At 38.6% G+C, this 72,089-nt stretch overlaps 1 protein-coding gene across 1 annotated transcript; it reads left to right on the forward strand.

Moving 5' to 3' along the window:
* Positions 1-21,095: 21,095 nt before the first annotated feature.
* RSPH3 (radial spoke head 3) lies at positions 21,096-40,042 on the forward strand. The gene is given in 10 exon segments (XM_068550932.1): positions 21,096-21,470; positions 21,472-21,917; positions 26,243-26,330; positions 31,777-31,918; positions 33,480-33,625; positions 34,967-35,170; positions 36,750-36,912; positions 39,086-39,172; positions 39,586-39,857; positions 39,860-40,042. Coding segments are annotated over 10 exon segments (1,947 nt in total). The 3' UTR covers positions 39,884-40,042.
* The last annotated feature ends 32,047 nt before the right edge of the window (positions 40,043-72,089 follow it).

The raw sequence follows: 72,089 nt of genomic DNA on the forward strand, positions 1-72,089 counted from the left end.
TGGCCATCTGGGGAAAAAGAGGTGGAACCATATCTCAAATATATGCCAGGATAAATTCTAGATAGATCAAAGATTTAAATGTGGGAAGTGAAAGAATCACATTTCTAGGACAAAAAAGGAAAAATTCATATACAATCTCAGAGTAGGAGAGGCCTTTATAACATGACTTAAAATCCAGAAGGTGGGGCAGGGTGCGGTGGAGGGGGAATGCAAATGGAAATCAAAAGAAAGCTGGAGTAACAATACTCATAGCAGATAAAATAGACTTTAAAATAAAGAATGTTACAAGAGACAAGGAAGGACACTACATAATGATCAAGGGATCAATCCAAGAAGAAGATATAACAATTATAAATATATATGCACCCAACATAGGAGCACCTCAATACATAAGGCAACTGCTAACAGCTGTAAAAGAGGAAATCAACAGTAACACAATAATAGTGGGAGACTTTAACACCTCACTTACACCAATGGACAGGTCATCCAAAATGAAAATAAATAAGGAAACAGAAGCTTTAAATGACACAATAGACCAGATAGATTTAATAGATATTTATAGGACATTACATCCAAAAATGGCAGATTACACTTTCTTCTCAAGTGTGCACGGAACATTCTCCAGGATAGATCACACCTTGGGTCACAAATCAAGCCTCAGTAAATTTAAGAAAATTGAAATCATATCAAGCATCTTTTCTGACCACAACGCTATGAGATTAGAAATGAATTACAGGGGAAAAAACGTAAAAAACACAAACACATGGAGGCTAAACAATACGTTACCAAATAACCAAGGGATCACTGAGGAAATCAAAAAATACCTAGAGACAAATGACAATAAAAACACGACAATCCAAAACCTGTGGGATACAGCAAAAGCAGTTCTAAGAGAGAAATTTATAGCTATAAAAGCCTACCTCAAGAACAAGAAAAATCTCAAATAAATAACCTAACCTTACACCTAAAGGAACTAGAGAAAGAAGAACAAACAAAACCCAAAGTTAGCAGAAGGAAAGAAATCATAAAGGTCAGAGCAGAAATAACTGAAATAGAAACAAAGAAAACAATAGCAAAGATCAATAAAACTAAAAGTTGGTTCTTTGAGAAGATAAACAAAATTGATGAACTATTAGCCAGACTCATCAAGAAAAAGAGGGAGAGGACTCAAATCAATAAAATTAGAAATGAAAGAGGATAAGTTACAACAGACACCGCAGAAATACAAAGCATCCTAAGAGACTACTACAAGCAACTCTATGCCAATAAAATGGACAACCTGGAAGAAATGGACAAATTCTTAGAAAGGTATAACCTCCCAAGACTGAACCAGGAAGAAATAGAAAATATAAACAGACCAATCACAAGTAATGAAATTGAAGCTGTGATTAAAAATCTTCCAACAAACAAAACTCCAGGACCAGATGGCTTCACAGGTGAATTCTCTCAAACCTTTAGAGAAGAGCTGACACCCATCCTTCTCAAACTCTTCCAAAACACTGCAGAGGCAGGAACACTCCCAAACTCATTCTATGAGGCCACCATCACCCTGATACCAAAACCAGACAAAGATACCACAAAAAAAGAAAATTACAGACCAGCATCACTCATGAATATAGATGCAAAAATCCTCAACAAAATACTAGCAAACAGAATCCAGCAACACATTAAAGTATCATACACCATGATCAAGTGGGATTTATCCCAGGGATGCAAGGATTCTTCAATATATGCAAATCAATCAATGTGATACACCACATTAACAAATTGAAGAATAAAAACTATATGATCATCTCGATAGATGCAAAAGAAGCTTTTGACAAAATTCAACACCCATTTATGATAAAAACTCTCCAGAAAGTGGGCATAGAGGGAACCTACCTCAACATAATAAAGGCCATATACGACAAACCCACAGCAAACATCATTCTCAATGGTGAAAAACTGAAAGCATTTCCTCTAAGATCAGGAACAAGACAAGGATGTCCATCCTCACCACTATTATTCAACATAGTTTTGGAAGTCCTAGCCACAGCAATCAGAGAAGAAAAAGAAATAAAAGGAATACAAATTGGAAAAGAAGAAGTAAAACTGTCACTGTTTGCCGATGATATGATACTATACATAGAGAATCCTAAAGATGCCACCAGAAAACTACTAGAGCTAATCAATGAATTTGGTAAAGTTGCAGGATACAAAATTAATGCACAGAAATCTCTTGCATTCCTATACACTAATGATGAAAAATCTGAAAGAGAAATTAAGGAAACACTCCCATTTACCATTGCAACAAAAAGAATAAAATACCTAGGAATAAACCTACCTAGGGAGACAAAAGACCTGTATGCAGAAAACTATAAGACACTGATGAAAGAAATTAAAGATGATACCAACAGATGGAGAGATATACCATGTTCTTGGATTGGAAGAGTCAACATTGTGAAAATGACTATACTGCCCATAGCAATCTACAGATTCAATGCAATCCCTATCAAATTACCAATGGCATTTTTTACAGACCTAGAACAAAAAAATCTTAAAATTTGTCTGGAGACACAAAAGACCCCGAAGCCAAAGCAGTCTTGAGGGAAAAAAACGGAGCTGGAGGAATCAGACTCCCTGACTTCAGACTATACTATAAAGCTACAGTAATCAAGACAATATGGTACTGGCACAAAAACAGAAACATAGATCAATGAAGCAAGATACAAAGCCCAGAGGTAAACCCACGCACCTATGGTCAACTAATCTATGACAAAGGAGGCAAGGATATACAATGGAGAAAAGACAGTCTCTTCAATAAGTGGTGCTGGGAAAACTGGACAGCTACATGTAAAGGAATGAAATTAGAACACTCCCTAACACCATACACAAAAATAAACTCAAAATGGATTCGAGACCTAAATGTAACACCGGACACTATAAAACTCGTAGAGGAAAACATAGGAAGAACACTCTTTGACATAAATCACAGCAAGATCTTTTTTGATCCACCTCCTAGAGTAATGGAAATAAAAACAAAAATAAACAAATGGGACCTAATGAAACTTAAAAGCTTTTGCACAGCAAAGGAAACCATAAACAAAACGAAAAGACAACCCTCAGAATGGGAGAAAATATTTGCCAACGAATCAACGGACAAAGGATTAATCTCCAAAATATATAAACAGCTCATGCAGCTCGATATTAAAAAAACAAACAACCCAATCCAAAAATGGGCAGAAGACCTAAATAGACATTTCTCCAAAGAAGACATACAGATGGCCAAGAAGCACATGAAAAGATGCTCAACATCACTAATTATTAGAGAAATGCAAATCAAAACTACAATGAGGTATCACCACACACCAGTTAGAATGGGCATCATCAGAAAATCTACAAACAACAAATGCTGGAGAGTGTGTGGAGAAAAGGGAACCCTCTTGCACTGTTGGTGGGAATGTAAACTGATATAGCCACTATGAAGAACAGTATTGAGGTTCCTTAAAAAACTAAAAATAGAATTACCATATGACCCAGCAATCCCACTACTGGGCATATACCCAGAGAAAACCACAATTCAAAAAGACACATGCACCCCAATGTTCATTGCAACACTATTTACAATAGCCAGGTCATGGAAGCAACCTAAATGCCCATCGACAGATGAATGGATAAAGAAGATGTGGTACATATATACAATGGAATATTACTCAGCCATAAAAAGGAACGAAAGTGGGTCATTTGTAGAGACGTGGATGGATCTAGAGACTGTCATACAGAGTGAAGTAAGTCAGAAAGAGAAAAACAAATATCATATACTAACGCATATATGTGGAACCTAGAAAAAGGGTACAGATGATCCAGTTTGCAGGGCAGAAATTGAGACACAGATGTAGACAACAAACGTATGGACACCAAGGGGGGGAAAGCGGCGGGGGGGGTGGGGGGAGGGGTGTGATGAATTGGGCGATTGGGATTGACATGTATACACTGATGTGTATAAAATGGATGACTAATAAGAACCTGCTGTATTAAAAAAAAAAAGTGATCAAATGTATTCTATTGGAAAGAAGCAAAAATAGACCATGTTTACTGTCTAAATTATATAATAATTTAATGATATTTAGCATCTATTGCAGACGTATTTATTATTGCAGATTGTATTTGCCTTATCAATGTCTTTGCTTTGGTAATCAAAAAATATTTTTTTTAATTTAAAAAAAAGAATACAAGTTCAGAATTGTTATACCTTCTTGATGAATTGAATCTTTAATCATTTTATAATGTCCTTAATGCTGCTTTTTCTTGATGTTATTTTGTATAATATTAACAGTGTCAATATCAGCTTTATTTTGGTTAATATTTTCTTGGTATATATCTTCTATTTTTTTCTTTCCGTGTTTTCTGTTTCTTTTTTTAGTTTTAGGAAAGTATGAAAAAAAGAAAAAAAAAAAGACAAATATTTTAAAGTCTTAAGGAACCAGAAACATGTCAAGTGGGGGCCCTCTCTGTAGAGTGACAGGGAAGTCATCTGGGCATTTCATTCGTGACCCCAATTATTTTTATCTGTGAATCTGTAGCAAAAAGTGATGGGGTTTTCACTGCATTGGAAATAAGAAAAAGCTTGGTTTCTGGCAGACTTGTAGGTAACACAACACTTGAATTGCATGCACTTAGTTGCTAAGAAAAATTTTATACAGCGAGGTTTATATGTCTAAATCCTGAAAGGTACAGCAAACATCTGCAGGTCTCAGAACACACTGAGATGCACACGATCTAAATTTATTCCTTCCAGGATTATTAATTATAAAGTTCAATAACTCCTTTAATGACAGGAATTGTTTGTTCAACAAACATTCCAGCAGAGCCAAGCAGCAAAGCAATCTGTAAAACTGGGCATTTGGCCCCAAAAGAGATTCCTTCTCTCAAATTGCTAAACTGATGTTGCTAAACTTAGCAGTTCTTGCCTAAGAATTTTCACAGGTGTTCATTTGCATGTGAGCAGTTCCTCTTGTTACATCATTTTTTAAACAAATTGTTTGAGTCATGTTTCAGATCTAATTTGTGAACGTTGGTATCTGACTATGCAACCCCCTAGCAGAGATGGTAATTTTTCAAATTTTCCGGCCATTCTTAGAAATCAAAGAGTTAGAAATTAGGCAAAATTTAAACTACAGTCTACTGGTCCAAGTCCCTATCATCAAATACCCAGGCTTTAAAAATGTCATCTTATTTAATATCCTTGCCTCCGTGGATGAAAAAATTTTGCCTGACGTATCATTATACAAAGGATGTTGTGGCCATCAAGCCAGTAGCCACTGCAGCTGCCCCCAGCTGTGCTCCCTGAAGGGACTCAGGCTGGGGAAAAGCAGGAATACTGGTCCTAAGGTACATATCAGAGGAAGGATTTCAATGAGCCCAGACTTCTGCATCTTCCCATATATAGAAAAGCACGTTTTCTTTAATTAACAGTAATCTTTTGATGTTCTGAATACCTGGTCTTTCTTGCAAAAACTCCTCTATATCCTGGCTCCTCCCTTACCTCTCGGGAGCCATCCCTTAGAACGATCTGAGAGGCTGTCTTCTGGGCGGAAGTGCTCAGTTTTGTGCTCGACGCCTCAGTGTGCTCCCCCTGCAACTGATACAGCGAGCAGTGATGGGAAGCCTCACCTTCCAAACCTCACTTCATCATGTTTATCAAGACCTTCACATTCCACTCTCCTGCCTGGCCCACTAGAGGTGGTCTCTTTGCTCTTGGAGCCCCCTCTATCGCCACTGTCATTACCCCCTCATGGGGCCCCTCATGGCCCTGCCACAAAGCATAGCGGGTGAGGCTCTCCGTCATCTGACCCTGCCTCTTTCTCCAGCCCACGGCTCCAGGCGCCCCTGCACCACTTGCCATCATCCCACCTGCCCCTCCCACACGCGAGCAAAGCTGATTCATGCCTGCGCCTTTGTTCACTCCGGCTCCTCTGCCTGCGCTCTACACCGTCCACACTCCTCCACTTCCTCTGCTGTGCAGACACTTTCTCGTCTCAAGAATCACCTCTGCCATGAAGCCCTCGCTGAGCCCGCCTCCTTTCTGATGTAAAACTGATCCTTCCTCTTCTGTACGCCACGTTTTAAAGTCCTTATTTTTGTCACGTTACTCTCCCCCATGTAGACCGTAACTTCTCTGAGGGCAAAAACGGGTTGCGTTTCTCTTTGTATTCCCTGTCCTAAAAACCTTCCTGGCATATGTTATAATGTTCGTTATATGTTTGTTGAGTTAATGAAAGAACAAACAAATAAATGAATGTGAAAACTTTAACTCAAGCAGGAAAATCTAACAGTGGTTCCTTACACATCATTTATCTACTTACATCTTAGTAGAATTTCTCCAAACTATAATCATTCATCTTTCTACAACTTCCTTCAATATTCATCAACTTCAAGGGCTCCATGATTTAATTCTTTTCCTTTGATCCTTGTTTTCTGCTATATTCTAGATCCCAAACTCTTTGGAAGGAGATTTAAGACACTATCTTTCTTATCCTTTAAGCATTTACTTAGCTCCTTCTTGGTGCCAGGGGACTAGATGGGGAAGGTTTTTAAAAAATTTTTACCTCTATCTCATTTAATTCTCACAACTTTGTGGGTGAATATTAATATCTATGTTTTATAGATGAGAAAATTTAGTAAATTGCCCCATAATGAAGTCGGCATTTGAACATGGATATTCTGAAAATGCGCTCTTTTTCTCCATACCAGCATGGGGGGTGAGGAGCATACTCGAGGCTGGATACTGGTTTTATGTTCTTTCTGTAATAAATCTGCTATAAATAAATCTGTAATAGAGCTTCACAGACCTGAAATATTTTTAAAACAACAGAGTAGTTCCTGGCTTTAAATTAAAATCATATATGTACAAAAGTAATTTTATTATGCAAGTCTATTTTTCCTGTGTTTTGAAACAGCAAGACACCCAAGCACAGTGGGTGCAAAAGGGGGGTAGCAGAGGGGCTGCCCCAAGGAAAGATGTACGGAGTCATGGGCCTTATCACAATCTGCTAAATTCATTTCCAAAAATGTATTCAGGTCTCAGCTCCTGTGACAAAAATAACTCTTATTTTTAAGAATAGGAAGAGTGAGGGGGTTTTGATATCTTCTTACAAGAAATTTCCATCCACTGGCTTTAAATTGTACTTTTTATTCAAAAGCACAGCATGTTTTTATATTTAAAGCTTCCTGGGAAGATGAGAGCCATTTTCTCACACTCTGAGTCATGGTTTTACTCTGACTAGGTGAACAGCATCCTCAAACTCTTACTAGGCAGAGCCACTGAAACCTTTTAGATCAAAAGGAAATGATCGGTAAATAGCTCCTCCAATTTTCAGTTCTGCTGTAGGAAATGGAAAAGCAGAAGCTACAATGCTAAATATTAACATCAGATTCAAGTAACAACTTTGCGGAAGAACAAGGATTAATCTGAAACTTGGGCTCTTTTAAGCCAGACCCAGGTATTGAGGGGCCTTCTGTCATTTTGGAGAAAAAGGATGCAAACTTACAAATACAAATTTAAAAATGAATACAAATATTTATATAGAGAAACAAATCACAAATTATAAATTTAATGTTCACATTAGATAAGTTATAAAGTTAATGAAGCACTGGTTTGTTTGACAATAAAATCCCCCCTTAAAATTACATAATATTAATATTTTGATTAACAACCTCTAGACACATTTCATTAATGCTCCTTTTTCTGCATACATTTTTTAATCACTTTTTTTAACATCTTTATTGAAGTATAATTGCTTTACAATGGTGTGTTAGTTTCTGATTTATAACAAAGTGAATCAGCTATACATATACACATATCCCCATATCTCCTTCCTCTTGTGTCTCCCTCCCACCCTCCCTATCCCACCCCTCTAGGTGGTCACAAAGCACCGAGGTGATCTCCCTGTGTTATGCGGCTGCTTCCCACTAGCTATCTATTTTACATTTGGTAGTGTATATATGTCCATGCCACTCTCTCACTTCATCCCAGCTTACCCTTCCCCCTCCCCATGTCAAGTTCATTCTCTACGTCTGCGTCTTTATTCCTGTCCTGACCCTAGATTCTTCAGAACCTTTTTTTTTTTTTAAGATTCCATATATATGTGTTAGCATATGGTATTTGTTTTTCTCTTTCTGACTTACTTCTCTCTGTATGAGAGACTCTAGGTCCATCCACCTCACTACAAATAACTCAATTTCATTTCTCTTTATGGCTGAGCAATATTCCATTGTATATATGTGCCACATCTTCTTTATCCATTCATCTGTCGATGGACACTTAGGTTGATTCCATGTCCTGGCTATTGTAAATAGAGCTGCAATGAACACTGTGGTACATGACTCTTTTTGAATTATGGTTTTCTCAGGGTATATGCCCAGTAGTGGGATTGCCGGGTCATATGGTAATTCTATTTTTAGTTTTTTAAGGAACCTCCATACTGTTCTCCATAGTGACTGTATCAATTTACATTCCCACCAACAGTGCAAGAGGGTTCCCTTTTCTCCACACCCTCTCCAGCATTTATTGTTTGTAGATTTTTTGATGATGGCCATTCTGACCGGTGTGAGGTGATACCTCATTGTAGTTTTTTAATCACTTTTTAATAAGATTTTTTCTGCATACCCTTTTAAATCACTTCTTCTTATAAATAAAGATTTTGTAACATTTTGTGTAGAAAGAATAAAACTTATATCTGATTTTTTTTAGCTTACTTGATTAAAATGGTGTTCTCGTCAACATTAATAGTTTAGAATAATTTTTTCAGCTTCTCAACTCATTATTGGTAATGTCATTTAAATTTTTAAGACTGTTGTCAAACTTGGAGAAATTTCTATCAAGTTTCTTTCATACAGAAGCTGTAAAATCTGGAAATTTTTTCCACAGGCAACTTTCTGGCTCCATATATTTCAAACCTTTTTTCTCCTCCAGTACCCACATACTGAGTCAGTGCTAGGCTCTGTAGAAAGTGTTCTTATATGTGTTTTTTTTAACATATTATATATATTTTAAATTTATTTATTTTATTTTATTTATTTCTGGCTGCACTGGGTCTTCGTTGCAGTGCGCAGGCTTCTCATTGCAGTGGCGCACAGGCTTAGTCGCTCCGCGGCATGTGGGATCGTCCTGAATCAGGGCTTGAACCCGTGTCCCCTGCATTGGCAGGCGTATTCTTAGCCACTGTGCCACCAGGGAAGCCCATTATATGTGTTCTTATTCGTCTCAAAAGCTGGGTGAGTAGGCACAGTGGCCAGTGGGAATACCTCTGCAAGGCCCTTGTACCCCAGATCAGCTATTAACAGCTTATGTATTCAAGGAGGTGACTGCAAACCACATAAATACATCTCACTGAACCCAAATTAAATGTATCCATAAGTCAACTTTCCCTTAGCCCAGGCCCCAAATCTCCATGGCCACTCCAAGGCCATCCAAGTGGCTGGGGGTCAGAGTGGAAGGAGACCGCAGTCCTAACTGATTGCAGTTAAAATATCTTTTGCAGATTTTTTCAAAGCCACATGACCATTTGATCCATTTTTGACCTTGACCCTTCCCAAAGCCTTAGGAGGGACCTGGGTAAGTAGAGACTATTAGCTCAAGCGGCCTTTGCTTCACAGTAAAAGCCACCTCTAGGCTTCCTAGCTTTTCACGCCCTTAGTCTCCCACTAACAATCAGGGAAAATCATGCATGAGCTCTTAAATTACTTCAGTCTTCCACCCACCCCCATAATCACAGTCACGGAGGTTGTCAGACTGTAGAGAGTGAAGGCGAAGCTTATGAGGCACCAGGTTAGGTGATTTCAGATGTGTTCGTTCATTGACATCTCACAGCAACACTGAGAAATAGTCCTCCCATGTTCAGATTAGGAAACAGGCTCAGAATTACTAAGTAGCAGAGCAGGACCCAGGGTCATCTCCCTGAAGCCCTTACTCTTTCTACTTTCAGTGGCTGCTTCCTGAGGTCTCTTTTCCCTCCCATAATAAAATGACACACACTTATGATAGAAAACATTTTCAGTATAGAGAAGTAGAAGGAATTTTTTTAAACATTACCTATAGTTGCATTACCCAGATACAACCAAAGTATATTTCCATGTTTTATGGAACCTAGAAATTGACATTATTACATTAAATAAATCTATTTCCCTCACTTTTAAAGAAAAATATGTTCCTTGTAAAAAATATGAAAAATATTGAAAAGTATAAAGAAACTAAAAACCATCTGTGTTAGTTTTCTAGGGCTGCTGTAACAAACCGATTGGCTTAAATACCAGGAATTTATTGTCCCATAGTTGCGGAGGCTAGAAGTCCAAGATCATGGTGTTCATGGTGTTACTCAGGTTGGTTCCTTCTGAGGGCTGTGAAGGAGTCTATTCCAGTCCTCTCCCCTAGCTTCTGGTAGCTCCCTGGAAGTCTTTGGCATCCCTTGGCTTGTAGCAGCACCATACCAATCTCTGTCTTTAGCTTCACAGGGTTTCTCCCTGTGTGGTGGGGTTTGTGTCCAAACTCCCCTTCTTAAAAGGACACCAATCATGTTGGACTAGGAGCCCACCCCCACTCCAGTATGACATCATTCTAAATAAACTAATTGTATCTGCAAAGACCCTATTTCCAAAGTACTGAAGGTTAGGGCTTTAACAGATGAATTTGTGGGGAGACACAATTCAACCCATAACACCATTCCAAAACCTGTGAGCCAAAGAAAACCAATGTTAGCAATTTATTATTAGGTAGTTTCTAAAATAGAGCCACAAATTTTTTGACACTCCTCCCATTGAAAGTGGGATCTACATCCCCTTTCCTTGAGTCTGGGCAAGGTAGCAACTACTTTGCTCAGTGGTCCTAGTATTTAAGTCATCACAACCCAGGCACCAGACAGGAGAGTGGAAGAGCTTCCAGATGTTTCCAGCCCCTAGCTGTCAAGTCATCCCCAGTTTGAGTCTTACTAGCTGAGGTCCCAGGCCTCACAGAGTAAAGACAAACCATCTCCATTGCATCCTGTTCCAATTCCTGACCCACAAAATCTGGGAGCATGAGACAATGGTTATTATTGAAGCCACTCATTTCTGGGGGAACTAGTTACACAGCAATAGTAACTAGAAATGTTATGATTTTCAGGTTTTTTTCTGTGCCTTTAAGAATATCTGTCTTACTGAAGTGAGTCACTAACTTCCTTGATCAAAAGGAAATGATAAATTGTTTATCTGCTTCTGAGATTTTCTGTAAGAAATAGAAAAAGAGATAAGCTACTTTTCTAAACGTCGGCATCATATGTATATAATGAACATGCTGGTTCCAACCATAGGTAACACAGGGACATTCACAAGTCCCAGATGAGATAAAGCGAAGCTTCAGGACTCGACCGCTGCTAATACACAGTTTACTAGTCTTGCCCAATTAAAAGAACCGCAAGATCTTGGACATGAAAATGATCAATAAGCTACACGACTCTGCTCTGAGAAAAGGGGAGTGTTTAGTTCTTCTCGACATTGTATCTCAACCAGATAAGTAGCTAAGCCAATATTAGTAGATGTTGGAAACCAAATCAGTTTTTTTTTAATTTATTTATGTATTTATTTATTATTTGTTTTTGGCTGTGTTGGGTCTTCGTTTTCTGTGCGATGGCTTTCTCTAGTTGTGGCAAGCGGGGTCACTCTTCACCGCGGTGCGCAGGCCTCTCACTATCGCGGCCTCTCTTGTTGCGGAGCACAGGCTCCAGACGCGCAGGCTCAGTAGTTGTGGCTCACGGGCCTAGTTGCTCCGCGGCATGTGGGATCTTCCCAGATCAGGGCTCGAACCCGTGTCCCCTGCATTAGCAGGTAAACTCTCAACCACTGCGCCACCAGGGAAGCCCACCAAATCAGTTTTAAGCGGTCATCAAACATGACATTCCTTCTGAAACAAGGGGTAAAGCATGTGAGGCAAGAAATTCATTTTCTGGGACATGAGAGTTGACTCAGGAGGAATAGCTCAGGGAAGTTCTGCAGGCCAAGCTTCACCCTCAGTCCCCAGAACCGACCGGAGCACATGGAGGTCAACCAAGTAGCTGTATTTTGGTCCAAAGTGAGTAAGGTTGGTCTCATAAGTCCTTGTGAATCATCATTTCCTCATTACTGAGTTCTTCATTTTGACTGCTCTTTTGTGAGTATTTTTTAATGAGGGGCAGGATGGTCTACGGTGCAAGGCTTTGCAAATCTGAAAGGAAATGCTCTTGCCTTGAAAAATAATGGAATTTTTGAGGGTGAGGTTGTTGCCAACATTTTCCCTGAAAACTCTATTAGATGTTGTTAAATTGTCCTCTGATCTTGTTGCAGAAAAGCCTAAGGTCAGTGGGATTTTCATTCTTGCAAGGTAATTTGCTTCTTTTTGCCTGAATGCTCATAAGATCTGTTTTCTATATCCCTGTAGTATAAAAATGTTGCCATTCATTTTTCTTGGATTGTGGAGAACCTTCTTGATCTGTGTATTCAAGTACTTCTTCAACTCAGGGAACACTTGTTAAATTACATCTTTCGTTGTTACTTCTATGGTCCCATAGGAATATGAGTTTTAGGTTGAATTGTTATCTGCTCTCTTATATATCAATACCTATCATCTCCCATGCTGGGTCAATATTTTAATCTTTTCCTCCAGTTCTGGGAACATTTCTCAGGATGGTTCTTTAAATCACTGATTTGACGTTCGACAACATTCTCCATAATGTGGATTTGAATTCTGTAACTGCATGTTTAATCTCCTTTTAATCACATATTTTTAATACCCCCTGCCTCATATTCTGATTCAGACACGTTGAGCTCTCAGATCCTCAAAATTCTAGGCATTCTCTCACCTCTTGGGCTTCACACATGGTATTCTTTCCCCCCTCATTTCATCTGGCAAACTCCTACAATTTCATACGGCCTGATCTCCAGCATCATGTCACGCAGGAAGCCTGCTATGACCCCAGCATGGGTTAGGGGTCCTCGTGCTTGCACCCTGTCCCACCCTGTTATCACTCATATCACACAGGATTGGAAGTTTCTGTTCCCCTGGGTTACCCCACTAGACTCGTGAGGGCAAGAACCATGGCAATTTTATTCATCATCCTATTCTCAGCCCCCAGCACAATCCCTGGCATTCAGAAAGTATTTTTGCCTATGATATCACTCCCTTTCAATCGCATCTATTGTCTTTCAAGCATTCTGCTCTTATTCATGGGTGGTGCCAATGTCTTTAGGGATGCCAAACAGTCTCACTTCTAGAGGCGCGTCTTCCTCTGACTGTCCAAATACATATTTCCTTTCCCCTGTTTGACAGCACTTTTTCCAGAAGCTCCATGTTTCTCCTCTTCCTCTTCACTCTTACCTTCCAGCAAGGGAATAAATCCAGACTTGGTGCTTTGCCAACAAACAGCATCATAACTGCCCCCCGGCCTCACTCGTTGTCTACCTGGGTGCATTTTAAATCTCCTTCTCAAGCTGAAACAGACTGCTATGCACAACTTCTACCCCCTGCCCCTTGCTTACATCTACTGCGCTCTTCTAAACAGAAATGAACAAACCCTATCACTGCTGCCATGGATATGTAGCTAGTACTTGGAAGAAATTCCCACTTCAGACAATGCCATTTTAAACCAAGAGTCCCCAACACTGTGCTTTTAAAACAAATCTCAGGGTCAAGGATGTTATAATTTCGGGAAATATCCTTGAACAGTTTAGAAGACCTAGTTATGCCCTATGTTGTATTAGAGTTTCTTATAGAGATCTAAATATTTAACAATATTCATAAACAGCTGGGGCATATATACAATAAAGCACAATCCTACCAATGTTGTCAATGTTTGGGTGAGCTGTATGGAGAGCAGGGAGACACCAGTCTCCCAGGAAAGGGAATGGTCTCTGCTTTTGAGATGTTTCCCTCAAAACAGGGGACTTGAAGTGCTAGTGTCTGCATTTCCTGGATTTCAATATAATCTTAGGGCTGGGAAGAGAGATTCCATCCATTCAATATAAGAAAGTTTATAAAACTTGCTTCTGCTTCTGCTAAGGGAATTCAGCTCAGGAGAATTTATTTTCAGATAAAATCTCATGGATAACTAAAGTGACTTTTGATTAATTAATGCATATGCAGGGAAAAAATTCAGTAATAGTTCTTTTTAAGATTTTTTGGTTAAAAGGAATTGGCATACTTGGGGGGGGTTAAAAGAAATTAAATAGATCATACATGACTAGCAAATACACCTCATAAAATTGTGATACATATGTTCTTGAAGAGTTATGTAAAAATAGGTTTTAATTAACATATATTCCAGATCAGAATGCCTTTTAAAAGAATACCATTCTGAAATGTTTAAAATGAAGATTTCTTTTTAAAAAATTATACCTATCTCATTTTTTGGTAATTAAAAAAAAACTTTGATTTCTTTAAATTAGGTACATTGATCCCGTTATCTTAACTCTTTATAATATGAATTTATTGAAGATAATAATGAAAGACTGTCTAATTTTTTTAAATAAAGACATGTAGACCCAAAGATACTAGACTGTTTCAGAACATTTGGTTTTTATTTTTTTTAATTTGAAAGTCAGTATTGACAATAGCTTTCATAAATTTGAAATTCACATTCTCTTCACCAAAATCAAGGTAATTTATAGCATCTACTTCTTCAGCTGTCTTCTCACCTTCTCAACCAACAGGATGTTGTCATGTGGATGTCCCACAACCTTCATAATATCAACATGTTCCCTATTAGGTGGAGGAAGCAAGCTGGAACCAAAGAGATAAAGACATCATACAGAACGAAAGAGGAAAGTAGGGGTGCCCACGTTGCTGTCATTCAAATCCCTGATTCCAGTGACACCCGAAGCCCTCCCATCCCCGCAGCGCTGCCATTCCGGAAGTCACATGAACTGCCCTTAGAAACATCAAAACATACCCTGCTTGCCAAGCAAGTTCAAATTGGGTTTCTACAATTTGCCACCAAGAGTCTTCACTAATATAACTGCCTAATGTTATACCTACATTGCTATGAAGTTGGGCATAAATGATTTTTATAAAAATTGTTTTAAATCTTGTATTTACATTGCACTTCACCATTTTCTAAGCATCTCTGTTATACACATCTCTTTTGACGTGTACAAATAATTGGGTGAGATGCGTAAAGTGGCCTCTACTCTGTTATTTTAAAATAATAATGAAAGATTAAAAAATAAATAAGACAAAGAATCATTTAAATTTTGCCTGAGGTCACACAGCTAGTGAGCGCAAAACTGGTGTTGCACCCCAGTCTTCTAACTCCCAATCCAGTGCTCTAAGTCCAGAATCCTGGCCCTCTGATTCCCATCCTCGTGTTCAATGTGTCCCTTTAGGCCTGTGCACAGATGTTGAATACTCTAGAGACTGGCTCTTGAAAGGAAACCTTTCCACAGGGTAAACAACTACCTTCTAATTGGCCTATTTTGTAAATGTGATTAAAAAAAAAAAACAACAACAGTATTTCCTTAATACAAGGTATGCTTGTGCTGCAATAATTTTACTTACCAGAAGATAATAAAGAATTAGTGACACCTTGTGGCAAAAACACATTAATTTGTGAGCTACTACCATCCATTTTCAGTTGAGAGACTTGTCCAAAGGCCTTATGCCCTTCACGAAGTAGTTAAGACAATAGCAAAACTTCTGGAAAGAGTAATCTATGGTTATAGACTCTGCTTCTCACAACTAAAACTGTCCTCCCCTTGTTCCACTTGGGCTCAGTTCCCACCACTTCACAGAAACTGCTATTTTTGTCAAGTTCACAGACAACTTCCACGTTGGCAAACCCAATGGTTACTTCTCAGTTCTCATCTTACTTAACTTCTCATATTTGACCAGGCTGACCCCACCGGTCCTGAAACTTTTGGTTTCAGCAAGACCACACTGTTTCTTTTTAACTTCTAAAGTCTCTAAAGCCTCTAAATGTTCATGAGCACGAAATTCTTATCTCTAGCCCCAACCTTTCCACCAAACTCCAGGCTCACATCTCTAGTCTACTACCGTGACACATCCATTTGATGCCCAAAGCATTTCAGAATGAACATGCCCAAAACAGAACTCCTGATTTCCTACTCCTTCCACCCAGTCGACTGCGTCTCCGTAAATGACATGATTATCACGTCATTTTGCTCAAGCCAAAAACTTAGCAGTCAACCTTTGCTCCTTTATTCCTCCCCTCCATCTAATCCATCAGTAAGTTACCTAAATTCATTCTCCAAAGTATCCCAAATGCACCCCTTCTCTCCACCTTCCCTGCCATCACCCTGACTCAAGCCACACCCTCTCTCTAACCTGCAATGCCTTCCTGACTCATTTCTTACCCTTACCTCTTACAATCCTTTCTTCACAGAGTGATGGGTGACCTTTCACCCACTAACTCAGATCGGGTCATCCCCCCACCTTAAAACCTTTGAACAGCTCCCCATAATCCAAAGTCCTCTCTCATCCTACAAGGCCCTAACATGCTTTGACTCCTCACTACCTCTAAAAACTCACTGCCCAGCTCTCTTCCCCTTGGTCCTGCCTTCAGGACGGGACGGTGCACCAGCTCCTCCCCTCTGCCTGTGCTGCTGTCCCCCTAACTCCATGTGGTTGCTTCCTTCTTATGTCATACGGGTCTCAAGGTAAGTATTACCTCCTCAGGCCTTGTCTTCGAGCTAATCTAAAGCAGCTGCTCAGGCACTCCTGAGCATAACACCCTGCTTTGTTTCCATCGAAGCTTTTATCATTCCCCCCAAATTTTCTTCTTTCTTTCTTTTTTGGTTTACTTGCCTGTTATCTGCCTCTACCTACCCCTAGCTCTCACTAAAGTGCCTGGTACAAGGAAGGTGCTTGATGTTTCTTGAATAATGAACTGTCATAAGTTCTCTCTTGCATTCTCTTACCTATGCTCAGAAAATTTCAGAAACCACAGCCATTCACTCATTTTTTAAAAACTCTAAATTTTTTAATGCTTCCTTTTCTTTTCCTTGGAAAAACTATACAACTGTGCCATTCATTCATTCATTCACGCATTCACTCAACAAACTATTACAGACAAACATTACAAACACAAATAGGACACAATCCCTACCCTCAAGGAATTCATGGCCTAGGTGTGGACGCAAACATGTCAACACATCATTATGACTATCACTTGATAAGTAAAAGATAGAAATATGGTTGAGGACTATGGAGAGTCTAACAATACTTGAGACTGGAAAAACAGGCAGTAACCAGACAGTGAAGGCTCATAGCATGTTGAAGGAGTTTGAACTCATAGGGCAAAGTGGTGACAGAAATATTTGAGGAGGGAACTAGCACCATCAGAGTTGCACTTCAGATAGACCATTCTCTGGTTGCACAGAAGATCCAACTTAGGCTGTATGGGTCTGGTCAAAGGCTGGTAAGAATAGTAAGAATGCAAAGAAGAGGACTCAGAATCAAGAAGAATTTAGGAGGTAAAATGGGCACGGCTTGATGATTATTTGGGAGATATATATATATATATTTAGAGAGAGAGAGAAACACAGCAAAAGAGGTGGAGGGATGGGAAGAGAACAACCACCGTAAGCTGATATGTTAGTGCACAGGTTCTAGAGTCAGACAGATAAGGGTTTAAATCTTGGTTTGGTCAATTACTTGCTGTATGACTTTGGTTACATTAAAATCCTTAAGCTTCAATTTCCTTGTAAGTTAAATAGAAACAATATGACAACTAACCTCAAAGGGTCATTGTATGAAATCATGTATGCAAAGTGCTTAGCACAGCGCCTGCTATATCAGAAATCTCCATGAATTGTTAAAGGGGTTTTAAAATTATAGATCCTCGACTTACAATGGGGTTATGTCTCAAGAAACCCATCGTAAGTTGAAAATATCATAAGTCGAAAATGCATAACCTAACAAACATCACAGCTTGTCCTAGCCTACCTTAAACGTGCTCAGAACATTTACATTAGCCTACAGTTGGGCAAAACCATCTAACACAAAGCCTATTTTACAATAAAGTATTGAATATTTCATGTAATTTGTGGAACACCTTACTGGAAGTAAAAAACAGAATGGTTGTAACTGTATCAGTTGTTGACTCTCCTATCACGGCTCACGGGGCGCTGTGGGTCACCGTCTCTGCCCAGCATCATGAGAGAGGATGGTCCCACATACTGCTAGCCTGGGAAGAGATCTAAATTCAAAATTCAAAGTAAGGTTTCTACTGGATGCTATTGCTTTCACAACATTGTAAAGTCAAAAAATCATAAGTCGAACCATTGTAGTTGGGGACCATCTGTATTTCCAATCTACCTGAATCTGTGATCATATACCTACCTTTTCTCCAATTGCTATGGATGAACTGTCCATGCTTCTAGACAAGGCCAATCCCTCTACTTGTGGGTAAGAGCCCATCCCTTCTTGCCTACATCCTTACATCCATTCCCTCTCTCTCCTACATCATCCATTCTGCCCTCTCTACTGAAATCACTCCTTTAAATAAACACATATACAGTTAATTCTCCCATTAAAAAATGGAAAACCTTCTCTTGACCCAACTTCCTTCTAGCTACCACCTTAGTTCTTTCTTTTCCTTTGTGGCAAACCTCCTTGAGTCACAAATTTCTCTCCCCCCATTCTCTTCTGAATCCACTATAACTTACCTTTCTTCTCCATAACTCTACTGAAGGTGTGCTTTCCCAGATCACCTCTGTGTTGCTAGATCCAATGTTCACATCCTGCTTAACTTCTGAATAGGATCAGACATTGCTGACTACTCCCTTCTCCTTGAAACACTTTCTTTTTTTTTTTAATTTAATTAATTAATTTATTTATTTATGGCTGTGTTGGGTCTTCGTTTCTGTGTGAGGGCTTTCTCTAGTTGTGGCAAGTGGGGGCCACTCTTCATCGCGGTGCACGGGCCTCTCACTATCGCGGCCTCTCTTGTTGCGGAGCACAGGCTCCAGACGCGCAGGCTCAGCAATTGTGGCTCACGGGGCCAGTTGCTCCGCGGCATGTGGGATCTTCCCAGACCAGGGCTCGAACCCGTGTCCCCTGCATTGGCAGGCGGATTCTTAACCACTGCGCCACCAGGGAAGCCCTTGAAACACTTTCATCACTCAACTCCCAGGTGACCAAACTGTCTGCAATTTCCTCCATCTCTCTGATCACCTTCTTCAGTCTCCTTTGCTTATTCTTTAACTTTCCAACCTCTAAATATGCTCAAGGCTCATCTCTCTATACTCCCTTGATAATCTCATCAAGTCTCATGGCTTTAAATGCCATCTACATGCTATTGAGTCAAAAATCCACATCTCTACGCTGGACCAATCCCCTGAAACCCTAGACTCCCATATCCAACTACTACTCAACATCTCTACATTCAGATGACTAACATGTTTCTCAAGCTTAATGTGCCCAAAACTGAGCTTCCAATGCTGCCCCCAAAATCTGCTCCTTCCCAGTGTTGCCTGTAACAGTAAATGGAAACTTCATTCTTGGCATAACTTCTAGCTATGACTTAGGAGCTTGAATCAAACCAACACTTCTATAGGAATTAGGAATATCTATTGCTGAAAAGAAAAATAAAACCAAAGGATAAGAGTAAAACAAAAACCAAAAAAAGCTGAAAACATTTAAAAACAAAACAAAACACAAATCACACAGGCGATTTGAAGGCACTAGAGAGCAACCAAGCCAGTGAGGACATAAGGGATTGGGATCCCAGGGAGAAGAAAAATACATAGTGATAGAGAACTTCTCCATTGCTTTTTCTCCTGGGGCATTTACTGAGTTTCTGAGCACAGCACTTAGTGCAAGCAGAAAGCAGTGACCTAGAAGTGTCAGGAGTCTTTCAGATCTGGGAAGATAAAAGTTAGAGTTGAGAACTTTAGACAGGTCTTGAAGGGACAAGACCCCAGAGATACGGGGACCACAGAGAAGTAAATCGGACAATTTGCTTGACTATTATCCTTTTATCCTTGAGACATTTGCTTAATTTTAAGCTGCAAGGGCACTAGAAATCAAGATACCAAGCAGGTGCTAAGTGGTCAAAAAGCTAAGTAGACCTTTCCACAATCTCAAAGAGCTGGGAATACAAACTTACAGAGTTCAAGGTCCCCCAAGATGTGGACCTGTTAAAACGCTAGGTTTTCTGTTGAGATTCTTAAGGGCCTATGGTCTGGAATAAGGGCAAACCAGAAATCGATCAGTCCTCCCAAAGCCTGAATCCTTTATTAAATGTCAACTCTGCCAATTGAATAAAATTAAATCCTCTGAAGAAAAACAACATAAGCTGGAGCGTCTCTGCCGTTTTTTCTACACAATGTCCAACATTTAATCAAAACCCTTAGAGTGGTCTTTAACTCCTTTCTTTCTCTAGCCCCCCACTTCTCATCCATCTGTTTCTACGCACATCAAACACAATTTAAATGTCACTTTCTCCTTTAGCCCATTCAGAAACCACCTCAAAATTAAGAGATCAGACCTAAAATCTTCATCCAGTGTTTTTACCTCTAGCATTTACCATATACCTTTATGTTAGTGTTTATACAACGCCTACATCTGCTTTAGACCATAAGCTTCAAAGCACAGGAGGGATCTCGACCTTATCATTTACCAGATACAGTTCTACGTGTTTTATACTTAACTCTTTTAATCCTCATGACAAACTCTTAAGAGATAAATTCTATTACCCCTATTTTGCAAATTAGCAAGATGAAGCACAAAAACATTAACTTGCCATTGGTTACAGGGCTAGTACATTGCAGAACCTGGATTTAAATCCACACAGCACTTAACTGAATGGAAGAACGCAAACGCAAATGCAGATAACCGATCACTCAGGGATGCCTAAACTTCACTTACACAAACCAATATTTTTACATTGCCAATACGAAAACCAATCCATTTGCGTTTCTAAGGGCAGACCCACCCCATGATGCTTCATTCTTCAGGGCAAAGGAGGACTAAAAGACCCAAGGCGCCCACCCTTTCCCAAAATGAGACGTCCGTGGGGCAGGCCTTCACGCTCCGTGCGCCCGAGGGTCCCCTGAAGGACTAGCAACAGAGCGCTAAGCGGAGAAGGCGGAAAATGCAGACCAGCTGCGGAGGACGGCGGCAGGCGGCCCCTGGGGCGGGAGAGGTGGCGGAGCTGGGAGGCACCAGGGAAGCCCTGGCCCGGCCCTGGCACGTAACAGAGCTAGGAGCCCGGGTGCCACGCGTGTGCGATCGTAGGTGGACAGCCCGGAGTAGAGGCGCGGCGTCAGTGCCGGGAGAAGCAGCCGAGGGCGGCCCCCAAGGAACGAGGCCCGGGAGAACGGCGCCAACACAGGCCCCGCAAAGCCACACTCAAAAGTGGGGCCGGGGACCGCCGCCGTCTTCCTCAAGCCTCCGCGGGGGCCGCCATGTCCACCTCCTTCACGCGCAGGCGCATCTACAAGGAAGGCTTGGGTGGGCGGAGTCAAGAGCCGGAAGTTCCCCGGCGCCCCGGTCTTCCCCCGAAACCGGCCAGCAGGAACTTCTCTGAGGTCCCGCTTCCAGCCGGAACGCTGGGTTGCTGGGCAACCGGTGCGGGTGGCGCCGGCGGGCTCAGTGCTGCACCGAGTAAGCCGAGCGTAGCTCCCACCTCCTGCCCTGGCAACTTCCCGTCCCGCCCGCTTCCCTTCTTGCCGCCTCTCCTTGCGTCGCGGAATCCCTGCCCTTGGCACTACGTGCACCTCTCCGGCTCTCACGACACCTTCGTGCCCACCTGCTTCGAAGCCAAGCTTCACCGAAAGCGAAGCGGTCTGACCCTGGGCGTGGCCTGCACGTTGACGGACCGCGCCTCCCCGGCCATGGCCACCTACACCTACACCAGCCAGCCCCGGGCCCTGCCTTGTCAGCGCCGCCGTTACCGGGACGACCAGATGCAGCCGTGAGTGAGCCAACCAACCCCTCTGTGGTCTCCACCCGCCCCCCCAACCCCGTCCCGGGGCCGCGGGATCCTGGCCCCTTCGCCCTGGCAAAACCTGCCTATGCTGCTTTCCTTTCTCTACACTCTGCGAAGTATAAAATTTCCTCCTCTAAAGAACTCTCCCGTGGTGTGGAGGACTGAAGCAAGAAGGCATTAGTTAACTCTTACTGATGATGATGCTGGCATGATTGATAACAGGTGGACGGAACCGACTTATTTCACTAAGTTTTAGTCAAGTGATGTTTATTGTTGGCCGACTATGTGCCATGCAAGCACCTTCTAGGGGCATTTACAGACATTTTCTTACGTAGTCCCCAGTGCTGTGAATTTGGTTCTATAACTCCATTATGAAAATGAAGAAACTGAGGTAAAAAGGTGTCACAATAGCGTGTCCAAAATGGGAGCCAACTAAAGCTGTTTCACAGCAGTCTTCGGGCAGGAATCAGGTTATCCATACATGCTGGACCCCAAATTGTACTTTTACATTCATCAGTATTAGCAAATATTCAAATATCCATATTTGGAAAGGGCATTAAATGTTATGGTTCTCTTAAAGCTCTTGCCGTAAGCCTCAAATTTTGGAATCAGCAGAACTTTCCAAGAATGCATGCTCCATGCAAACAGGAACCTTTGTGACTTTTGTTCACTTAAGACTGTGCCTGACACATAGCACTCAACACAAATTGTTGAATTAATGACAACAGGAGCAGTGTAGCTCTTGATGCTTATTTCAAACAGAGTCTAAATTCATAATTATGTTATTCTGACAGTAAAGACTTCTTTTATAAGAAATGTCTACCACTTTAAGAAAACCAAAACAAGAAAATTTAAATTTAAATTATTTATATTATAAAAGGATTCAATTTTAAAAGGGACTCCTTTGAGAAATACTTCCTGGTGCTTTTAAGTGGTTGCTTACAAATCCTTCCTATTAAATCACACCAACAGGTGAAATAAGAATCAATGGTGGTTCAGTAGGAACAATTTCTTTTTTCTATAGAGTTAGTTGATTGGTATATTCAATCTGTTGATTCAAGCCTTTGACAGGAGTTCTTTTATATTATGTCTTTGATTTTTCGGTTTAAAATTATCCTTATTGGTGATTTTCAATTTATAAAAGTAATATATGCTTGTTGAAGCAAATGAAAAATACAAAATAAGGGGGAATAAAGGCAGAGTTAATTATCTCCCACCGACCTCTACTCCCACTTCCTTGTTGTAACCAAATTTAACAATCTTGGGCTTCTCTGGTGGCTCAGTGGTTAAGAATCCGCCTGCCAATGCAGGGGACACGGGTTCGAGCCCTGGCCCGGGAAGATCCCACATGCCACAGAGCAACTAAGCCCGTGCACCACAACTACTGAGCCTGAGCTCTAGAGCCCGTGAGCCACAACTACTGAGCCCACACACCACAACTACTGAGCCCACACACCACAACTACTGAAGCCTGCGTGCCTAGAGCCCGTGCTCCACAGCAAGAGAAGCCACCACAATGAGAAGCCTGCGCACCGCAACGAAGAGTAGCCCCTGCTCGCCACAACTAGAGAAAGCCCGTGCACAGCAAAGAAGACCCAATGCAGCCAAAATAAATAAATAAAATAAATAAATTTTTAAAAAAAATCTTTTATTATTCTTTCACGCCTCCTTGCTTGTTCACACATACAGGAGCATATGCACATATGTATAGAAGGTTTATTTCCAAAGTAGAATCATACTACACATATTAATCTGCAGTTGGCTCCCCCCCATTTTATAAGCTCTAATTCCTTTTTTCCCTAATTTCTTTAATCTTTTAATAATTATCCTATCACTCATGCCTGTGGGTTTTCTTAGTACAGCCTTATTCCCCAGCCCCTTCCCTTGCAAACCTACTCTCCCTCTCCTGCCCCCAAACCATGTTAATGACTTTGAATACTTTTGTACTTTTCTCCAAGCTCACATGTTTATGTACACGTGTATAAATATATACATACAGATACACATCTACAAGGGCTTTACTTCATAGCAATGGTAACATACACAATTCTCAACATCTTCCTTCGCTCACTTAATTCTTTGTGGAAATTCCTCCAATTATTTTTAATAGCAGCATGATATCCCTGATACCATATGTTATTAAAATTTTCCACTATTGATAGATATTCAGTTCACTTCAAGTTTTTACCACAAAGAAGGAAGTTTCAGTAAACAGCCTTATGTACTGGCTTTTTTATATCTATGAGGCAGATTCCCAGGGTGAGATTGTTAAGTCATGTGTTTTTTTAATACAGACAAATGGAACAAAATATCTTTCCTCCAGAAATATTTAAACGTATCCTTTTTCCCACATCCTCTCCAGCAATAGGTGTTATGGATTTTTTTTCTTTTTGTCTTTGATATCATAAAAACAAAACAAAAATTTATCCTCACTATCACTTTTAATTAGCACTAGGAAGCTTTAATCAAGTAAGCATTAGGTTTGGATTTTTCCATTCTGAAAGATCACGGGCTACAGTGGATAGAAATTTTGGAAAGAAATGTTGTTCCACACAGTTAAGAGACTAAGAGACTTCTGCAACAGTCCCAGTAAACGATAGTGGTGGCGGTGAGCAGTGGATGGATGCCAGAAAGATTTGGGGGGTAGAATCAATAGGATTTGCTGGTTGTAGAAAATGGGGAAGAGGGAAGAGTCATGGATGACTCCCAGGCTTCTAAACCAATTGGGTGGTTAGTAGTACCATTTAATGAAATAGAGAACACTACAGAAGTAACAAGTTGGAGTGGGAAAATGATAATTAGTTCAATTTTGAGGTTGCTTTTGAGACATTTGAGTGAGATGTCATCAGGCATGTCAACTGGCTGTACGATCTGGAGCTCAGAGGAGAGTTCTGAGCTAAAGATAAAATTGGGAGTTTTAGGTATATGGACATTAAGTGAAGCCTTGAGAATGGATGAGGTCAACTCAGGACAAGAGAAGGCTGAATCATGAGGAAATTCTCCAGTGGGGGGAACTAACAAACACCTGGCTGAGAAAGGAGTCAGAAAAAGCAGAAGAGCATTCAGAATAATATGGTGGTATCAGGGAGGCCTGGGATGGAGAGTACTTCAGCGGGGAAGTGGCCGGCTGAGCCGAACACTGTCCAGAGGTCAAGTAAGATGAGCAGTGAAGCATGTCTGGGTTTTAAGTAATATGATGTCAGGCTATCCAGTAGTGGTTTCAATATGTGATAAACAAGCAATTTACTACCCCTAACAGAATCATTTCTGAGAGAGTACTGTTATTGGTATAGGTCGCTATTTGGTTTCATAGCCACAAATGGCATATCGTTTAAAGAACTTCAAATGAAAATATCAGCTGTGTATTTTTCACTATTGATCATTCTGACCTCTGAAATTTAAATTTTATTAATATTTAAAACAATATTTTAAAATATCTTTGAGGTTAAAGAACAATAAGAAATTTAACTTATTTTTTAAGCCTGATTCTATTAATGTAACTTTTCAATTCTGGAATCAAAATTTTTTCAGTCCTTTAGAGCAAGCCCCATTTCACCTGGGCTCTTTTCAGGTTTGTTAAGTAGTCTAACAGATTTACATCCTAAATCTAGCTCCACCTCTCACTAGCTAGGTAACCTCGGTCAGATTCCTTTCTGGGTCTACTTCCCCTTCAGTCAAATGGCAACCATCATTCCCAACTTGAAGCTTATTGTGAGCAATAAATAATACCTGTGAAGCGCCTGGCTTTATAATAAACATTCCATAAATGGCAGCCATTTGTCTCCTTATTTTATGGACTGTGCTAAAAAAAAATCAATTAAAATATTTTCATCTTAAAATATTTTCATTTCTAAATCCTATTAAAAATGAGTTGACTTCAGACAGAGGAAGACAAATACGACATCACTTATATGTGGAATCTAAAGAAGTGATACAATTGAACTTATTAACAAAACAGAAACAGACTCACAGACATAGAAAACAAACTTATGATTACCAAAGGGGAAAGGGGGGAGAGAAATAAATTGGGAATTTGGGGTTAACAAATACACATTACTATATATAAAATAGATAAACAACAAGGACCTACTATATAGCACAGGGAACTACATTCAATATCTTGTAATACCTTATAATGGAAAAGAATCTGAAAAAAAAATATATATATATGTATAATTGAATCACTTTGCTGTACACCTGAAACTAACACAACACTGTAAATCAAGTATACTTCAATTTAAAAAAATGAATTGACTTCATAGATACCAATACTCTATTACAGTGATTATTTAGAATTTGCTTTTTTACAGAGCTGAAGAACCTATGCGTTACGGAAACATAATGTATGACAGAAGGGTGATCCGAGGCAACACTTATGCTCTGCAGACAGTACCACTGGTAAGTATACTTTGAATAGTCTAACACAGAGCGTTCCAAACCGCCTGTGGTGAAGGACCAATTTTTGTTTCTTTTAATTTCTAATCTGTTATAGACTAACACATTTATGAAATAAAATAAAGATGAATTGCTAGAAAAATGAAATGAAAAAAAAAAAAGACATGCAAAATACAAGCCAGATAGTGGTTGCCAGGGATGGGGGAATAGGGAGTCGTTATTTAATGGGTACGGAGTTTTAGTTTTACAAGATGAAAAGAGTTCTGGAGATGGGTGGTGGTGATGGTTGCACAATGTGAATGCAGTTAATGCCACTGAACTGTGCACTTAAAAATGGTTAAGATGGTAAATTTTATGTTATGTGTATTTTACCACAATTAAAAGTATTTTAAAAAATACAAGCCCCAATTTTTTACTAGGTTAATAGAACTGTGGAGAACTATTCTAAAAGTTTCCAAATGTTTACTCTCAATTTCTGTAATTAAATTGTTATAGACCAGTTCAAATAGCTCACAGACAACACGAGTCTGAGGACCACACTTTCAGTAGCACTGGTCTAATATATTTAGGTTTGTTTAAATTATCTCATGCTCCAATACTGTTATCATTATTTAATCAAAAAGTCTGAATTATGCTTCTTTTCTTTAGTTCACTCAACAAATATTTATTGAGTTTTAAGTCCTGTGCTGGGTACGTAGGATACAGAGATGAGTAAGATGTAGTGTGATATTAAGAATGATTTCTTGGGGATTGACATATATGCACTAATATGTATAAAATAGATAACTAATAAGAACCTGCTGTATTAAAAAAATTAAATTTAATTTAAAAAGAAGAATGATTTCTTGGCACAGAAATGAAATATAGTTAACTTATAAACACTATTTGACATATAAATGCCTAACACCACATGGGATGTATGGGATGTTAGACATTCTGAATCAGCATATATCAAAATCACCTAGAAAACTCAAAAATATATATGCTTCAGCATACCATGCATCTACTGCATTAGAACCTCCAAAAGTTGGACACAGGGGTATGTAGTATTAATAAACTTCCCTGGGCAATTCTGGTACAGCCAGTTCAGGGGCCAGCATTTAGAAACAATAGCTCAAACATGTGATACAGACATGTTTCAGCATTTTCTTGTGGCAGTAGCAATGAATACTGCCAGACCTCGAACAAGAGTAGAATGGGGAATCACTGCTTTTTTAGTCCTTTTTTAAAAAATTAATATTATGATGTTTTGGTACATTTTTTTTAGTTCTTTAGTCAGTTCATCAACACCTCACTTTAAAAGTATACTCAGACTTCCAGTTCCAGACAAGTAGGAATTCACCAATTCCTTCCTATTCCTCCTCTTACAACTAAAAAACCCTGGATGTAGCACCACAAACAAACATAGGAAGATTCTGAAAGGTGGAAAGAAGAAAGTGGACTGGCTAGGGACCTCTGGACTTGAACAACATGGCAATGAGTCCATGGGTTTTCTTTTTGCCTCTCACATATCCCAGAGTGCCAGAGAAGCCTGCAACCTGCAACCATGAACACCCTGGAACCTGGCACACCCTAAGAAAAGCCCGCTCCCTCTGTCCAAAGATAGAGGGTGGCCTCGTGGAACAGAAACCTTCTTACCATAGTACCCCTCCTCCAGCCACACACCAATGGGTAAACTGCCCTGCCTGTCCGCATGGCCATTGGTGAGGCTAAGGTGGAGAGCTGGACCTTGATCTCCACGTGACAGCAGCAATACGAACCAGTCCTCTGATTCATCCATGGAGTTGGTGTCAACAAGGGCAGAGCAGGAAGCTGAAGTGCCACCCTCACCCAGGGGCAGTGAGGTGGTAAGAGATGGTATAAATGGATCTCCTACTTTTTCTGGGGTGGCATCAGCCGAGCCAGGAGGGAGCTGAATTTTCAACCCTCCCTGACAGCAACAAGGAGGGACAAGGTAGTAAGAGGCAGTGCTAGCCAGAACTCAACTCCCCTACACTCCAACACTAGTGTCAGCGGAGCATGGCAAGGAGCTGAGTTATCACCCCCGCCTGGCACCAATGAGGTGATACAGGTTGGCACCCTGCTTTCACTTCGTGTTGGTAAACTTCCCTCTCCACTCACACCTGTGCACTGAAACAAAAGGGGTGACTTCCTGCTAAAACAATTAAGACCCATAGTCTCACAACATAATACCCAAAATGTCCAGAATACAATTTAAAAATCACTCAATTGTACCAAGAACCAGGACAGTCACAACTTGAATGAGAAAAATCAATCAAGAGATGACAACACCAAGATGACTCAGATGTAGGAGTAACCTGACAAGACTTTTAAAGCAGTCATCATAAAAATACTTCAATAAAAAAGGAACAATTATGAACTTTCTTGAAACAAATGAAAAAAATAGAAAATCTTTGCAAAGAAATAGACAATATTAAAATGAACCAAATGGAAAATACAGAACTGAAAAATACAATAACCAAAATAAAAACCTCTCAGATGGACTTATTGGAGATGACATAGGAAACAATCAGTGAATACAGAAACAAATCAGTGGAATTACCTGGACTGAAGAACAGGTAGAAAATAGACCCCTGCCCCCAAAAAAGCCTCAGAGATCCGAGGAACAATAACAAAATATCTAAATTCATGTTATAAAATATCTAAATTCAGTCCCAGGAAAGGAGAAAAAGTATGGGATTTGAAAAAAATACTCAAAGAAATAGTGCCTGAAAATTCCACAAGTTTGACAAAAGGCATAAACCTACAAATTTTCACCAAGACACATCAAAATCAAACTTCCAAAAGCAAAAAACAAAAAAAGTCTTGAAACCAAGATTAGGGAAATAAAAATTAAAACCACAATGATGTAACTACACACCTGTTAGAAAAGCTAAAATTTTAAAATAATAGTAAGAAGAAGTGCTTGTGAGGATGTAGAGCAACTGGAACTCTGGTAGATTGCAGTTTGAAATGTAAAATGGTACATTGACCCTAGAAAATTGTTAAGTGGCTGCTTATAAAAACTAAAAAGCACCTACCATTCAAGTCCACAATTGAACTCTTAGACATTTATCCCAGAGAAATGGGAACATATGTTCACATATTAACCTGTTCACAAATGAACATTGATAGCAGCTTTATTCATAATAGCCAAAAAACTGAAAAAACCCAAGTGTCTTTCAGTAGGTAAATGGTTAAACAAACCTGGTACATCCATGCAATCAAGTACTACTAACAAAAAGCCATGAGGGCTTCCCTGGTGGCGCAGTGGTTAAGAATCTGTCTGCCAATGCAGGGGACACAGGTTCAAGCCGTGGTCTGGGAAGATCCCACATGCCGCAGAGCAACTAAGCCCGTGCACCACAACTACTGAGCCTGCACTCTAGAGCCCGTGAGCCACAACTACTGAGCCCATGTGCTGCAACTACCAAAGCCCATGCGCCTAGAGCCTGTGCTCTGCAACAAGAGAAGCCACTGCAATGAGAAGCCCGTGCACTGCAACGAAGAGTAGCCCCCGCTCGCAGCAGCTAGAGGAAGCCAGTGTGCAGCAGCGAAGACCCAACCCAGCCATAAATAAATAAATTAAATACATAAATTTAAAAAAAAAAGGAATGAACTATTGATACATGTAACAACCTGGGTGGACCTCAAGGACATTATGCTTAGTGAAAAAAAGGCAATCTCAAAAGGTTACATTCTGAATGATTCCTTGTATATAACATTATTAAAAAGACAAAACCTAGAGATGGAGAACAGAATTGAAGGTGGGACTTGGAGAAATATAAAGGAGGCTCCTTTGGGGTAATGAGTTAGGTCTCTATCTTTATTGTGGTAGTGCTTACACAAATCTATATATAAAATCACATAGAACAATATACACAGACACAAATCAATGCATGTAAAAATTGTGAAAACCCAGTAAGATCTGTTAATATCTTACGTGTTAATTTCCTGATTTTGATATTTTGTTATAATTGTATAAAATGTCACCATTGAAAGAAGCTGGGTGAAGCATACACAGTATGCTATATATAGTTTTTGCAAATTTCTGTGAATTATTTCAAAATAAAACTTTTTAAAAAAGAGATTATAACTAGATCTGAAACAGTTAAGTTAGGCAATGCATTTCTAAAATGAACTTGTTGTATTTCTGTTACCCTAAATCTTTCAAGGCTGACATTTATAATTCTATTACATTAAAAAAATAGAAATAAACAAGCATGCTATTTATAATAATGTAGAATATACACATTATACAAAGGAAAAGTCCTCCATTGAATAATCCCAAAATGATATTAGTAATTGTATTAGAAAAACAAAACTGTAGGTGATATTTCTTTCTTTTTGGTAAAGATATTTGGTAAAGATATTTCTTTCTTTTTGGTGGTTATTTTATGATAAAAGGAAATGATAACTACGTAGGGGAAGAGCTATTCTATGACAGGTATTGTGTTAGACTTGTTACCTTATCATCTGATTTGTTCCTTATAATCTAAAACTTAACAGACGTTATTCCCATTGTACAGATGAGAAGACTGAATATCTGAAAATGTGGGTTAATAGTCCAAGCTTTACTAATCCTAGTAATTAATAAATTAAGGAGTTGGAAGGTAGTGTTAAGTTAGGAAAACAGTATAAAATGTATGGTATCATCACAACTTAAAAAAAACTGTATGCATTTAAATAGCAATAGCCATTGTATTAGGAAGATGGGATTATAGGTAATTTTCTTTTTTCTTTTTAAAAAAACTACAATTTCATTTCAATTAAAATGTTTTTAGAAGTCTAATTTTAAATATTAAAAATTTTCATGTAAAGTACTTTCATATTTCTCCTTTTCTTTTCATATTTACCTTGAGATAAGACAAGTTAGCTATAGAGAAGGACTACAAAATTAGATATGGATACAAAATCAAGGACTGCCACATATTGCAGAACTACTGTGAATAATTATACTTTTAATCCCTGAGTCAGCTATTATTTTGTGCACTTGGACAAGCTTCGTTTGGACTGAGGATATTTTCTTTGTGAGCTAATAAATTTTTTAAGGAAATTCTGTCCATGAAATCAGATTTTTAAAAAATTCGAGTGCTTTTCAATTTCTTAACTATACATTAAAATTTACTGTGACTGAATGGTTATATCAGTTTACTAGGCACCAGAGGAGTTCATGGTAAAAATCCTTGAATGAGGAAAAACAATTTGTTAGATGGGATTCTGCACCCATTTTAATTAACAGTCATAAATTGAAGTTACTTTATATGTTTTGTCAGATACCTTTGTAATTACCAAAGTTCAAATAAATTTTTAATCATCAAATCACTGATAATCAGGAGGCATTCTATGACAGATGCTTTTATACCATCCAGGAATCACTTTTGGAACAGCAGTCCTATATGTTTTGAAAAATATTTTCTAAATTTTAGAAGCCTTTTCTGTCACTCAGCCTGGGCAGCCCGATCTTGCAGAGATTCAGAGACAGCAGCAGGCTAAGAGGAGAGCTCTTGCCAAAAAACGAGCCCAAGAACAGCTCAGACCACGAACGCCCGAACCCGTGGAAGGCAGAAAGCATGTAGATGTGCAGACAGGTATGTGGGCCCGCCATTGGCATGGTGGCTCCTGGGTGTGCTTGGTTTTCTAAGTCAGTTCATTTTATGTGGCCTTTATATTATTTATGTATCTGTTATGCTGTCCAGTACTTCCCCAGTCACATGGTGGGAGAAGTTCCTTCATTAAACAAACTCATAGACTATATATTATTATTATATTGGGTATGGCTGAAAGTATGAGATGGGGTTTTTGAAAAAAGAATTTAATGACCAAATTAAGTTCTCTCTTAGCCCTTTTCACATATTCTATTCTCAAACTGGCATTATTTCTTACTTTTTATAGCCCAACATGAATCAGTGTTGGACCAACAGGAGAGGACAGCAATCTAGTTTTATTTTGGTGTTTGTCTTTTGAGGGGCATAAACCCATTTAGATCTGAGTTCCCCACCTCTCTCACCATGGCCTCTTCTTGTCTCTCCTTTTGTTCTCCATTCGCTTTGCATACTCCCCAGGGCCATGCGGGCTCTCCTAGGCTAGTGCCAGGCTCTTCCTGCTTGTTTGACTGTTGTCAGCTGTGGAGGCTTACCTAGACCTATAGGGTCTAGCTGTGTTGTTGACAGAATCTTGATAGTCAAACAATACTTGGTGTTCTCCTTGGACCAGTGTAACTACTCGGGATTCACCTTGCACCCTGCCAAGATGGTGAGTGGATTCATCTGAGGTATTTCCGGATAATAAGGATGAAAGGAAGAGGACCATTCCGTGTTTTTTCCCTACGTTGAGGCCAAGTCTAGAATTAGTATATGTCTGTGATTAGCCAACATAGTTGTAATTCTGAGAGAGCTAAATTTTAGTGTTTATTTATACCATCAGAATATTAAGTGATGGAATAGCAGCTACTTTTTGTTGAGTATTTCTTATATCTCAGAGACTATACCAGGTCCTTTTCCTATGTATCTCCTTTATTAGAAAGAAGACTCCATGTGACTGATAATTATGATCCCTTTTACACATAAAGAAACAGGCCCGAAGAGGATGTAATTTGGCTAGTTTCTGTGTTCAACATCTGACTCCGGTTCTCATGTTCTTTGCATGATACCATACTGCCCTTGCCTCATATAAATTATTCCTAAGGTGAAATTTGGTTTCATATGTCTGTTTATAATATGTAGGCTAGAGGGAACATCAAGTAACACAGTGACATGGTGCATAGTTTTTTTTAATATCCAGGAATTTTCAAATCTTTGTAAGTTGGCTATCTTAGGACTCGTTAAATAAATGGATTGTTAACTTTGCATCCTGTGTTATACTTTGTGTCTTATATACATCTATGGTTTCATGCTCTTCTTTAGTTCTGTTTTCAAATACAAAGCTCAGTGCTTTCTCAACATTTAATTAATGTTCTAGCCTGAGTGACTCTATAGTCTTCCAAATATCATAAAAACGCTTAGTACACTATGTGAATTGAACCCCACATTTGAGTACTTTTATTCCAAGACTTGTTTTCTGATCCATTCAATTCTATTTTGAAGGGACTGTAGTTTCAAATACTTGAAATTGACCAGAATTTCTAACTCAATGTATATGGTGTTCTCTTAGAATTATACCTTGAAGAAATTGCTGACCGCATAATAGAAGTTGATATGGAATGCCAAACAGATGCATTTTTGGACAAACCACCAACACCGCTCTTTATTCCTGCCAAAACTGGCAAAGATATGGCCACCCAAATTCTAGAAGGAGAGGTATAGTACATTATTGGACTTCCCTCTATCTTCTTTATAAATAGTTAAAGTTAGGTTTAGTTAAAAGCTTAACATGAATACAAACCACTTCACAGTCAAGAAGATTCTATTTACTGCATTTCTTTCCAAATTTATCTATGATAGTTTTATCCTGAGCTACCCAGAAATGTTTTTATTTATTTATTTTTTTAACGTCTTTATTAGAGTATAATTGCTTTACAATGGTGTGTCAGTTTCTGCTTTATAACAAAGTGAATCAGTTATACATATACATATGTCCCCATATCTCTTCCCTCTTGCATCTCCCTCCCTCCCACCCTCCCTATCCCACCCCTCTAGGTGGTCACAAAGCACAGAGCTGATCTCCCTGTGCTATGCGGCTGCTTCCCACTAGCTATCTATTTTATGTTTGGTAGTGTATGTATGTCCATGCCACTCTCTTTGTCCCAGCTTACCCTTCCCCATCCCCGTGTCCTCCAGTCCATTCTCTAGTAGGTCTGCATGTTTTTAAATACCATGATCTCATTTTCCCTCTTTGCTGTTCAGAAATAAAGATTTTTATAAATGTTTTTAGAATATTTACATATTTAATTTTTGTGTGTTTGCATACTTGCTTAATGTATGAATATAAGGTAGATTTGTACCAAATAAAGAAAAATAATATCTCTGGTATAAAAAGTTCCACTGTTAGTTCCTTGTAGATTATATAAATGTTATGAGGATAATCTATGGTAGGAAAATAATCCTAAAATAATTACATTTTCATATCAGTGTGGAATACATAGATAGGCCAGTTTATGAAATTGAAGAAGAGAAGGCAATCCTTATGTACATAATGACTTAAGTGAGATTTAAGATTCGAAGGAACTTGAAAGTACTGTCATTGAAATTGGGAAATAAAGTAAGTTTTCATAATCTACATAGAAGGGTATATTTGCCTCGAAATCCTAGAGATGAATCACCATAATATCCATTATTCTTCAAACCGTTATCAAAACAACCAGTAAAAATTGAGCAGAAAAGGCAGAGAATAAGAAAGACGGATATTTCCCTTGGGTTTCAGAGTTTGATCTGAAAATTGTTGAGTATCGAGGTTCATTCTGATGATTGCGTAGGTCTTTTTATAACTTTGACTCAATCAGTTTTTGCTTGTAAGCAGCCTGTGTGCCCTTCAGGCTATTTTGAGGATTAGAAACCATAAATAAAACACCAGCACGGTGTCTGGCACACAGAAGACACTCAATAAATATATACTGTTACTGCTACTCTTCTGGATATTTTTTCACTGAGCCTTTGGTTCATGATTACAATTTTAAACTTGCTTTGTTTTGTGTGTTTAAGCTCTTTGACTTTGATCTTGAAGTTAAGCCAATGTTAGAAGTTTTGGTGGGAAAGACCATCGAGCAGTCTCTTCTGGAAGTAATGGAAGAAGAAGAGTTGGCAAACCTGCGGGCCAGTCAGCGCGCACATGAGGAGTTACGCAATGTCGAGCTTGCGGAGGTTCAGCGACTTGAAGAGCGAGAGAGACGACACCGAGAGGAAAAAGTATAGAATTTTAGTTTCTCTCTTAGATTTTGGTTATTTAATAGACTATGTTCAAAATCACATGTAGTATGAACAGAGCTAAAGATCTTTGCAAACATATAGAAAAGACCTGTAGTAATTGTTGCTCAGGTCTCTCCTGTAGATCACAGATCTTTCCTGGACTGAATTACGTTTTTAAATTCCAGTTTACATAAATGTACCTATATAGAGTTCCCAAAGTTCCCAAATGTAACAATTTAAATTACATAGGTTCCAGTGAAAGGCACTCTTAAGTATCAAGAGTGCTAGAGAAAGAAAGAACGTCGATTTGCCCCAAGTCAGTGGCAGAGAAGGTGGCAGGAAAAAGTGGAGTATCTTTGGGTAGGTGGGAGGTAAGAAGCAGAGGATCTGCCTAGAATTCTCGATCTTCTTCTCTGTGGTGAGCCCTGCTCCACATCTGTAGAGTCTACTACTTGGGTCTTTATAGAATATTTATACTTGGGTCTTTATAGAATATTTCTCTAGATTATAGGTTTTTAGAACCTTTAATAAGAAAAGTTTTAGAATCCAATTTTTAAAACATGCCAGAAACCTCTAGTTAGGAAGCACGAGGCTCAGTAATCTTTAGATAAGAGTCTGTCTGGGGCTGGCAATAACTGTCACCCTGTGGTAAACACTGGCTGGATAAATGATAAAAGAGTTCCCAAACACCTGAAAGGGCTCAAAGAGTCTAGCTTACCACACAGAATAGCTTAGTTGTCGGGACATTCTACTCAAAACCTAGTCACATGGACTTTCAGTTCTCCTCCAAAGTGAATAATTAATTGTGTAAAGAGCATGGGGCTGATGGTAAAGATTGTGCAAATGCACGATTATTTGTTCACAATTATAAAATGAACACTGACAGAATTAGCTTTGTTGAAATAATTGGTGAAGCCTTTATCAAAAAATAGTTAAATTTGTTTATTTACTGTTAGGAAATATATTATAAAAAATGAAGTCTACAAATCATCTAGATTTATATTTCCTTAAACTTTGAAAATAGATTTAATTAGAAAATATATTAATGTTCCCACTTGTACATAGGAGTAGAGAATAGTTCATTAGCTTCACAGATTTCATAGGAGCTACAAGAAGCAACAGCAACAAAAAGAGGTTTTATAATTTTCTGAACTTTATGAGCTCAAAGAATCATTACAAATGAGATAATTTATTGGCCCAAGTTTTTAAATCAAAGATGTCTAAGCAACTGTAATTTTCATATCGGCAATACTTTATAATACTAATTAAAAATACATATAACTATTATTATTCTTTGGTGCCAGCCATACAGTCAAACATGTATATCTTGAAATTATTTTATTTGAAAATGGATCAGGAAACGAATTTTACCTTAAGCTTCATCTCCTCTGAATTTAGTACCTACCTAGTTGTTGAAATTCATTAAAATCTTGATGAAAAACATGAACTGGTAATAGACACCTCGCTGTTCATTTTTGGATACAAATATAAGTCCAAATTCTTCCGCTCACTAGAGTCATTATTTGGGGAAGACGTAATAGCTGAATAACCACCTGTGGTGGCGTTTTTCTCTGGGCAGGAACGTCGTAAGCAACAGCAGTGGCAAGTGGTTCACAAGCATAACGAGACTGCACAGAAAATCGCCGCCCAAGCGTTTGCACAGCGTTACCTGGCCGACCTTCTCCCTTCTGTTTTCAGCAGCCTCAGGGATGGTGGCTACTTTTATGATCCTGTTGAAAGAGGTCTGTGGAGGTCTTTGTTAGATTAACTGTCACAATAAGCATCCTCTTCATGGTTCAGATTTATCGCGTGCCCATTTTTAGTTTAAATTGGAATCTTTCTATCTCTGAAACAAATTTTAAAATCAATTATAGTTGTTTTAGGAAAGAACTTTTACTAGTAAGAGGTGCATTATAAAGATCTTGATTTTAGGATGTTTACTTTCATTGAGAAACAACGTTGGGTAGTAGAAGGAAATATGGACTTGATGTCAAAAACTTGAGCTTGAATCCCAGTTTATCATTAACTAGCTCTATGACCTTCAGTCTCCTCCTATGTGACACGAGGATTATTAGGAGCTAAATGTCATAATGTAAATAAAACTTAAACGCGGACTTTTTTCACCCAGTACGTACTGCGGCATAGTACGGCCCGTGGTTGGTTGAAGCCGCAGATGCAGACCTGCAGATACAGAGGTCTGCCTGTGAAGTTATACGCAGATGTTTGGCTGTGCCTGCGGTCAGCAGCCCCAGCCGCCATGTCCTCCAGGAGTCAGTTGTATATGTAATCTATATGTGTAAGTAGTTGTCGCTAAGTTTTTCTCAGTAGACTTCCTATTCCAATCAAAATCTCTCTGGGGACAGCTAGTGAGGTTATGTAATGAGGTGTTTATACTATCCCAGGCACTGTGTTAAGTGTTGGAGGCTTCAACAACAACCAAACCAACCTGATCTCGGCCTTGATAGAACCTGTACCTGTTAGCCATCTCCCAGCATCCCCTCAGAGCCACTCCCCTCAGCTTAGTGTGGCCAAACGGAGGGGAAGAGTTGGCACTTTCTCACTGCCGCCCTCCTTCCTCGGGTTCAAAAGCACTTACACCCATGTTGCTTTGTACGCAGGTCCTATTTCAAATGGCTAATACTGTCTGAGGGCAGATATTAGCAATGTCAGTTTTCACCGATGATACACTCAATTCAATACATAAGGGTCAGGTTACAGACAAATATTATTAGTTTACATTTCTATTGTACTTTGCAATTTTTGTCGTGTTTTTCACACGTGATACCATTTGGCCCACCCAAAAGGGCTGTGAGGGAGGGAGTACGGCAGATTAAGTCCCATTTTTCAGAAGTAGAAACTGAAGCTCAGAGAACTTGAATTGCTCTTGGACATTCGGGGGGTGCTTAGGCCTGGGCTGACTGGGGCTCTGACTCCAGGTCCAGTGCCCTTGCCATGCTGCCAGCTGCCCGGGGTCCAACTGGGCCTCTTGCTGTTAGTCACAGAGGCCAGCAACCTTTTCTGCATTCATGGGCTGCTGGAAAAGTCAGTTATAGATTATTTAAAAGCTTGCAAAGGAGATTCATGCTTCAGATTAAGACTGTTTATAGTAGTGAATATACTATCGCACTCTCTCTTGTCACCCATTGAAAAATAACAATTAGATGCCTGCCCCCAAAAAAAGCTTTTTTTTTTTTGGCCATGCTGCACGGCATGTGGGATCGCAGTTCCCCGACCAGGGGTCGAACCTGTGCCCCCTGCAGTGGAAGTGCAGAGTCTTAACCACTAGACCTCCAGAAAAGTCCCCCAAAAAAGCCATTTTAAAACATTAAAATGTATATTGTAAGGGACCATATTTTTTAAAGGCTTACACCATAGAGTAGATTTCCATTTCAGTTTGAACAAATTTATCACTAATGGAAACACCTCATTTCCGACCCATTTCTACATGGCCTTCTTCTCAGATGCCCTCTGACCCTTACCTCTGAATCTTGATCAGCTTCTGTCAGACCCCAGGCTTCAGCTGGGCTTCAGGTGGTGGTGCCAGCATTGCTCAGTCCTGGCTTTGCATTGCATTTGGATTGGAGTTCTGCTCCCAGTTCCACACCCCCTGCTTCCACCCCCCACCTCCTTGATTCATCTCACCTTGCACCTATAAAGTCAGTTCTAACAGCTTTGACTCCAAGGAAGGCCTCATAGTTCTCAAAATACTATTTCTACTGCAATTGAAAGGAAATGGACCAGAAGATATACAGAGAATGTGGTAACAGCAGAAGTGATGCTGTATGAGTCTATTTGACATTTTATAATAAGAAAACAATATTGATGTATCTGTAACATTAGGGGGAAAGCACAGATTCTTCCAATCTATAATGATTCCTAAAAATCACTTAATGAAGTTAACTTTTTAAATTACAGATATTGAGATAGGATTCCTTCCATGGCTAATGAATGAAGTTGACAAAACCATAGAGTGCAGCATGGTTGGAAGAACAGTGGTTGACAGTAAGTTCTTTTATTTTATTATTGAAAAGTCATCTCTGAAATTTTTCAGTAGAAAGAATATATAGAAGAAAGATATTTTAAAGTTTTGGTTCTTAAATTTTCACTATATCAATTATATTAACAAAGGTACATATTTTTACCCTCAATATTAATTTTGGTTTTTTATAATTTGATCAGAATTAATATCTTCTGTCATTACTTTATAAATTATATTCTGTTAAAACGGGCATTGAATATAATGCATATTTAGTGCATTAAGTGGCACAGAAGGTAAGTATGTTGAGTTTATATAAAAGGTCATGATACAGGGAAGGGACGAGGGCTGGTGAATATTTTGTACTCATCTGTAAGTCAGCATTATAACTACTAAAATACGGAAAATCACAGTGATTTCTGCACATATAATTTTTCAGTGTTGATTCGTGAGGTGGTTGAGAAACGACTGAGTCTGTATGAGCATAAGGACGACAAGCACTCTTCTCTGAAGCCTGAGGATGGACTCAGTGGTCCTGGAGGAATGAGAGATCCACTGGTGGGCTACGAATCCCAGGATCACGGTGCATCACAGGCACAGAGGCCACTTCCGGACAGAGACTCCCCACAAAGAACACCGTATGATGCAAGGTATATGGAGAGAGTGTCATCCCAAGACAGGAAGCTTATGGAAGAAGAGGATGAGCAAACAGAAATGAGGAAATCCTTCAGGAGTGAAGAACCGTTGCAATAGCGGGGAGCTTCGGAGCCGTGGAACCCATCAGCAGCCAGTCAGCATTGCGAGCAATCAGGTAATGATGCGCGAGTCCCCTCAGGTTATGCATTAGGTTGTGTTTAGTCAACCTGTCTTCTTGTCTAATGGACTGAGCAAATCAAATACGTTGAAATAATAAAACTAATTTTTAAAATGAAACTTTATTTAATAGTAGACTATTTAGAAGCTATATTATAACTCTAATGAGAATTATGTCTAATTACAAGCTTCCCATTACCAGTATATATAACTAATGAATGTATATTTCCTTAGTCCTTCCATCGCCACTGTGTAACTAGTATATTTTTACTTACTCTTCCCATTACCACTATATATAGCTAATATATTTTTCCTTAGTTTTGTGGTTTAGTTCTTTTTTTAGTAAGTATGCTATTTAATGTTAGATATCAGTGCTGTCAGCCATTGAGCTTTTCTTCTCTGTAGAAAAACTGTTTAACTTACTCTAACCAAGAATCCCTAAATGTTGGGTAACTGAAAGCTATAGTGCTCTCCCCTTGCAAAGACCAAGAAGTATACCCATATTTGTATAAAATTAAACAGATAGTTACCCCTTCAATCTTCAATATTCAAGTAATGCTCAAGGGATTCTATGAATTAGTAATATGCTCTCATCTATTTTTTCACATTCCTGCTATTAAAAAATTTCAGGCAATGCCAATAAAGCTAAAAGTCCCTCCTCAGAGACAACCACTGTCATCCATCAGGTGTGTACCTTCCAGGCCTTTTTCAAGATAGTTTTATAGATATAGATTTGAACACCTGGAAATATATGGGTTGTATTATTTGCATTTTTCACCTAACAGTATATCTTAGACCTTTCAACATTAGTAGATATAAATCTCTTTTTAAAATATGGTAAGATATTACCTAGTATGACTGTGTTATAGGGAATTACCATTTGACTTTTTAATCCGAACTTCTTTGGTGAATTTACCTGCACTATTGAAAATCACAGATATTTTATTTCTAAAGTTATGTTAATCTTTAATCACTGAAGTTTTCTGAGGCTTTCGGTAGATATACTCTGTTTTTCTCAGAATATTTATAAATATATAATATTTATAAATATATATAAATATTTATAAGTATATAAGCTATTTGAAATAGCTTGCAGTTATTAACACACTTACCTTAGTTTCTTTTTCTTTTTTAATTTATTTATTTATTTATTTATTTTTGGCTGTGTTGGGTCTTTGTTTCTGTGTGAGGGCTTTCTCTAGTTGCGGCGAGCGGGGGCCACTCTTCATTTCGGTGCGTGGGCCTCTCACTATCACGGCCTCTCTTGTTGCGGAGCACAGGCTCCAGACGTGCAGGCTCAGTAGTTGTGGCTCACGGGCCCAGTTGCTCTGCAGCATGTGGGATCTTCCCAGACCAGGGCTCGAACCCGTGTCCCCCGCATTGGCAAGCAGATTCTCAACCACCGCGCCACCAGGGAAGCCCTTCTTTTTTTTTTTTAAAGATTTTTTTTGATGTGGACCATTTTTAAGGTCTTTATTGAATTTGTTACAATATTGCTTCTGTTTTATGTGTTTTGGTTTTTTGGCCACAAAGCATGTATCGTCTTAGCTCCCTGACCAGGGATCAAACCTGCACCCCTTGCATTGGAAGGCGAAGTCTTAACCACTGGACCGCCAGAGAAGTCCCAACCTTAGTTTCTTTCTAAATTAGGTATTAAAAATATATAAGAACATCTTTCTCCATTTGTAAAAAGAACTGCACTGTATGTCTCTATAGCATTTTTCATGATTCTCAAGCTAATTCCCCACATATTATAACCCCACATCATTTTAACCTCAGAGCAACTTCTGCGGTGTATGTGACAATATTTTTATTTTCATTTTCAATCAGTCTTTGGTTTGTTCAGCCAGCAAACATTAACTGAGTGCCTGCTGGGTGTGGAGCACCTTGAGGAGGCTGCAGATACAGCCTAGCAGTGGAGCTGAATGAAGCAGGGGTAAAATGAGGAAACCACAGCTCAGGGGTTTTAAGTGATTTGCCCTAAGTGACAAGCCTAGTAAGTAATGGGATGAAACCTGGAGCCCAAATCTCCTTCCTTCTAATCTACTATACTTTCTTCTGAACAACGTTGAACCTTTGTGAGGTACAAAGAATAACTTCAATAAATTATTGCATTAACAGCATTTTAAAAACTGGAATCACTCCTGTTATTCATTGCTGGGTTGGTTCCATCTTGTTAAACAGTCTTTATGATCCTCCTAAAATTTACAAAATACTAATTTTGGTAGTAAGAGCAGGAAATGTTTTTTAATTGGGGTTGTTGTGGATCACTTTTATTATGGATTGTTAAATACCCACAATTTTAAGAATGCTTTCAAGATGGATTTGTGGTTGATTATCTTCTACAATTTTAACCTTCCTTTATAGTAAGCCAGTGCATTAAACATAACCATCAGAATGTTAATGGTACTCATTTCTTCTAACCTAAAAAACTTTCATTTTCTTGTCATGTTGTTAAAACATATTAACCACATCGACTAAATTTTTTATCTATAATTTTAGTTGTCATATGTTTTATTTACTTTGCAAAATTTGTTATATTCTCCTTATCTCTTTTGTTTGTAGGTGAATCATAGAAAGTTTTATTATGTATTCTATAGCTCAATAGCCATAGCCATTTATCTCAGTTTATTTAGCATAAAGGCATTCTGAAGAGGCCCAAATATGGGTTTGATTTCCCCATAGCCCAATTAGCACCTATTGTTTTTTAGCCATAGCTCCTAGGTCTAACCAGAAGCAACCTTCTCCAAGCTTCTCCAAGTTTGTTCACAGAGACCCAGACAAAAATGTTACAGGTCAGGTGTCACTATCATGAAAAACTACTGTTAATGGTATTGGATTGATGTCTATAATTCTCCCTTTGAATTAGAGCATATTAACCTTTCTGTTTTAGTGCTTTCAACTTACAAATTAAAATTTAATAAATTGATAGCTTAGGTGATATTTTTTCTGTTTTTCATAAACCATGAAAATAGCATAAATGAAATATATGAGTTAAAAGATACAGTAATGGTGTTATAGGTTTGCTTATAAATAAAATCAATCAAGGTATTGAAGTTTGAAATTTCAGTATAAAAATATAACATTTAAAGAATTTAAAATTCTTTTTGAAAATAGAATTTGAAACGTTAATACATTTTTATCACAATGTGCATTTATAATTTTTGTAAATTATACATTTTGTTGTTATACATCTTTATTTTTGATAATGAACTTGTGTGTATGGTTTTCTAACATTTTGGATTATTTTGATATCTATTTTTACCACTAGGTGTCAGTAAATCCCTAGTTGACTTGCCTCCAACGTCATACATAATTTAATGACCGTAAAGAGACCTTGGTAGACAAAGAGTTCAAAAATATATTGTACTCCTTGGAGACTCTAGACCAGGGGTCCCCAACTCCTGGACCGCGGACCACTCCCGGTCCTCAGGCTGCCAGGAAGCGGCCGCACAGCAAGAGGTGAGCAGCGGGCCAGCGAGCAAAGCTTCATCTGCCGCTCCCCATCGCTCGCATTACCGCCTGAACCATCTTACACCTCCCAACCCATCCCTGGAAAAATTCTCTTCCATGAAACTAGTCTCTGGTGCCAAAAAAGTTTGGGACTGCTGCTCTAGACTCACACTGAGTATTTTATCTTGCCCTAAAGTCATCTGCCAGCTCTGTAGGGACTGCAGCAGACTCCACCCTGTACCTCAGACCCTTAACATGGTAGTGTTAGAATGGACTTTAGCTGTATATACTCCAGTCTTCTATCCAATACAGCATCCTTAACAGGTGGTCACTTAGTCTTTGTTTAATCACTAAGGATGAGGCTTTCCCTTTATGAGCTGCCCTAGAATAGTGATTCTATCTTATTTAGTTTTGTCTCCCCAGGCTCAAGCTATGGTAAATACTTAGTCAATTACATTGTTGGACAGTTCTCATTATTAGAAATCTCTTCTATACTGAGTCAAAATCTGTCCCATTATACCCTATTCTTTTTCGTTTATAACCTATAATCAATTGGCATGATTATGGTGGAGGGAGACAGAATAATTTTATTACCATACCAGCCCTGTCTTGTACTCCAATAGTTTTTTCTTTTTTCCAAGTTTTTTTTTCTCCCAATGAAGTACCACCACTCTTCCCAATTATGCCTTGTATGGCATAGTTTTAGAACTACTCACTCTCCATCCTGGTTACTGTTACCTTGAAATTCCTATTTGGTCAAAGTCATCTTAAAACATGTTTCCCAAAATTAGGTATACCACTATAGATATAATCTGACTCAGCAAGGAGTATTGTGGGACTATTATCTCCCATGATTTGGACATCACCAACTCAATTCTTCTAAATTCAGGTATCTAGAAACCTCATTTTTAGAGCATAAGAGAGAGAAAGCCAAAGTGACTTCTGAGCAGTCGCAATGTCAGAGTCCACACATTTTGCCATGGACCATCCAAAGCTATTCTAACATTGCTACCCAATTTGGCTGTTTATTAACCCCACAGCATATTAGAAGTAGCATATTGACAAGGAGAGAGGGACTGCTATGGGAAGACCGTGGGCTGACATTTATAAGAAAAAAAAGGTAGAAGAAAGGAAAAAATAGATAGCTCAAAAGGCACAGCAGTCTGGGGCCAAAATTGAATATTCCTCATCAGCTCTTGAATACATGATTACATTACAGCACAGTACAGAAATTAATGTTTATGGAAGAAGCCCTTCTGGAATGGTGGAGTAAGGACCTCTGAAACTCAGCTCCTCCATAAAAGCAATGAGAACACAGGCAAAAATTGTCAAAAAAATAACATTTTCAGAACTCTGGAAATTAACCAAAGGCTTGCAACAATGAAGAGTATCTATTCAAGAAAAGTAGCTGAATCACAGAAGAGTAAGCTTTGTGGCATTTTAACTTACCCTATTCCCATCTCATTCTTCCCAGCTCCACAATAGCCTTGAAAACCAACAGACTCAAAACCATGGTAACTGAGAAAACAAGCAGCCTGTCAGCCACTGGAGGGGGCAAAACATGCCTAGAGCTCTCCAGAAAAGCCATGTCCCCAGAAAACTGTCAGTATTTGACCTTTCTGGTGGCTAGCTCCCTGGATAAGTCCTGTTACAGGGCTTATCTTTATTTGACCTGACTCAGAGCTTGCTTGGTGAGGAAAGTCCCAACACCAGGGCATTTGTTTAAAACTAAATAAATAATCAGCAGTAATTGTCTAACATCACAGCTGTCTGAGGTGGAAATGCCAGTTGGAGCAAGCAGGAGGCTGGCCAAAAAACTTGAAAAGGAAATCTGAGGAATGAGATGTCCACAGGAGGTTTTGAAAAGCTTCAACATATTCCTGGGAATCTATATATATAGGGTGCTTTGTAGGGCTGTTTGCATGCCCAGGAAAGACCTGGGAAGGCCCTTATCTCTCATCCCTGGCTGACCTTGAGGATCTACACAAGCAGGAGTTAAAAGCTAAGTCAGAGTTGTAAACTGCTGAAATACTGAGGGTGTGTCTCGACACACATAGAGCCCCTCAGCAAAGGGTGTAAGACTTACTGGTTCAGGGCACTTAAGAAATCTCTCTAATCATTAGCTGAACACTAAGCTAACTGAGCAGACTTCAGTGGCAGCACAAAGAATACAGACTTTACAGAATTTGTTTAGGAAGGTCATTAAACAGACAAACACCAACAAAAAACCCAGGTTGAAGGGGTAGAGCAAGAATCTGATGTCCAGAGTTACCACATTTTAATTCTTTAAAATGTTCAGGGCTTCTCTGGTGGCGCAGTGGTTAAGAATCCACCTGCCAATGCAGGAGACACGGGCTCGAGCCCTGGTCTGGGAAGATCCCACATGCCGTGGAACAACTAAGCCCGCGAGCCACAACTACTGAGCCTGCGTGCCACAACTACTGAAGCCTGTGCGCCTAGAGCCCATGCTCTGCAACAAGAGAAGCCACCACAGTGAGAAGCCCACACACCGCAACGAAAAGTAGCCCCCGCTCACTGCAACTAGGGAGAAGCCCACGCACAGCAACGAAAACCCAACGCAGCTAAAAATAAATAAATAAAATAAAATGTTCACATTTCAACAAAAAAATACAAGACATGCAAAAAATAAGAAGGTATGGCCCATGCAGAAGAAAAAACAAAGCAGTCAATAGAAACTGTCCCTGAGAAAGTCCAAATTTTGAACCTGTTTAACAAAGACATTAATCAGCAATTATAAATATGTTCAAAAAACTAAAGGAAACCATGTCTAAAGACTTAAAGTATGAGAATGATTCTCACCCAAGAGTGAATATCAAGAGATAGAAATCATAAAAAGGAACCAAATAGAAATTCTGGTGTTGAAAAGTACAATAACTGAAATGAAAAATTAACCAGAGGGCCTCAGATGTGAACTGTTAGAAGAAAGAAGCCATGAAATTGAAGTTAAATCAATTGAGATTATCCATTCTGAGGAACAGAATGAAAAATGAATGAAGATAAACGAATAGAGCCTCAGAGACGTGTGGGACACTATAAGAACACTGACAGACACATAGTGGGAATCCCAGAAGGAGAGGAAAGAGAGGGGCAGAAAGAACACTTGAAGAAACCATGGCTGAAAACGTCCTCAATTTGATGGAAAAAAAAGTTAATATTTACATCCAGGAAGCTCAGTAAACTCCATGTATAATAAACTCAAAGAGATCCACAACTGCACACATCATAGTCCAACTGCCAAGAGACAGAGACAAAGACAATTCTGAGACAGTGCTGGGGAGGGAGAAATTCTCCCCCTACCCATCTTGAATTCTTTTGGCTGGTCTAATAATTAAGCTGCCATAAGACAGATTAATAGGAAAAAAAACCAGTTGAATTTGTATGCACAGAGGTCTCATATAAATGGGACCCCCAAAGTCACCAAAGCAGATTGTTTAAATATCATTTTTAGACAAAGAAACAATTATTTGTGCATGTTAACAAAATAAAGGGGCTGTGCTTGGAGTAGCAAAGAAAGGAAGTAACAAAGTTTGTTTACAACGCTTTCTTAACCTTGAATTTCCTAACTCTGTTGTTAAGGATGCTTTCTATCCTGCTGGTACAGGGAGGATACCTTCTTCACATGGGAGATTTATTTCCCACTTTTAGGGGGTAAGGAGTTGGGGGCATAGTGGGTTTTTTATATCATTTTTTTCACTGACTGTTTCTCAAGTAACTTTAATTCAAAATAATCAATATGCCACTGAGGCATAATTGGGGGCAGCATGCCCTGGGCCTCAACAGCAGCAAGACAAAAATAACTCATCGTATACAAGGGCTCCTCAATATTAACAGCTTATTTTTATTCAGTCACCATGGAGGTCAGAAAGCAGTAGAATGATGTACTCAAAAGTGCTAAAAGAAAAAGGCTGTCATTCAGGAATTTTATATCCAACAAAACTGTTCTTAAAAATGAAGGAGGAAGTAGGCAATCTGAATAAGCCTATATCTATTAAATAAATTGAATCAATAGTTAATAACCTTACAAAACAAAACACCAGGCCCACATGAGTTCACTGGTGAATTCTACCAAACATTTAACAAATTATACCAATTCTCTACAATTTCTTTCACATAATAAAAGCAGAGGGAATATTTCCTAACCTACTCTATGAGACCAGCATTACTCTAATACCAAAATCAGACATAGACATTACAAGAAAACTACAGACCAATATCTCTCATGAACCTAGTTGCAAAAATCTGCAGGAAAATTTTAGCAAACTGAATTCAACAATGTATAAAAAGAATTATAGGGTTTCCCTGGTAGCACAGTGGTTAAGAATCCACCTGCCAATGCAGGGGGCACGGGTTTGAGCCCTGGTCCGGGAAGATCCCACATGCCACGGAGCAACTAAGCCCGCGTGCCGCAACTACTGAAGCCTGCGCCTAGAGCCCTGCTCTGCAACAAGAGAAGCCACCACAATGAAGCCCGCGCACCGCAGCAAAGAGTAGCCCCCGCTCGCCACAACCAGAGAAAAGCCCGCCCACAGCAATGAAGACCCAACGCAGCCAAAAATAAATAAATAAAATAAAATAAATTTATTTTAAAAAAAAAGAATTATATACCATGACTTAGTTGGATTTATCCCAGGAATGCCAAGCTGGTTTAACATTTCAAATTCAATTAATGTAATCCATCACAGAAACAGGCTAAAAAAGAAATGTCACATGATCATATCAATTGATGCAGGAAAAGCATTTGACAGAATTCAACACCCGTTCATGATTTGAAAAAACAAACAAACAAACAAAACCTCTCAGTAAACTGGGAATGAGGGGAATTCCTCAACTTTATAAGGAATATGTACAAAAAAAAAACCTACAGCTAACACCATGGTGAGAAACTAGAAGCTTTCCCACTAAGATCAGGTACAAAGCAAGGATGTCCCCTCTCACCATTCCTTTTCAGTATCATACTGAGTCCTAGCTAATGCAATAAAACAAGGAAATAAAAAGTATTTAGATTGAGAATGAAGAATTAAAACTCTCTTTGTTTGCAGATGACATGATTGTCTATGTAGAAAATCTGAAAGAATCAACAAAAAGACTCCTGACACTAATAAGTGATTATAGTAAGGTGGCAAGATGCAAGGTTAATATACAAAAATTAATCACTTTCCTATATACCAGCAATTAACAAATGGAATTTAAAATTTAAAACAATACCATTGACATTAGCATCCCCCCCCAAAGAATGAAATACTTAGGTATAAGTCTAACAAAATATGTACAAGATTTGTATGAGGAAAACTACAAAACTCTGACGAATGAAATCAAACTACTAAATGGAGAGACATTTCATGTTGATGAATAGGGTGACTCAATATTGTCAAAATGTCAGTTCTTCCCAACTTGATCTATAGATTCAGTGCAATCCCAATCAAAATCACAACTAATTATTTTGCAGATATCAACAAACTGATTATATGGAAGTGCAAAAGACCCAGAAGAGCCAACACAGTATTGAAGGGTAAGAACAAAGTTGGCACTACTTAATTTCAAGACTTACTATAAAGCTAATCAAGACAATTTGAAATTGGTGACAGACTAGACACATAGATCAGAATAAAGGGTCCAGAAATAAACCCACACAAGTATAGGCAACTGATCCTGACAACGAGCAAAGGCAATATAATGGAGAAAGAATAGCCTTTTTAGCAAGTGGTGTTGAAACAACTGGATATCCACAGGTAAAAAAATGAATCTAGACACAGACCTTACATGCTTCACAAAAAGTAACTCAAAATGGATGACAGACCTAAATGTAAAATGCAGAACTATAAAACTATAATATAAGAGAAAATCTAGTTGACTTGGGTTTCGTGATGACTTTTTACTATACTACAAGAAGCATAATCCATGAAAGAAAGAATTGGTAATCTGGACTTCATTAAAATTAAATATTTCTGATCTGAAAAAAAAAAAAAAAAACACTGTCAAGAAAATGAAAAAACAAGCCGCAGGCTGGGAGAAAATATTTGCAAAAGACATATCTGATAAAGAACTGTTATCCAAAATATAAAAAGAACTCTTAAAACTCAACAATAAGAAAACAAACAACACAATTTATTGAAAATGGGCCAAAGACCTTAACAGACACCTCACCAAAGAAGATGTATAGATGGCAAATGAGCATAAGATGTTCCATGTCATTTGTCATCAGGGAATTACAAATTAAAACAATAATGAGATACAATTACCCACCTAATAGAATGACCAAAATCCAGAACACACAACAAATGCTGGTGAGGAGGTGGAACAACAAGAACTCTCATTCATTGCTGGTGGGAATGCAAAAGGTACAGTCACTTTGGAAAAGAGTTTGGCAGTTTCTTACAAAACTAAGCATACTCTTACCATACAATCCAGCAATTGTGCACCTTGATATTTACCCAAAAGAGTTGAAAATTTATGTTCACACACAAAAACCGTACAAGAATGTGTATAGTGGCTTTATTCATGATTGCCAAAACTAGAAGCAAAAATGATGTCCTTCAGTTGGTCAATGGATGAATAAACGGTGGTATATCCAAACAATGAAATTTTATTCAGCACTAAAAAGAAATGAGTTATGAAGCCATGAAAAAACATGGAGAAACCTTAAATGCATATTACTAAGTGAAAGAAGCCAATCTGAAAAGGGTACATACCTATGATTCCAACTATATGATGTTCTGGAAAAGGCAAAATCATGGGGACTTAAGGCAAAATATCAGTGGTGGGACTTCCCTGGCAGTCCAGTGGTTAAGACTTCGAAGGCCTTCCAATGCAGGGGTGCAGGTTCGATCCCTGGTCAGCAAGCTAAGATCCCACATGCCTCACAGCCAAAAAACCAAAACGGAAAACAGAAGCAATATTATAACAAATTCAATAAAGACTTTAAAATTGGTCCACATCAGGCTTCCCTGGTGGCGCAGTGGTTGAGAATCTGCCTGCCATTGCAGGGGACATGGGTTCGAGCCCTCATCTGGGAAGATCCCACATGCCGCGGAGCAACTGGGCCCGTGAGCCACAACTACTGAGCCTGCGCGTCTGGACCCTGTGCTCCGCAACAAGAGAGGCCGCGATAGTGAGAGGCCCGCGCACCGCGATGAAGAGTGGCCCCCGCTCTCCGCAACTAGAGAGAGCCCTCGCACAGAAACGAAGACCCAACACAGCCAAAAATAAATAAATTAATTAATTAATTAATTAATTTTAAAAAAAAAGAAATGAAAGGTTAAAAGAAAATGGTCCACATCAAAAAAAAAAATATATATATATATATATATGTATCAATCAGTGGTTGCCAGGATTTAGAGAGGAGGGAGGATGGATAGAAAGCACAGTGGATTTTTAGGGCAGTGAAAGTACTCTATATGATACCATAATGATGGATACATGTCATATATTTGTCCAAACCCATAAAATGTACAACATCAAGAGTGAACCATTATGTAAACTATGGACTTCGGGTGATGATGTGTCGATGTAGGTTCATCAGTTGTAACAAATGTAACACCCCGGAGGGGGAAGCTTATAATGGGGGAAGCTCTGCGTGTCTGGCTGCAGAGGAGATACAGAAAATCTCTGTACCTTCACTTCAATTTTGTTGTGTACCTAAAACTGCTCTAAAAATAAAATCTATTTTTAAAATGTTATTAACATTTTTAAAAATTAAGGAGAAATTAAGACATTTCCAGATAAACAAAAACAGAACTTGTCACTAGCAGACCTGCCCTACAAGAAGTACTAAGGGAGTCCTTCAGGGTGAAATAATAGGACACTAGACAGTACTCAGGTCCACATGAAGAAATAATGAGCAGCAATAAAGACAGTATATATAAAAGAGTAGGAATGTATTTTTCTTTATCACTCTTTTGTCATTTAAAAGGCAGCTGCATAAAGCAATCATTATAAAACTGTTGATGGGCTTCTAATGTATAAAGATGCAATTTATAGGACAATAATAACACCAAGGAGAGGGAGGGAACAGAGTGATATTAGAGAAAATGTTTTGTATACTATTGAGATTAAATTGGTATTAATCTGGACTGGACTGTGTTAAATTAAGATGTTAATTATAATCCCCAGAAAAACCACTAAGAAGATAACTTTTTAAAAAAATACTAGAAGAAACAAGATAAAATTAAAATGGTACAGTAAAAAATATCCATTTAATACCAAAAAAAAAAAAAAGGCAGTAATAGAAGAATAGAGGCACAAGAAAAACATTAAAAAAACAATGGAATGGCACATGGAAATGCTAACTGGTCAGTAATTACATCAAAATTAAATGGGTTAAATGCTACAATCAAAAGGCAGAGATTGGCAAAATGGATTTTTAAAAAACAATTTAACTATACTATCTATGAGACATAATTTAGATTGAAAGACACAAATGGGTTGAAAGTAAAGGATAGAAAAAGATATGACATGCAAACAGTAACTAAAAGAGAACTGGAGTGGCTATACTAATATCAGACAAAATAGACTTTAAGACAGAAATTGTTACAAGAGATAAAGAAGTGTATTATATGATGATAAAAGTATCAATTACCAGGAAGACATAACAATTATAAACACATAGGAATATAACAACAGAATCCCAAAATAATGAAGCAAAAACTGACAGAACTAAAGGGAGAAATAGACAATTCAAAAACAACAGTTGAGGACTTCAAAACCCCACTTTCAGTAATGGATCAAACAACTAGGCAGCAGATCAACAAAAAAATAGAACATGGGGACTACATTATGAACCAACTAGGATTACACATCCATAGAGCACTCCACCCAGCAACAGAATATATATTCTTTTCAAGTGTACCTGGAACATTCTCCAGGATAGGTGATGTTCGGCCATAGAATAAGCCTTAATAAATTTGAAATATTAAAGTCGTACGAAGTACGTTCTCCAACCACAATACATTTAAATTAGAAGTCAATAACAGAAGGACATTTTGGAAATTCACAAATATGGAAATTACACATACCCCTAAATAAATAGGCCAAAGAAGAAATCACAGGAAAATTAGGAAGTATTTTGAGATGAATGAAAACAAAAATATAACTACCAAAATTTATGGGATGCACCTACTTTTTTTGTTTGTTTGTTTTGGGCCATGCTGCGCAGCTTGCGGGATCTTAGTTCCCCAACCATAGATCGAACCTGTACCCTCAGCAGTGAAAGCGTGGAGTCCTAACCACTGGACCACCAGGGATTTCCCTTCGTTTAAAAGAAGAAAGATCTTAAGTCAGTAACCTAACCTTCCACCTAGGAAATTAGACGATGGAGAGTGAAATAAACTCAGAGGAAGCAGAAGGAAGAAAATAATAAAGGTTAGAGTAGAAATAAATGGAGAATAGAAAAACAATAGAATCAATAAAGCCACAAGTTGGTTCTTTGCAAATATCAACAAAATTGACAACCCTTAGCTAGACTGACCAAGAAGACTCAAATTACTAAAATTAGAAATGAAAGAGAGGATATCACTACCAACTCTACAGTAATAAAAAGGATTATTATGAGAATATTATGAACAACTGTATGCTACAAAGTTAAATAACCTAGATGAAATGGACAAATTCCTAGAAAGACACAGATTACCAAAACTGACTTAAGAAGAAATAGAAGTCCTGAATATACCTATAACAAATAAAAAGATTGACCTAATAATTTTAAAAACTTTTCACAGAAACCCAGGCTAAGATAGCTTTACAGGTGAATTCTAATAAGCATTTAAAGAAAAAGTAATACCAATCCTTCACAGACTCTTCAAAACATAGAAGAGGGAATACTTCCCAGTTCATTGTATGAGGCTAGTTTACCTTGATACCAAAGACGTCAAAAGAAAACTACAGATCAACATCCTTTAAAGTCATAGTTGCAAAAATCCTCAACAAAATACTAGCAAATTGAATCCAGCAACATATAAAAAGGATTATGTATCATGACCAAGTGGGATTTATCCCAAGGATGCAAAGTTGTGAAATCTGAAAATCAGTCGATGTCATATACCATATTAATAAAATAAAGAACAAAACCTGATCATCTCTATAGATGCAGAAACAGCATTTGACAAAATTCAATTTTTTAAATTAAATCAGCCAACAATACTGGGAATAGAGGAGACCTCCCTCAGCCCTATAAAAGGCATTTAGGAAAACCCCACAGCTAACATCATAACGTAATGTGAAAGACTGAATGCTTTTTCCCCCTAAGATCAGGAACAAGACAGAAATGTCTACTCTTGCCACCTCTGTTCAACATTGTACTGAAAGTTCTGGCAATGGCAGTTAGGCAGGAAAAAATAAATAAAAGGCATCTAGCATCCAGATTGGAAAGGAAAAGTAAAACTATCTCTAATTGCAGAAGACATGGTCTTGTGTACAGAAATTTTGAGGAATCTACGAAAAGACTACTAAAACTAATAAATGAGTTCAGCAAGTTTTCAGCCTATAAAATCAATAGCATGCAAAAGTCAATTGTATTTCTATACACTAGCAATGAACAATCTGAAAGGAAATTAAGAAAGCTATTTTATTTATAATAGCATCAAAAGGAATAAAATACTGAAGTATAAACTTAACCAAAGAGATGCAGAACGTACATAATGAAAACAACAAAACTGATGAAAGAAATCAAAGACCTAAATAAATAGAAAGACATTGTATGTTCATGTTGGAAGACAATATTGGAAAGATGGCAGTGCTCCCCAAAGTGAGCCGTAAATTCAATGCAATACCAATCAAAATCCCAACAATCTTTTTTTCAGAAATGGAAAAGCCTATCCTACAATTCATATGGAATTTCAGGAGAACCAAAAAAACACTAAACAATCTTGAAAAAGAAGAGCAAAGTCGTAGGACTCACACTTCCCAATTTCAAAACTTACTACAAAGCTACAGTAATGAAAACAGTGTAGTGTGGGATAAAGATAGATGTATAGATCAACAGAGAGTCGAAATAAACCCATACATTTATGGCCAATTCATTTTAACAAGTGTTCAAAACTATTCAATGGAGAAAGAATAGTCTTTTCAACAAATAGTGCTGGGACAACTGGATATCCACATGTGAAAGAATGAAGTTTGATCCCAACTTCACACCATATGCAAAAATTAGCTCAAAATGGATGTACTCATGTGGATTTAGGTCAAAAACCTAAATGTAAAAAGCTAAAACTTTAAAACTCTTAGAAGAAAACATAGGAGTATAATTGTGTGACCACAGTTTAGAAAATGGTTTCTTATATATGACATCAAAAGCATAAATGACAGAAGAAAAAAAATAGATAAATTTGATTTCATCAAAATTTTAAATGTTGTTCTTCAAAGGACACCATCAAGAAAGTAAAAAGACAAACCACAGAATGGGAGAAAACATGTTCAAACCGTATACCTAATAAGGAACTTATATCCAAACTATACAAAGAACTCTTACAACTCAACAATAAAATGACAACCCAATTTAAAAATCAGCAAAGGATTTGAATAGACATTTTTCCAAAGAATTTAAACAAATGGGCAATGAGCACATGAAAGGGGTTCAATGTCATTAGTCAACAAGGAAATACAAATCAAAATCACATTATTATACTACTTCATACCCACTAAGATGGCTAAAATCAAAGCCAGACAATAACAAGAGATCATGAAGATAAAGAGAAATTGGAAAGCTCATTTACTGCTGATGGGATTGTAAAATGGTACAGCCACTTTGGAAAACAGTTTGGCAGTTTCTTAAAATGTTAAACATAGAGTTACGTATGACCCTGCAATCCACTCCTAGGTGTTCCATTTCTCCACCCAGGAGAAATAAAAACATATCCACACAGAAATGTGTACATGAATGTCCATAGCAGCATTATTCATAAAAGCCAAAAAATGGAAAGAATCTAAATATCCATCAACGAATAGATAAACAAAAAGTAGTATATCCAAACAATGCAATATTATTTGGCAATAAAAAGAATGAAGTGCTGTTTATATGCTATAACATGGATGAACCTTGAAAATAAATCATACTGTAGAAAGAAGCCAGTCATAAGTCACATTATGTCATTCTATTTATATGAAATGTCCAGCATAGGCAAATGCTAGAGGCAGAAAGTAAATTTGTGGTTGCCAGAGGCTGTAGAGGGTGTAACTGGAATGCCTGCTAATGGGTATTAAGTAATGAAAATGCTCTAAATAATGGTCATAGTTGCACCGAGTTGTACATTTTAAAAGGATGAGTTTTATTATATGTAAGTTATGTCTCCATACAGCTGGCATAAAAAAGTTAATGTTTATAAAGATGACCTTGAAGCATCAAAAAATTAGTGAAATTATGTTCAGTGCATTCCATGTAAGATTCTTAGTGTGTAATGCTCTATAGAAAAATTTGAAGATCAGACAACTGCACAATTTTGCTGTCCACAATAATTTATTCTTCAGTCTTCCTGGATAGATGAAAGACTGTTTTTCTGCCCCAAATATGTTCAGTAGTTGAGGCTTCCTATAGATAAACTAGTTTTTGCTGTCGCACAAAGAAAGAGCATCATATTCTCAGTCTTTTGAATTGTTGCTCCTTCAGATATACCTACCTTAGGGTAAAGAGTTCCATGAAAGAATTTCAAAAGAGCAGATTTCCACCACCTAATAAGTAACCGATAACTAAAAAGCTCTCCCCTTTAAAACAACAAAATATACATGGGGAAAAAACCCAGCAAACACACTGCTTTTAATTTTCTACAAGTGGAATTGTTTTTTTGCAAATATTCTTTGCTGACTTAGGGTATATGACTATGTCTCAGTCATTTAGGAAATATTTAAATCCATTAGGAAATTCCAACTGTCAGAATAGTAAATATTATTAAAATTCCAAAAAAATAAAGAAAAACTTAAAGTTTTAAACCCTAGAGATGGCTGAGATACAGTACCAATTTATTTACAAGTCAATCCTTCTTGCCACATGATGGTTTCTAACTCATTCTACTATGAGTTCACTGTGAGTCTACCAGAATAATTTCTGCATTTCAAGGTGAAAGAATTTTCGTGGCCATCAAAATTCAGCAAGCAAATAAAGTTAATGATTTATGACAGGACATTGATCATGTATGGATTTCAGGCCCTAAAAATGAGTTGAAGACCATGTAATCATAGCACAGAAAGAGACTTGAGAACCTGTCTAATCCTGTGGATCTCAAAATTCGATTTAGTCCTCAAAAACTCTTCATTAAGCATGGCAAACGTCGAAAAATAAGGACAGTGCTATGAGTTTTTTGTTTAAAGATCTTTAATTCTGAGATTATATTTGGGAAGGGGGTGATGAAAGCAATTGAAATAAAGGTAACAGAGGGTAGTTGCTTGGGATTTTTCCCTCTACATGTGCATTCTTAAACTTGTTTTTTAAAAGTTATGAGTCTGTGGAATCTAAAAATGTAGGAATATTTGTCCAGACCTCCCTCGTCTCTTGAGTAGAGTACATATATTAATAACTCCTGATAATTCCTATCCTATAAATGAAACTAGCAGAAATTCTTTTCATTGGGAGTGAGAGGAGGCTTGAAATTTTACTTTCTAGTATCACTTTCAAGATCTATAGACTTTTTTATTGAAGTGTAATTGATTTACAATATTATATTAGTTTCAGGTGTACAACATAATGATTCAATATTTTTATAGATTGTAATTCATTTAAAGTTATTATAAAATATTAGCTATATCCCCTGTGCTGTACAATATGTCCTGTAGCTTATTTATTTTATACATAGTAGTTCATACCTCTTAATCCCCTATCCCTACCTTGCCCCTCCCCTCCCCATTCTTCTCCGCACTGGTAACCACTGATTTGTTCTCTATATCTGTGGGTCTGTTTCTGTTTTGGTATGTTCATTCATTTGTTTTATTTTTTAGATTCCACATATAAGTGATAACACACAGTATTTGTCTTTCTCTGTCTGACTTATTTCACTAAGCATAATACCCTCCAGGTCCATCCATGTTGTTGCAAATGGCAAAATTTCATTCTTATTTATGTCAGAATAATACTCCATCATATATATACCAAATCTTCTTTATCCAGTCATCTGTTGATGGACATTTAGGTTGCTTTCATATCTTGGCTATTGTAAATAATGCTCTATGAACATTGGGGTGCATGTATCTTTTCAAATTAGTGTTTTTGTGGGGTTTTTGGATATATATACCCAGGATTGGAATTGCTAGATCATATGGTAGCTCTATTTTTAGTTTTTTAAGGAACCTCCATACTGTTTTCCATAATGGCTGCACCAACTTGCATTCCCATCAACAGTGAACTAGGGTTCCCTTTTCTTCACATCCTTGCCAGCATTTGTTATATGTGGTCTTTTTGACAAAAGTCATTCTGACAGGTATGAGGTGATATTCATTATGGTTTTGATTTGCTTTTCCCTGGTGATTAGTGATGTTGAGCATCTTTTCATGTGCCTATTGGCCATCAGTATGTCTTCTTTGGAAAAATGCCTATTAAGGTCTTCTGCCTGTTTTTTAATTGGGTTGTTTGTTTTTTTCTATATTGAATTTTATGAGCTGTTTATATATTTTGGATATTAATGCCTCATCAGTCATATCATTTGCAAATATTTTCATATTTTCTCCCTTTCCGTATGTTGTCTTTAATTTTGTCAGTGATTTCCTTTGCTGTGTAAAGGCTTTTAAGTTTAATTAGGTCCCATTTGTTTATTTTTGCTTTTGTCTCCTTTGCCTGAGCAGACAGATCCAAAAAGATATTGCTACGAGTTATGTTAAAGAGTGTTCTGCCTGTGTTTTCTTCTGTGGTTTCAGGTCATACATTTAGGTCTTTAATCCATTTTGAGTTTATTTTTGTATGTGGTGTGAGAAAATGTTCAAATTTCATTCACTTTCCAGTTTTCCCAGCACCAGTTATTGAAGAGACTGTCTTTTCTCCACTGTATATTCTTGCCTCCTTTGTCATGAATTAATTGACCATAATTGTGTGGGTTTATTTCTGAGCTCTCTATTTTGTTTCATTGATCTACGTATCTGTTTTTGTGCCAGTACCATTACTTTTTGATTACTGTTGCTTTGTAGTATAGTCTGAAGTCAGGGCATGTGATACCTCCACCTTTGTTCTTTTTTCTCAAGATTGCTTTGTCTATTCAGGATCTTTTCTGGTTCCAGATAAATTTTGGGATTATTTGTTCTAGTTCTGTGAAAAGTTTAATAGGGATTGCATTAAATCTGTAGATTGCTTTGGGTAGTATGGGCATTTTAACAATATTAATTCTTCCAATACATAAACATGGGCTATCTTTCCATTTTTTTGTATCATCTTCAGTCTCCTTTATCAGTGTTTTGTAGTTTTCAGAGTATAGGCCTTTCACCTCCTTGGTTAAGTTTATTCCTAGGTATTTTATTCTGTTTGATGTAATTTTAAACAGAATTGTTTTATCGCTTTTTCTTTTTGATAGTTCATTATTAGTGTACAGAAATGCAACAGATTTCTGTATATTAATTTTGTATCCTGCAACTTTACTGAATTCTAATAGTTTTTTGGTGGAGACTTGGAGACTTCAGGGTTTTCTATATAAGGTATCATGTCATCTGCAAATACGTGACAGTTTTACTTCTTCCCTTCCAATTTGGATGACTTTTCTTTTTCTTGTCTGAGTGCTGTGGCTAGGACTTCCAATAATATGTCAAATAGAAGTGGCAAGAGTGGACATCCTTGTCTTATTCTTGATTTTAGAAGAAAAGGTTTCAGCTTTTCACCATTGAGTATAATGTTAGCTGTCATAAATGGCCCTTATTATGTTAAGATATGTTCCCTCTATACCAACTTTGATAAGAATTTTTATAACGTTGAATTTTGCCAAATGCTTTTTCTGCATCTATTGAGATGATCATGTGATTTTTATCCTTAATTTTGTTCATGTGGTGTGTCAGATTAATTGATTTGTGGATATTGAACCATCCTTGCATCCCTGGAATTAAATCCCACTTAATCATGGTATATGATCCTTTTTAAATATTGTTGAATTCTGTTTGCTAATATTTTGTTGAAGATTTTTGCATCTATATTCATCATACATATTGACCTGTAATTTTTTTTTAATTATTTATTTATTTATTTTTTGGCTGTGTTGGGTCTTCGTTTCTGTGCGAGGGCTTCCTCTAGTTGCGGCAAACGGGGGCCACTCTTCATCGCGGTGCGTGGGCCTCTCACTATCACGGCCTCTCTTGTTGCGGAGCACAGGCTCCAGATGCGCAGGCTCAGTAGTTGCGGTGCACGGGCTTAGTTGCTCCGCGGCATGTGGGATCTTCCCAGACCAGGGCTTGAACCCGTGTGCCCTGCATTGGCAGGCAGATTCTCAACCACTGCGCCACCAGGGAAGCCCTTGACCTGTAATTTTCTTTTTTTGTAGTGTCTTTGTCTGATTTTAGTTATCAGGGTAATGGTGGCCTTATAGAATAAATTTGGGAACGTTCCCTCCTCTTCAATATTTTGAAATAGTTTGAGAAGGATAGGTATTAGCTCTTCTTTATATGTTTGGTAGAATTCCCCTGTGAAGCCATCCAGTTCTGGACTTTTGTTTGCTGGGAGTTTTTAAATTACTAATTCAATTTCACTACTAGTGATCAGTCTGCTCAGATTGTCTATTTCCTCCTGATTCAGTCTAAGAGATAGTATGTTTCTAGAAACTTATCCATTTCTTCTAGGTTGTCCAAGGATCTATAAACTTTTAAAAAGTAATTTTATTGTTGTTTATTCCATTATTTTATTTCATTGAGATGATTTGGAAGTTATTAAACATTATTAAAAAGGAAAAAGATCACCTATAATCTCACCACCAAAAGCTAATAGGAGTTATCACCTATAATATTTTCTTCTAGTCTTTTTTTTTTAACATGAATGTGTATGTTTATAATTCCACCAAATTGGGATCATGTTGAATATAGTTTCATTTTCTGCTGTTATCATTTAATCTCTTTTGCATTTCACACTTTATTCAGTATTCTTTACAAACAGTACCTAAAGTGCAATTACTGGTTTAATGATATCCTACTGTTGGTCCTTGAGGAACTTTAGGCTCAATACATATTGATGTTAACTGCTTTCCAGAAAGATTGCCCCAGCTTTTTACCCTCCCATCAAGGTCAGTGTAATTTGGATGTTGTATTTTTACCTTCTTGAAATAAATCACCTTTAAGCTAAAAGGCAAATAGGAATCTCAACCTCCAGTAATGACAGAATAAGACCTGACTGGAGAACCCCCCACAGAAAGCAACTGTAAGCCCTAGACATAATACAAAAGCAACTATCTCAATGAATTGGAGAGTGAACAGAGCAGACAGAATTTGGTGGAAAGGACAAGCTCAGAGTAGGAGAGGAGGGAGCTGCACAAAGTAAGTTCCCTGTTTTATGGCTTCTATTCTGGGGTTAAATGTGGTCTATGAGTAGTACATGGTCTTGGTGGAGGTGCTAATTGCAAACAGCAATCTCTTTGGCCAGAGAATCATGGCCACTGAAGAGAGTAGAGGAATCTTGGAAGGGAAAGAGCAAGAAAGGGTTCCACCAAATATGTCTACTCACATCTGAGTGACCCCTGAACCATGTATATATAAACCAAACTGAGCAGCTCATCTAAGGACAAAATATCTGAACTGAGACTGGAACTGTCACCCAAAAAATAGATTTTACAATTCAAGCACAGACAAGATAGTTGCCTGCTTAAACAAAAGAAACAATCATGTGAGAAAAATAACAGAATTCAGAATTTCCCCAATTTAATCATTACTGGGATACAGTCGATACCTACTTGTCATATAAAGAACCAAGAGAATGGAACACATTCTCAAGGTAAAAGAAAATCAACTGAGTCCAACACCAGGATGTTCCAGATACTGGGACTAGAAGACAGTGATTTTAAACAGCTGTCTTCTTCATTGAAGTAAAATAAAATATGCTTTCAATAAGTAAAAACTAAGAAATATCAGGAGAAAAATAGAAATGATTAAAGAAAGAACAAAATGACATTCTAGAACTGACGAATTTCTGAAGTTTTTAAATTATTGGATGAACTTATCAGACAAATGGAGATGACAGAATAAATAGTATACTTGAAGAGAAATCAATAGAAATTATTCAGTGTGAAGAACAGAGAAAAAAGTGAAAGATATCAGATGGTCAGTGAACACCAAGCAGAATAAACAGGAAAAATTTCACACCAGGGCACATCATAGTCAGACTGTTGAAAGCCAAAACTAAATAGCAAATGTTGAAAGTCATAAGAGGAAAATGACACATTACATACTGGGGAAAAATGATTTGATTAACAAATGAGTTCAAATCAGAAACTATTCAGGCCAGAATAGAATGGACCAACATCTTTAAAGTGTGAAAGAAACAATCGACCTGGAAATATATACCCTTCAAGAATAAAGGTGAAATAAAGACATTTTCAGACCAAAGAAGACAGAATTTATCACCAAGAAACCTACATTTCAAGAAATGCTAACAGAAGTTCTTCAGGCTGAAGGGAAATGATACCAGATAGAAAGTTGGATCCTCAAAAAATAATAAAGAGGATGAGAAAGGATAAATATCGAGACACGCAAAAGATGATTTTCTTCTTTTTGCTTTTTCCACTTTTAAATTCTTTATACAGTGTAAGTTTTATAGCTGTTTAAAGCAAAAATTATAAAAATTGTCCTTGATAATAAACAATTAAGTGTTTACTCAGCAAAGGTTTATGAGTACCTATGAGAACAAAATTGCATACTTAATATATGCCAGGTACCATATCAAGCCTTTTTGCATGCATCAATTTAATTATCACAATAGTCCTATAAGATAAAAATTCCCATTTTACATTAGAGGAAACTGAGACTGTGAGAACTTAGGTGACTTGCCTATGGCTGGCCTGCTCGTGCACAGCAGAGCCAGTACCTGATTCCAGTTCTGCCGGATCCTCAAGCCCAGGCTCTCAACTCCCTGTACTGTGCTGCCTCCCATCTATTTGGACTATAAGGTATGAGACACATCTGGAAATACGAAGTGCCAGAAGAGAGATAGAGACCAGAGCCTGCAGTGCTAGTGGGAGGAGAGATCAATGTGGACTGCAGAGAAACAGGGAAACCTTTAATGAAGAGGGGGAGATTTTAATAGGGCCTTGAACAATGGTTAGGGTTTGTATTGGCTTTAAGGTAGGAATAAGCAAAATATTTGGGAAGGAAGTATGGGGTTAGTAAACCTATTAGACTTACACTAACATTTCATGGTGGAAACCGATATGAAATTGGTTTAGAAAAGTAAATTAGAGGGAATTCCCTGGCTGTCCAGTGGTTGGGACTCCGTGCTTTCACTGCCGAGAACACAGGTTCAAATCCCTGGTCAGGGAACGAAGATCCTGCAAGCCACACCAAAAAAAAAGAAAAAAGAAAAGTAAATTGGAGCCAGGCTGGAAAAGCTTGGATATAAGGATAAGGTATAGCCACGTGTCTGTGTGTGTGTGTGTGTATTTTATATATATATGTATATAAAATCATATCAGAGACACTTTTCCAAACCTTAGACACCTCACTAGTATAATCAATCCTCTCCCTCCTTTCCTTCACACCCACTTCTTGAAACAGGGACTGCACTTGTCCTCCCATTCTTACCTCCTACTCTTTTCAAACCCATGGCAATCTGGATTTTGTCTTCATCACTCCTCTGAAACTGGTCATCCTAAAGTCTCCAGTGATTTCTCAAGTTTCAGATACAGACTTGCTTATCTTACTGACTTTCACAGTAATTAACACTCCTAAGCCCTCCTGTGTGAAGCTGAAGCTCATTCTCACGTGTCTGTGTCTTGGTCTGTCCCATGTGCTCTTCTTCCCTCCTTCCTCTGCTGGTAGTCAGTGTTCTTCAAGGTTCTCTTCTCTCTCATCTCTCACTTAGTGCTTCTACTCCCCAAATCGCAGGTAATCTCATCAGCACCCACGACTTCAACCCACCTGCACTCTGATGAGACCTCGGGCCTAAGCTCCAAATCTGTATCTCTAACCATCTCTGGATAGCTCTGTCCAGAACTATGAACTACTTCCAAGTTATCAAATTAGCCTGCCAGAGATTCATGGATGCTGGTAAATTTTGGCATAAGACTCCTGAGTCAGAGACATAGGGTGATGTGTTACTCACGGCAAGAGTTGTACCCAGAATATCAGCGTTTTTGCGCTGGTTCTGGAACCCTAGTTCCCACAATGCAGAATGAAGGCCTGATGGAACTTGCACATGCGGTGAGTGGCCTTACGGGAGAGGAACGTGAGCTTAGAGAACTCCAGTCTTTTATAGTGGGCAGCAAGCATGCCTGCTCTTTGCTCCAGAGGGAGACACTATCTTTTTCTTCAAAAGTTGTTCAAGTGTTTTGGGACTTCCCTGGCAGTTCAATGGTTAGGACTTCACCTTCCAATGCAGGGGGTGCAGGTTTGATCCCTGGTTGGGGAGCTAAGATCCCACATGCGGCCAAAAAACCAAACCATAAAAGAGAAGAAATATTGTAACAAATTCAATAAAGACTTTAAGAACAGTCCACATCAAAAAAATAAAAAAAAGTTGTTCAAGTTTTCTTCAAAGGTTATTTGCTATCTAAACATCCCTGAAAAGATAGTCTGAAACAAAGGACAGTCCATGACTTGCTCTCAAGATGCACAGAAACTCAGGTGACTCATAGAGAATTGTTTCTTTACAAGTTCCATTTTGCTCTCACACCGGCCTCTCAAATTCAAGACATAGTTAAACAAATTCATCATCATCTTCTGAATTGGTTCCTTTCTGTCTTCACTATATTGAATTAGTGGTACTACCCACCATTGATTTCCTTACTTCTATACATCAATATAGGCTAAAAGCTGAAATACTTAAAAATAAATCAAAAAATCTCAATGGCTTAAACACAATAAAACTTTGTATTACTCTTATGTAAAACCCAGTTCAGATGTTCCTGGGATGGTGACTCTCCTGAGAATCTCCCTTACAAAAAAGTAAACCAAATATCCAGGCTGTTCCTGTCTTGTGGCTCCACAATCCTGTGGCTTCAGGGTCTCTTTGGCTTAATCACATGTGCAGTCATTCAACTCGACAGCGTTCCCTCTCCCGTCATTTTCTTCTAGACCATTGCAACCACCTGCCTCCAGTCTTACCATCCTCTCACTTCTACTCTGGCAGTCCATCAGAACGTTAGATCTGATTGTGTCACTTTCCTCCTGAAAATCCTTCATTATCTTAACCATAGTGTACAAAGTATAAAGTCCTTAATAGGACATGCAGGCCCTCTGTGATCTGGCCTCTTCCTATCTTTCCAGGCACATTTCCCATGACTCTTGCACACATAGCCCTTTGTTCTCACCAAATCAAATTACTAATGATTTCCTGATTTTTATTTCCTCTGGTTTGCTCTCTGCTTTTGCGCGTGTTGTTCCTCTTGCCTATAAACCTCCCCCAACCACTGCCACACACACACATACGCACACACCATTTGCCTGTTTAGCAAACTTCTCATCCTTAAATACTCAGCTAAAGTGTCCCCACTTCATGAAGCCTGCCTTAGGACTGTAGCGTTCTGGCAGCACACATACCAGCCTGAATAGTACTTATGGGAGGAAAACTTAGAAACAGGAGTAGTAAAGTGCAGAGTTTCCCCATTCTCCATCACAATCTGGGGTAGCTGACAGGGATTGAGCAGAGCTGGAACTAGACTCCAGGAGAGAAACCTCAGCCCTGTGTTATGACATGCATCTGATCAGTTGCATAATAGGGTAAGTATTAGGCCCTCCCCTAGCATGATCAGGGTCTGGGATCCAGGCCTTATAGTTGCAGCTGTATAACGTGGTGGATCCGTGATTTCCAGCTCTGATCTGCCACTCAGCATTCCATCAGGACTGACTGCACTGCCTTAAGCACCCAGCTGTGGCCAGTTTCCTTAGCGCAGATCGAAGATCCCAGTGGTCCTGTTCCATGGAAAGCCAACTCCATCTCTGAAAGGCCAATTCTGCAGAGGCGGAGTCCTGGATAGGTTGACCCCTACCTCAGTTCACCTTCCTACATCCAAAAGCTGCCTCACTCCTTGTTCCTTCAGCATCTCATACCATTTCACTCACGAGGACTGAGATGCCAGTCCTTGACATACTCTAAAGAGGCATTGCAGAACAGCCTAGAGGCCGTAAGATCCAGATCCAGGCAAGAAAAGAGGTCACAAGATCAGAGCCAGCATCACGGGTGTGGCACCTGTGTCCCATTGCTTTTATAGGGTCTCGAGCTTGATTTAATGCTCTGTTGTCACTATCTTGAAATTGTTAATAGTTTTTGCACAGGGGCGCCACATTTTTATTTTGCACTGCACCCGCAAACTAATGTAGCCAGTCCTGTCCAGGGTGTTCCCTGGAACATCGTAAACAAGCATCCTCGTTCTTATCTGTGGGAGACTGACTGTTCTAACTCACTGCTGGTGTCGATCCATATTCAACACGACGTGTTGGCCAGTGGGCAGACAGGCACACCCTTAGGCAGCCAGCAGAATGTCAGGAGCGATCCTCTTATCTAGAACCACCCTGGCCAAGGAAGCAGGCCAGCCTGCTGGATCTTTATGTCTTGGAAAATCTCACTGGCTGTTTGTCCAAGCACAGCTAACAGATCGGTATCACTGTTGCCAGCTCAGTTACCCCCAGCCAAGAATGAAGCCACTTGAAAAATTGTGGTGTCTCCTATATCCCACCGGAATATTCCACCATCACAGGAAGGTTGCCCACTCACACTGGGGCCGGGGGACGGCTGTTCTGGGTAAGCGTCACGTGTAGTCACAGGGATCAGTTGGTCAGTGGCCATTCTGCCCAGCAGTGGGCACAGCGATGCCATGAGAATGGGCTCTCTGAGGTCAGCAGCGTTGCTCTCAAGCATTCTCCAGTGGCACCCCTGTCATCCTGGCACACTGAGCATGGCCTGCTCAGCCCCAGGGCCAAAGGTCCATTGCTGGCACTATCTTACCTCAGATTCAGCCCCCATCACGTGGTGTTATCGCTGTTCATCAGCCAGTTTCTACCACTAGACTGTGAGCTCCCTGAGGACCAAGATATGCTTTGCATTTGAATTTTCGGTTCCACATCGTGGGCATCAACAAATGTCCACCACGTGAACAAAACCAAGGAAGGATTAGCCAACATTCGTCTGGCTTAAACTTCAACAAAGCTATTACATCAAGCTCACTTCATTTAATTGTTTTCCGTATTTTTCTGACCCCTTGGTTTGCCGGTACCCATTCTTATAATTCACCTCAACTCATACATCACACTTGTAGTGTATGAACAGTGCTTGCCCAAATGACCAACGCCTTGTTTACTTTTTCATATACCTAGTAATATTTTTGTGTCAACGAATTTTCATGCTTTCTTATGACTTTGGTTCTTCCTAAATTTCTAGTATCTGATCACTTTTTTAATAAGATGAATCAATAAGATACACTATTGCGGATGTGTTACCAACATCACCTAAAAAAAAACTCGTTTCAAAAGTAATTTTGGCAATTAAGTTAATCAATGACTCATTTTTGTTAGTTACCTTGTTGGTTAAAACTAAGTTACTCAGTGCTTTAAAGGTAAACTTATTAACTGCCTCTTGGTTGAGTTTCTGTGTTCTCTGTAATGCAGTCATGCCACAGGGTGGTAAACTGGACTCCGTTCTCAGGGGTTGCGCTGAGGCCGCTGAGAAAGAGGCAGGAGGTGCAGGGCTACTGCCTGGGGAGCAGGGGCGCTTGGAGCAGGGCCCCGAGGAGCTGCAGGGAGCCAAGTACCCCAGAGTTGGGGTCCTTTGGGGGTGACTGGGGTGCTGTGCAGTTTCTAGGCCGGAAGGAGGCTTCCCGGGGACCACTCAGGAGTTTGACCTACAATCCCTGGAGTTGGAGTTAATTGCCGTTGAAGGGTTTATAGCAAACTTTAAGAAGTATCACCAAATAATAAAGAATGGATTTACACAGCACGTCATAAGTGACAACCTGCTGGACAGGAGCATTCAGACTCCTCTCAGGACATTTTAGGGCAGGACCTACCATGCCCCTTGTTCCCGCCCACCCCACTGACCAACAGCTTGGTGACTTGAGCATCTGGCAGGCGAAAGTGCTGGCTGGAGCCCCGGATGGCCCGCCAGCCCTCAGAGCTACCCCAGCGGCTGATGGCAGAGCCCACTTCTTCAGTCAGTGTGAGACAAAGAGCCAAGCCCTTACATCCACCATCCAGAGGGCCCTGATGGCAGAGCACAGCTGCCCACCTTGGTGGGGTCTCCCTCTCCCTGGCCCGGGCTCGGAGGGGTCAGAAACAGGCATTCACATCAAGTTGGGGAGACTGGGGGAGAAAAGGAGGAAGGGCCCGACACACCAGCCCCAGGCCTCTGCCACCCCACTGCAGACCAGCAAACCTGAAGCTGGCTGAGAACTGGAAGGGGAGGCACTTCTGGTTGGATGAGAGTCTGGATTTTGACTATTGCACTGCATTAGACTCAGTTATTAAACTGGAGATTTAAGTACCTTAAGAGTGACCAGAAAAGCTCTAGAATCTGCCCAAGATTTCATCCAAGAAGCAAGGAGAAACAAGTCCACAGAGTGGGCTTAACGAGCCAGTGGGGGAAGAATGAAGTGTGTTCTGCCTGCCCTGCCTCAAGTATAGCTTGCTCAATACTCTGCTTCCACTGTGTAGGAGTAAAGTGTATTCATTAAATGCCATGAAGGTCAACTTCTCGACATTGCCACCCTGTATAGATTCTTTTGTTCTATTCCACAATCATTTATCTTTCTCTAAACATAACACAAAGGGAATGCAAACACACACATTTATAGAGCATTGAGTTTCTAAGCAGACATACAGCCAGGTTGCGATCTTGCCCTGGTAAAGTTGAGTACTTTGACAGCCAGCAGGGTTTCAGCAGGTCCCTGAATTGTAAGCGAAGCCACTGTAATCAATAGAAAATATCAGGTAGTGACTTCACATTTTCTATTCTCATTCCTTTTAGGAAGAGTCCTTATAAGTTTAAAAGTTTACCGAAATAACAGGAATACATAGCATTTTGCACAATGCTGAACTGAATCAATTTAGTTAAGAAGGTTCTCAATATTTATCTTCAAACAACTATATCCAGTTATCTGTTTTTTAAAAATCTATCAGAAAATGAGAATGGAGTTTTAAAATATAAAATAGTAGAACTAAATAAAAGGCTCTCCTATAAAGCTTAAATTCCTTGACAGCTGAACCCAGTGAGTTCAGAGGAGACAGGACAGGCCACGCTGGCCTTGGCAGTAACATTGTGAGAACTCAGCATCGGTGTGCTAATGTTACATCAAGCAATGCTGTGACCCCGCTACTGTTAGTCTGCTTCTCTAGAACTTCACTTCAGACACTGAAGTAATAAAACATTCGAGTTTTATTTCCACGAGGTCTAGGAATTATTATTTAGTAGGTGGCTCGGCCTGTTGGGTCATCCAAGACCATTCTAGCACATAATGTGTGTGTGATGAATATTAATTTTTAATATAAGAACAATACTGAATAAGAACTATTGCCTTTAGCCTGACACACCAGAACTAAACTGACTATATCTTATAGATAGATGTATTTGCTGTTGTTACATTAATACCTCTATACACATATAAGGGAATGCTACTTGTGATATCTTTGTCTGGATTTGGTATTAAAGTGGTGCTGGCCTCATAGAAAAAGTTTGGAAGTATTCCTTCCTCTGCAAATTTTTGGAATAGTTTCAGGATAGGTGTTAACTCTTCTCATTTAGAGAAGAGTTTAGTTTTGTAGAATTCACCCATGAAGCCGTCTGGTCCTGGACTTTTGTTTGTTGGGAGTTTTTAAATTACTGATTAAATTTCATTACTGGTAACTGGTCTGTTCATATTTTATGTTTCTTCCTGGTTCAGTCTTGGGAGATTGTACCTTCCTAAGAATTTGTCCGTTTCTTCTAAGTTGTCCATTTTATAGGCATATAGTTGTTCATAATAGTCTCCTATGATCCTTTGTATTTCTGTCGTGTCGGTCATAACGTCTCCTTTTTCATTTCTAATTTTATTGATCTGGCTCCTCTCCCTTTTCTTCTTGATGAGTCTGGCTAAAGGTTTATCAATTTTGTTTATTTTTTTCAAAGAACCAGCTTTTAATTTCACTGATCTTTTCTATTGTTTTTCCTGTCTCTATTTCAATTATTTCTGCTCTGATCTATATGATTTCTTTCCTTCTACTAACGTTGGGTTTTGTTTGTTCTCCTTTCTCTAGTTGCTTTAGGTATAAGGTTAAGTTGTTTATCTGAGATTTTTCTTGTTTCCTGAGGTAAGCTTGTAAACTATAAACTTCTAAGGGAATGGTATTTGAAGTGTGCCTCTTTTAAAGAATTATGCTGAGAAATAACATAGTACTTTGAAAAGATTGAAACCATACTACCTACTCCCTGAAGGCCAGTTGAAAATTGTGTATACCAAATTAATTTTTCTCTGCTCTTCAGTCTGGATTGTGGAAACTGTTTCATTCTAGCTTCTGTATTATGATGTCTGGTCAAGGATAAAATCTTCTGGGAGGGCAGGAGAGGGCAATAGTAGTTTTTAAGAAAGGAATGACCTCAGATTTATATTTTGAAGATAATTCTAGCAGAACTTGAAAATAGATTTTCGGTATGATTGGAAACAGGAAGGTACAATCCCAGTTGTCCAGACAAGAGATAGTAAGGTATTGAGAGGGTGGAAAATGAAAGCAAGGGACAGTTATGAGAGACAAAGCTGAGAGATTATAGATGAAGCAAAGTCTATAAGTTAAGAATTTAAGAGAAGATGAAATCAAATTCAGGTGAAGAAATTGGACTAATTAATTGCTCACTGAATCTCAGTTTTCACATTTCTAAAATGGAGATTTAACAATATAGTCCCTCAGCCTCATCACAAGATTTCTGTAAAAAATAAAATAGGTAAATGTCAAATGGCTTTGTAGTTTCAAAAATGATCCACAGATATTTGTTCTTATTATCTCCTGAAATCGATTTTTAAAATTAGTGTGCCAAAGCAAAAATATGTCACCAACAGATTGAGCCGACAGCCACTTGTGCGATAAATACACACCGCATGCTTGTTATGTGCTAGGGACTACTATTCTAGACACTGAGGTTCCAGCAGTGATCAAAACAGACCAGAGGCCTGCCCTCATGAAGCTCCCACTCTAGTATCAAGAGACATAGGAACAGTCTTTGGGAACCTACCCTGCTTCTGAGTAGAGACAGTAAAAGATGAGAAGATAGTGGAAGTGCCTGTGACAGAAACAGGACTGAAAGGAACTGCTGGTTTGCAGGGAAGGAACAGGGCGGCCGTGATTTGGAACCTGTTCAGGTTGTGGGGAAACATCCTCGTGGAGGTATGCAAATAAGCTGTTGGGGTGACAAAGAAGAGTTTGGGCCAGGGAAACTGGATTGGTTTGGGGGCACCATCTCATAAAGGTGGTAACTGAAAGTGAAAGAATGCATGAGATCTTGGAGAGTGAAAGAGGAGAGACATTCACAGGGTGATAGTTGTAGAATGCAGTTACTGGACAGGAGGGAAGAGGAGGCCGTGAAGGGAACAGATGATACGATAGAAAACTTGGAGGAAACCTGAAGAAATGGGACAGTAGAATAGAAAGTTGGATTTAGCTTCTAAAAAAATCATTGTAGGATTCCTTTAGGCAGCCTTTCATCTTAATTTAAAATTAATTAAACTTGTAAAAATCACACTTTATACAGACTCTAGATATACCTCAACTTCATCTAAGAAAACGATACCTGAATTTTTCACATTTCTAGACCAAAAGTTAATATTCAGTCATAACAGCATACTTTAAAAATACTTAATTCTCTAAAATGAATATCAAAATGTGACTAATTAGTTTCTGATATAAGTTGTCAGCAGTTCTTTTTATGATTTATTTAACATAGTACCACATTTCATCATTCATGGCATAGTTGTGTATTAGAATTTTGCTACCACACCTCTCTGCAAAAAAGAAATGCTGGAAGTGATAAGCTGAATAATGGTTCCCCAAAGATGTCCACATCCTAATCCCCAGAAACTGTAAAGATGTTACCTTTCATGGCAAAAAGGACTTTGTAGATGTGACTAAGTTAAGGATCTTGAGATGGGGAGATTATCCTGGATTATCTAGTTAGGCCCAATGTAATCACAAGGGTCCTTATAAGAGGAAAGCAGGAGGGTCAGAGTCAGAGAAGGTGATGTGACAGTGGCAGCAGAGGTTGTAGTGATATGCAGCCACAAGCCAGGGATTGTCGGCAGCCTCTAAAAGCTGGAAAAAGCAGGGAAATATATTCTCCTCTGGAGCCTCCAGAAGGAACCAGCCCTGCTGACACCTCAGTTTTAGCCAACTGAAACTAATTTCGGGCTTCTGACCTTCAGAACTGTAAGACAGTAAACATGTGCTGTTCCAAAGTCGTGAAGTGGTCATTTGTTATAGCAGCAATAGGAAACTAATACGCTCAATAAACATTCTTAGTGGAAAAGAGGACTTTGTAAATTTATTTATTTATTTATTTATTTATTTTTGGCTGTGTTGGGTCTTCGTTTCTGTGTGCAGGCTTTCTCTAGTTGCGGC

The sequence above is a fragment of the Eschrichtius robustus genome, chromosome 9 (assembly GCF_028021215.1).
Source record: "Eschrichtius robustus isolate mEscRob2 chromosome 9, mEscRob2.pri, whole genome shotgun sequence".
Taxonomy (NCBI): domain Eukaryota; kingdom Metazoa; phylum Chordata; class Mammalia; order Artiodactyla; family Eschrichtiidae; genus Eschrichtius; species Eschrichtius robustus.